At 49.6% G+C, this 62,454-nt stretch overlaps 2 protein-coding genes across 2 annotated transcripts; both read right to left on the bottom strand.

Moving 5' to 3' along the window:
* Positions 1 to 9,366: 9,366 nt before the first annotated feature.
* On the bottom strand, positions 9,367 to 13,031 carry LOC137450677 (TLR adapter interacting with SLC15A4 on the lysosome-like). Its single transcript, XM_068157498.1, has 2 exons — positions 12,941 to 13,031; positions 9,367 to 11,999 (listed from the first exon to the last, which is right to left on the bottom strand). The coding sequence occupies exon 2, from the start codon at positions 11,690 to 11,692 to the stop codon at positions 10,778 to 10,780; it is 915 nt and encodes a 304-aa protein (XP_068013599.1). The 5' UTR covers positions 11,693 to 11,999; positions 12,941 to 13,031; the 3' UTR covers positions 9,367 to 10,777.
* Positions 13,032 to 19,092: 6,061 nt separating this feature from the next.
* On the bottom strand, positions 19,093 to 57,071 carry SH3BGRL (SH3 domain binding glutamate rich protein like). Its single transcript, XM_068157648.1, has 4 exons — positions 56,900 to 57,071; positions 30,829 to 31,014; positions 27,504 to 27,584; positions 19,093 to 22,620 (listed from the first exon to the last, which is right to left on the bottom strand). The coding sequence occupies exons 1-4, from the start codon at positions 56,942 to 56,944 to the stop codon at positions 22,588 to 22,590; spliced, it is 345 nt and encodes a 114-aa protein (XP_068013749.1). The 5' UTR covers positions 56,945 to 57,071; the 3' UTR covers positions 19,093 to 22,587.
* Between the last annotated feature and the right edge of the window lie 5,383 nt (positions 57,072 to 62,454).

The following is a 62,454-nucleotide window of genomic DNA, read 5'->3' as shown; positions in this document are numbered from 1 at the left end:
GTTGGTTATAAATAAACCAAAAGCCCAGGCCAAATGGGTTTTTTCCCATAGTTCTATGCTGACAGGAAGTGTTGCTCCTCCTGTAATGGATATTGATGGTATTGAACCATTTTTTAATGTGAGCACCATTTGATCATATTGTTCATCAACACACTTTCATTTTGTTCTCATGTAACCTGGGCAACCTGTTGCAATGCCTCACCACCCTCAGGATGAAGAAGAGCTGTGAATCTGGTTCAGACAGCACCCAGCTGATGTGACAGTTCCCTCTCCACCCCCCACCTCAAGCCAAGATTCAGACACACATCCTCGTCTGAGCTGCTTCTGTGCCACAACAGATATAGCTCTCTGATAAAAGGTGTGGGCCACACAGAGAAAAGCACCTTAAAAGTCACCCCCACACTGCATCTAACCAGCTCATGGAAAGATAAAGTACACATGTTAATGACACCCACATCTGGCATGAAAATACGGGGGTTCCCGCTGCCATTTGTTCAGAGGCGTGGTGTAAGGTTTGAAGGAGGAAGCTGTTCTCATTTCTGGAAGTGCAAGATCTCTTCTTCCCTCATCAGAAGCCTATTTGCATGTACAACCACCTTCTTTTTCAGCTTCTCCTCCTCACTGCCTGCAGTCTCTGTTACACTGCAATATGCACAGTGAACACTGAAGAAACTGGGGCAGAGGAGACCCTCCTTCCATCCATGCACAAGCCTGTGAGCCAACACAGAGGACACAGACAGCAGAGAGGCAGCTCAGCAGGAAGATTTGGTTGGAACTGAAGTTAAGACCAAGTCCCTGATCACACTTCACTCTCTGGGAAGCATCTCACAGCCACTCTGGACAACGGGAATGGAAAAGCCCTTAAACTTCAAAGCCTCTCAGTATATCACAGGCTATGAATACAGAACCTAACTTTGTGTTGCAGTGGGCTGGAGGAACTGAGGTGCTTCTGAGCTGCAGCGCATCCCCCAGCGCCCAGACAAGGATGTGTATTTAATTTAAGCACCAGAAAGCTGGCTTTAACGGTAACTTGAGCCACAGTACAGTGAGGAAGTTCAATGTCAGTAAGAAATGAGTGACGAAGAATAAATCAAAATAAGGAGATATTCCCTTTACCCACCCTCCCTCTCATCATCAGGAAGCTGCAGAGGATGTATCCAGGGCTAGATGTAAGTTTTGTGGCTCGTTGCTTAAGATTCCACCAACCTGAAAGCCACGGATTGCTCTCTGATGCTTTTACTTTGCCTAGATGTAGAGAGTTTGACAAGTAGGTCCCTCCTAGATCAACGTTAGGAAGATCCAAAAGATCTGCATGCCCCGTGGCTTGTGCCCGCTCCTTTTCCACACCTCTTCCCTGCAGTTTCCCTCCGGCTCTCACTTGCAAGCAGCCTGCTGGACGCTGCCTCCATGCAGCCTTGTGGCGGCAGAGCTGCGAACTGACTCCCTACAGCTTTACATTTAACGACTGCCTAATTAACATGGTCTGAAAGGATCCCTACAGGGCACTTCCCAGCCCAATACCACCTCAATCATTTTGGCACTGACTTCTGTTTGGATTCTCCTCGTGTGAAGAACAATTCCAGCACTCTGAGCAATCGCTTAACTTGCTTGTAAATGAAATAGCCTTTTAATGTTTTTCTTCACGGTTAGGACTGGAGAAGCCTGTAGCAGCCTGTAGCTGTGGGCTCAAACAGCTAACATTTCTCCTTCTTGCTAAGCTAAAAACTCCTCTTCTGATCTAAACTCCAAAGTTTTACTTCACAGAGACACATCCAGAACTCCCACAAGTGCAAACCAGGTTGCCACTCAAGTGGTGGCATGAGATTTCTTCCAGTCATACTTTGAACGCTCACTACTCTTTACATGGTAAGGCCAAAGTCCTTAAACCTGTGCAAGAAAATCTCCAGGCCATGGTGCTGTACAGTGGATTGCTCTAGGAGACCCCAAGGTTGAGCCCAGTCAGAGGAGACAACCATGATGTGGAAGTTGTTTCTCATCCACTGGCAGCCCAGACCAATAGGACTTTGAAGGATCCTTCAAGACCTCCTCATAAGAGTACAGCTGAGGATCTTTCCTGCACTGGCCTTGGGCATTCCACATGACAAGACCAGAAGGTATTTCATGGTGTGAGGAACAAACCCCCACAGGAACATGTCCTGGTAGGATGAGTGTGGCTCACATCAATGTTTTTGAGAACCTCTACTCCTTCTTCAGCTATGGTGTGGCTGCTGGGCAGGCCAAGGGACATCAGCCACTGCCTCTGGGTACTTTTCCTCCCATTCACACACGGCCTCAGCTGCAGGGGAGGATGGAACAAATTCTTCTCATTCACTATTTTCTGACAGTTTACTCAACTCTTCCTGTCCCCTGACCAAACTGCTAACCACCCACTGGGAAAACACACAAGCCTGAACAAACCAAACACTGAACACTGCTGTTGTCATGGCAGTTCTGCAGTCCCAAAATAAAGCAAGAGCCAAAAGAGGGAAAAGAACCCTGGGAACCAGCAAAAGTCCTTCCAGCAGGAGAACTGCACTGCCACCTGCTTTAAGCTTACAGCTGTAAACAGAATCATAGCTTGAGTTGGAAGAGACCTTTAAGATCACATAGGTAGATGACATCAGTTGCTCTTCCTTCATCCACCAATGCCAAAACCCTGCTGAAGGCCACCAAATGTCAGGCATAGAATAGAATAGAATAGAATAGAATAGAATAGAATAGAATAGAATAGAATAGACCAGACCAGGTTGGAAAAGACCTTTGAGAACATCAAGTCCAACCTATCACCCAACACCATCTAATCAACTAAACCATGGCACCAAGCGCCTCATCCACCACCTCCCTGGGCAGCACATTCCCATGGCCAAGCTCTCATTCTGTGAAGAATCTCTTCCTAACATCCAGCATAAACCTCCCCGGCACAGCTTGAGACTGTGTCCTCTTGTTCTGGTGCTGGTTGCCTGGGAGAAGAGACCAACCCCCACCTGGCTACAACCTCCCTTCAGGTAGTTGTAGACAGCATTTACTCCTAGTGAAGTCATGCTGCCTGGCACCAGTCCCCTCCTTGTTTCCCACATGCCTTGTAATGAAGTTAAAGTAGAGCCAATGTGCATGAGCACAGCCATTCTTCCCATCAGACAGAGGTGTGAGCAGGTGATGCCTCCTGGAGATGGTACATTTGCTATATAGATGTGAGATGATGCATCCATGCTGTCATGGACATTTTAATCCACAGACTCAACTCAGCATGGAGATCAGTGCCCCTTTCTTAGCTTGTTGAGCACCACGCTGCTGTTTCTGGACACCCTCACCCTGGTGCCATCTCCTGACATCCTCCAAGGCAGGCTGGAGATGCTCTCTTAGGGGATGTCTGCGTTCCCTGAAGCCCTTTGTCTGCTGAACACAGCCCTTGATTTCCTTTCATGGAATAAACATAAGCAGATGGCTACGTCCTGGGGACTATTTGTTACAGAAAAATACTCAATAACTCTGTCTGAAAGCCATTCCCATCTGATGGCCTTGCCTGTGATCAGTGACCTGTACTTTGTGTTCACTAGCTGGGCTTGTGCAGTGCATGGCTGACAAAGGGGAATGGAGTTGTGCTGGCTTCCTCTCTGAGCACATGAACAGCAGCAGCACAAACACCCAAGCATGAGATCTGACAAGCTAACTTCCATCATTTTGTTGCTTATGATGCATTCATGTTTCCTGGAAAGTTGGGGGATTTTTTTTGCAGTTCAGCTAACAGGAAAGAAGAATAAGAATGAACAAAATTTGTTCATTTGAAACCTCAAGGCAAGATCTTTTGGAACTTAGTTTGCAGTTAGGTTCCCTGTTCATTTAGTGCACAAGGGTTATTTCAAGAGAAGAGAGGAGAAGAGAGGGGAGGGGAGGGGAGGGGAGGGGAGGGGAGGGGAGGGGAGGGGAGGGGAGGGGAGGGGAGGGGAGAGGAGGGGAGAGGAAGGGAGAGGAAGGGAGAGGAGGGGAGAGGAGAGGAGAGGAGAGGAGAGGAGAGGAGAGGAGAGGAGAGGAGAGGAGAGGAGAGGAGAGGAGAGGAGAGGAGAGGAGAGGAGAGGAGAGGAGAGGAGAGGAGAGGAGAGGAGAGGAGAGGAGAGGAGAGGAGAGGAGAGGAGAGGAGAGGAGAGGAGAGGAGAGGAGAGGAGAGGAGGGGAGAGGAGAGGAGAGGAGGGGAGAGGAGGGGAGAGGAGGGGAGAGGAGGGGAGAGGAGGGGAGAGGAGGGGAGAGGAGGGGAGAGGAGGGGAGAGGAGGGGAGAGGAGGGGAGAGGAGGGGAGAGGAGGGGAGAGGAGGGGAGAGGAGGGGAGAGGAGGGGAGAGGAGGGGAGAGGAGGGGAGAGGAGGGGAGAGGAGGGGAGAGGAGGGGAGAGGAGGGGAGAGGAGGGGAGAGGAGAGGAGAGGAGAGGAGAGGGGAGGAGGGCATGAGGCTGGGTTTTTCTCCACTTTTCTGGCTGGGGCTCTGAGCAACCTGAGAGATCCCTGCTGAGCGCAGCAGGGTTGGACTAGACAACCTTGCAAGGTCCCTTCCAACCCAAACCATTCTATGATTCTAATTTTTGTTGCATTTCTGGTTGGTCCTTCATTAGTGAAGCATCAGCTTTATATGACACCATAGAATAGAATCACAGAATCACTAAGGCTGGAAAAGAGCTTTAAGATCATTGACTCCACCTGTAGTCCAGCTATCATGACCACTAAACCATATCCTGAAGCTCCACATCTACAGCTTCTTGAGCACCTCTGGGGATGGTGACTTCACCACCTCCCTGGGCAGCCTGTTCCAACCTCTCACCACTCTCTCAGTAAAGATTTTTTTCCTCATGTCCAACCTAAACCTCTCCTGGCACAACTTAAACCTATTTCCTCTCATCCAATTGCTGTTTGCTTGGGATAAGAGACCAACACCAGCCTCACGCCAGCCTCCTTCCAGGTAGCTGTAGAGAGCAATAAGATCTCACCCTTCTCTTCTCCAAACTAAACAACTCCATCTCCCTCAGTCTCCCCTCATATGATGCCATCCAAACCCCTCCCTGGCCTTGTTGCTCTTCTCTGGACACACTCCATGGTTGAGCAATGGAGAGAGCAATAAATGGTCAGTGTGTGTGTTACAAATCTGTCACTGGAAAGCAGAAGTGGTGCAGTTACTGCAAGTGGGGAATGAGAACAAAAATTAGCAAGACTGGATATCCAGAACTGTGTTATTGCACAAAACAAGAAAGTTCTTGAGGGGCACCTAAAGCCAGAGCTGACACATCAGCCACACCCTGTGGGTGCACTTCTGCCACAGGGCGCTTGAAGCACGTCACAGAATCATTGAATCACTGAGGGTGGAAAAGACCTCCAAGGTCACTGAATGCAGCCACTAACCTAACACTGCCAGGTCCACCACTACACTATGTCCCTCAGCAGCACATCTACATGCTTTTTGAACACACCTGGGGATGGGGACTCCACCACTTCCCTGGGCAGCCTGTTCCAGGGCCTAACCACTCTTTCAGTGAAGCATTTGTTTTGCAATGCCCAACATAAACTTCCTCTGGTGCAACATGAGGCCATTTAATCTCATCCTATCACTTGTTACCTGGGAGAAGAAAACATCCCCCACCTAGCTCCAAACTCTGTTCAGGGAGTTGCAGAGAGAGGTAAGGTCTCCCCTGAGCCTCCTCCAGAAGAGAGATGTCTTAGAACTTGGGAGACCCACATGGAGCTTTCTACAGCCTCCTTTTCTCCAGGCTAAACAAATCCAGTTCCCTCAGCTGTTTCTCTCAAGACTTGTACTCTGGCCCCTTCTCCAGCTCCATTGTTCCCCTTTGAGCATGCTCCAGCATCTCAGTGTCCTTATTGTAGCGAGCCACCCAAAACAGAGCTCACTGGGTCATGGACACTGCTTCTCTGAAGCTGCCTTGAAAGCTGGGCAATCCTTTCCCTCAGCTACCTTTGCAAACCCGATTCCTGCTCTTTGGATGCCTGACCTTTGGTTGATGTTATGCTGGCAGGCTGTCTTCAGGCTGAGGTGCAACCTTCCATGACAGCACTGTGGTAGGATGAGCATTTTCAGAGGGCCAGAAGAGAAGAGAGATTGCTGTCGTGTGGTGACGGGCAGGGCTGAGGAGAATTCACTCCTGTGCGACAAGACAGGTAGATGTCCAAAGGACGATCCTCTCCCTCCTCTTCTGATTAAAATGACAGGCAAAGACATCTCCTGTCAAGTGTGTGGCAAATAATGAATTAAAACCAGATCCATACACGTCCAAGACCTACAGGAACATTCCTTCCCTGATCAAAAACGGTGCCAGGAGCCTGAGCACCAGTGCAACCCTCCCTGGTTTCTAAGAGGATGACTTCTGCTGTGCATTGCCTTCATTCCACTTGCCTCTCATCAATTCCCTTTTTGGCTTTCAAACTCCAGTCAGGAGTCCTCTGGAAGAGGCCAAAAGACTTCATTAAATTCCAGAGGAGTCCAGAGCAGGCAGTGCTCTAAAGTCTTCCTCAGCAGAGGTGCAGAGAATAAGTTAACTGTGGGTGAGAGGGAAAATATTCTGCAGGGCATCAGTGACCAAAGGGTTTGCAATTAACTGCAGGGGGGGGGAAAGGGCTCTGTGGCATTTGTGCTGCCTTGCCTTAGCCTTTGAATACCCCTGGGATGTATTTATAGCTCAAACCAAGGTTTTGAAAGAAGTTAATTGTGCAAGGTGCTACCTCAGGAAATGTGTGAGTCAGGGTTTAAAGCTGAGGTCCAGACTCTGGTCGTTTCACTGTCTTTTTTCAGCCCTGAGAAATGCATTGGAGGGGAAGTGTTCTCTCCTGCTAACCTCAGAACCTCAGCCCTAGGTTTCAAAGGCAGCCTGCAGCTGCAGCATTGATGCTGGCAGAAGCTGCTGAGCATCATCACCTGCTACAGTGTGAGCAGCCCTGAGGGACTGGCTTCTGCCACCACCAGTACAGACAGGGAGTGGCAGAAGGGAATATGGAAACTCATACTTTGTGTCTGGCAGAGCCTGGGTTACTCTCAAGCTGAGTCCATCCCTTAGCTCTTCAGGACTAGTTCTGAGCCCATGTTTTTAATAAGTTGTATCAAATACATGGGCAAATGTAGCTAGAATGACAGGAAAACCTAACACAACAAGCACTGGTATGAGACAAGCTCATTATCTGTAGCCTTTGTTACAGTTGTAGCCTGGGTTACAACCTGATCACAGAAGGGGGGGCGTTGGAAGGCACCTCTGGACATCACCTCGGCCAGCTTCCTCTGCTCAAACATGGGCACTCAGAGCAGGCTGCCCAGGTTCACAATGTCCAGGTGGGTTTGGAATCTCTCCAGAGGAGACTCCAAAGCCTCTCTGGGAAGCCTGGTCCAGTCCTCCAGCACCCTCACAGGTGCATCTTCCTGGGTTACAGTTTGTGCCTGTTGGCCCTTTTTCTGTGGCTGGGCTCCACTGAGAAGAGTCTGGCCCCATCCTTTAAATACTGATAAGCACTGAGAAGATCTCCTCTCAGGCTGCTCTTCTCCACCTTTAACAGCCCCAGGGCTCTCAGCCTCCCCCTGTCAGAGAGAGGCTCCAGTACCCTCAGCACATTTGCAGCCTTCCCTGGACTATCTCTAGCAGTTCCTTGCCTCTCTTGAACCTGGGAGCTCAGAACTGGACCCAGGATGTCAGCTGAAGCCTCGCTAGGGCAGAGCAGAAAGGGAGGAGAACTCCCCTCGCCCTGCTGGCCACACTCTTCTTACTACACCCCAGGATACTATTGGCCTTTTTGGCCATGAATGCAGACTGCTGGTTCGTGGTGAACCTTTTGTCCACCACCTGCTGTCCTCCTGCTGGAGGCAAGGAGCAGGTTCTGTATAATTCATGACAGCAGCTACACTGAACCCAGCCCCACTGTGGCTGCAGCTGGAGGCAGCAGCTATGGAAGAGCTGTGAGGATAATGCATGGCTTTGCTGGGGGTAAGCTTTGGGGGGGGTGTTTCTAATGGAGAACCAAAAGATTACTTGCTTTCAGCATTGTAATAAATGAGCAGTTTGGAGGAGGGAAAGGGAAAATTAATTCTCAGCTGATTTATGTGGCTCCTTAGCACACTAATGCATGTTTGTGCAGGGGGGAGGAGGATGCTGATAAATGCACACTGTTAGTGGAAAGCAGCAGGGTATATTCTGGTAGTGATGCTCTGCAGTTTTGCCCATGGGAAAACATCATCTGTGGATCTTGTCCACCCAGTATTTGCTACTCTGCTTTAGTCCAAATTGCAAATAACTTCTCTGGTGTCCCCAGCACAAGAAGAACACAGAGCTGTTGGAGCAAGTCCAGAGGAGGCCACAAAGATGATCCAAGAGCTGGAACAGCTCTGGTGTGAGGGCAGGCTGAGGGACCTGGGGTTGTGCAGCCTAGAGAAGAGAAGACTCTAGGGGTTTCTTAGAGCTGACTTCCAACTCCTGAAGGGATCCTACAGGAAGGCTGCAGAGTTGTATTCATCAAAGCTGAAATTCTTTACATTAAGCAATACAGTATGGATCTAACTCACCTCTCATGCTTTTATCTTAGGCTTTTCTGCAAATGCTCAGGTCCTACCATAAAGGAGGCTCAGGGGAGACCTTCTTGCTCTCTACAACTACCTGAAAGGAGGCTGGAGGTAGGTTGGGGTTGGTCTCTTCTCTGAAGGAACAAGTGATAGGACAAAAAGAAATGGCCACAAGTTGTGGCAGGGGAGGTTTAAGTTGGACATCAGGAAAGACTTGTTCACTGAAGGAGTGGTTAAGCCCTGGAACAGGCAGACCAGGGCAGTGGTGAAACTCCCATCCCTGGAGGTGATCCAAAGTGAGTAGATTTAGCACACAGGGAATGCTTTAGTGGTGGACTTGGTGGAAGTAGGCTAATTGATGGACTGATCTCAGAGTTCTTTTCCAGCCTTAATTATTCTATGATTCATCTTCCTACAGCTCCAAGAGCAAAGGCTATAAAAAGCTGGGAACCCCCTCAAAACCAGGAATGTTCACTCTGCTCAGATACTGAATTGTTTCAGTGCTTAGGCAGACTCATCCAGCCAACCTATCACTCATCTAGTGGCCAGCCCAGCCTTGGCACATGCTGCAAAGTAGTAACAGAAAAGGAAGAAAGAGAGTCTGAAAGCTAAGCAACAACATTTGTGTATCTAGAACCCCAGGAAAGTTTCCAAACACAGGTGGAGAAAGCTTGCCTTGACACTTCCAGGAGTGCTGCAGCTGTCCTAGCTTGCCCAGCTTGCTGCTGCTTCATGTCCACAAAGTCTATTTACTGAAAACACAGAAGGAACATAAAACAATAACAGAGTGGCAGCAAGCTCAGTGGGTTTCAAAGAGCTAAGGCTTTATTGACAAACTTTTTGCACAGAAAATGAAACACTTTTACAAGCTTGGTCATCTCCTTCACCCTAGCACACTCCACCCACACAGCAGATACATGCAACGAGATCAGCATCTTCATTCATGCAACCCTGTCAACATCTTTCCTGTGTCTGATCACAGAATCACAGAATGGGTTGGGACTCTTAAAGGTCATCTAATCCAACCCCCCCCTATGGTGAACAGGGACATCTGCAGCTAAGCAGGTTGCTCAGAGCTCCAGACAACCTCATCTGGAATGGTTCCAGGCATGGGGCACCCACCACCTCTCTGGGCAATCTGGATCAGGCTCTCATCACCCTCAGCAGAAAAAAAACGTTCTTATAGAATCACAGAATCACCAAGGTTGTAAGAGACCCCAAGGATCATCAAGTCCAACCTGTCACCCAACACCTCATGGCTACTAAACCATGGCACCAAGTGCCACATCCAATCCCCTCCTGAACACCTCCAGGGATGGTGACTCCACCACCTCCCTGGGCAGCACATTCCAATGGCTAACGACTCTCTTCAGTCTAAATCTCACTCATTTAGTTTAAACCCACCACTCCTTGTCCTGCCACAACAGGCCCTGCTAAAATGTTCCTCCCCCGCCCCTCCATCTTTCCTCTATGCCCCCTGAAGTACTGAAAGGCCACAAGAAGGTCCTCCTGGAGCTTTCCCTTCACCAGGCTGAACAGCCCCAGTGCTCTCAGCCTGTCCAGGTGCTACTACCTGAGAACACACACAAAACAATGCAGAGTCTGGAACATCTCCACCTGCTGACAAGACTTGCAAAATTAAGACAAGTTTTCCCTGGAGGTGTTTGCAGCCAGGCTGGATGTGGCTCTCAGCAACCTGCTGTAGTGTGAGGTGTCCCTGCCCATGGCAGGGGGGGTGGAACTGGATGAGCCTTGAGGTCCCTTCTAACCCTAACAATTCCATGATTCAGCCACTGGAATCAACCTTTGCATCAAAATTTGACTTGAAAGTCCAAAAATGTGGGCTTCAGCCACATGGCTCAACCCAAAGTCCAGCAAACACTCCCTGATCCTTTTACTCACTGGCTGGGGAGGATCAGCCTCTTAGAGCAGAGTTTGACCAGCAGACGTCTGGGTTGGCATTTCTTGCACAGGAGAATGGTTACTGATACTGCCAGGGTCTCAGGAGGAGGACATATGTGTTATAAAAATACAGCTGACAGGGACTGCAGAGAGAAATTCACTTCAAACCCTGTATCAGAGCACAGAAAAGAGCAACCTTTACTGTCTCTGCTAACAAAGTCTGGTTTCAGCCTTAAAATACTCATCTGAAGAAGTCTGTAGTGTGTCAATGTTTTCACTTCCCAACCTAATCCTTTGAGTGAAATATTCCCAGCTCTTTGGCTGAGGAGCTCAGTCAGGACATCAACTGCATCCTGCAGCTCTTTGTCCCGCCTGCTGGTTTGAGATTTGCAGGTTTGGAGTGCTGAATTCGGAGCTGTTTCTTTTGGCAGTGCTGTGCAGGCTAAACAAAGCTAAGGAGTGCAAGAGGACTTCTCTGGCTTTTGAGGCTTCTATGTGCTGCTCCTGTGATATCTGAAGGCTTATCTGGTTCAGGTTATTCCTTATCCAACTGCAAGTGAGGAGGTTTGTAATAGAACCACACCTGGCCAAGCTCTCCTCAAACAGATGTTTATAGAGCTCTGACACTTTTGCTTCCATGTACTTGTTGAGCACGGAGTTTGAAAGAGGCTCCTCACAGAGCACCATGCTCCTTTCTTCAGCTTCATCTGCAGACAGGGACTTTGTACTTGGCTTTTCAGGATGCTTCCACAGAGGGGACTGGCCTAGAGGAGTATCTATGGACAGTAAAAGAGGGCCACTGGGAAGCTCTTCACACACATGGTCCAAAACGCAACCCGAATCGCAGGTATGGCCTCCCACATGGTCTCCCCCAATATGTAGGTCAGGATAGTTTTGATAGATGCTGTTGCAGGGCCAGGATCTATACAAGTCCAGCTCTTCAGCAGGATGTTCTCTTCTGGGGATATGTAAAGCTGGTGACACAGTTCCTTTAGCAAGCATTTGGGTATCTTTTGCAGGTACCTCTTTCATGGCTCTCCACTCGGGTCTGCTCCTGTGCTCCACTTTGCTACTTCCAGCAGAGGTCTCATCCTGCTTCTCATGTCCAGCAGCAATCCAGTTAATTTTTGCATTGTCTACAAGTTTCTGCCTCCAGATTCCCTCTTGATCCTTTCTGGATGCATGAGATTTGGGAGGCTTATCTTGCTGACAGCTTTCTTTATATATGAGCCTCGTTAAGATGCCTTCTGCTAACATGATGACAAGAGTGAGTAATGCCCTGATCAGCAGAATTCCATGGGATCCTGGGAGTGAAAGGCAGGCAGGCAGAGGACCTCCAACTTATTTGGCCAATAAAAGAAACAAACAATGTGCTTTTGGTGAAGATTGGGGTTGTTCTTTTACCCTAGAATAGTTATTTTGGGTAATCTGCATGCTTTTCTACAGGTGTAATCTCTGTATCACGTCAACAGAAGTCATTCTGAAGGGCATTTAAGTGGGCTCTTCATCTGTAACTTCACTTCTCTTCCCAGGTAGCTCTCCTGCAGTGTGGCTAGAGAGAGATCTGGAAAAAATAAGTAAAATAGTTTTACTTGTCTATAACACCACCAACAGTTGCAAAGCAACATTTTCCACTGCAAGGGAACAAGTCCTAAGAGCTAAAGAGGTGCCAGAGTCTGAGTCTGATCTTGAGTTCCTTCCTTAGAGGTTGATTCTGAATTAGCCTGAACCCTCCTGTGAAGTGCCAAAGAGCTTCAAGAGGTCTTCACAGAATCCCAGTGTTGTAGGGGTTGGAAGGGACCTCTGGAGATCTAGTCCAACTTCCCTGCTACAGCAGGGTTATCCAGGGCTCCTTGCCCAGAATCACACCCAGGCAGCTCTGGAATCTCCCCAGAGAAGGAGACTCCAAAACCTCTCTGGTCTAGTGCTCAGCACCCTCACAGCAGTGAAGTTTGCCCTCATGTTTAAGTGAAACCTCCTGCATTCCAGCTTCTGTCCACTGCCTCTTGTCCTGCCACTGGGCACTGCTGATAAGAGTCTGGCAGAGCTCCCTTCTAATCCCCACCACACTGGGATGGTGTGACACTCTGTGAGCCTCAGCTGCATCTGAAAACCAGGACACAGGCACCCAGATGCAGGCTAAAAATTTCTGATCATAGAATCATAGCATGGCTCAAGTTGGAAGGGACCTCAGAGCTCATCTACTCCAACCTCCCCACCATGGGCAGGGACACCTCACAACTAGACTTGGCTGCTCAAGACCTCATCCAGCCTGGCCTTGAACAGCCCCAGGGAAGAAGCATCCACAACCTCCCTGGGCAGCCTGTTCCAGAGTCTCAGCACCCTCACATTGAAGAGCTTCTGATGTGTTGCTTTGGAAATGCTCACAGGGTTAAAACTGGGAGCTCTCAGCAAAGCTGCTCTCTTTCAAACACACTGAGTGGTGCCTGCATTCAGGAACAAAACAGGAGGGAAACATTAAAAACACAAAAAGCTCAGACTTACCAATCCTAGCGAGGTAAGAGAGGTGGATCACAGCCCAGAACCCTCCTGCTGCAGCTGCTGTATGAGACCAGAGCCTTACAGACTCTTTCCTCCCTGCTGTCTCTGGTGGGGAAAGACCTGGAGGACACATGATTTAGTTCCCCATTTTTTTTTCCCTTTTAAAACAGAAGTGGCTCCACTGGAAAAAGCTTGTGGGGTTTGAGTACAAAGTGACAGCAGAACTAAAAGAGGATGTCACAAAAGCATGAATTGAGATGTTTCTGGCTGTGGTGTAATACTGACAAGTGGAGATATTCAAGGTGAGGCTTGACAGGGCTCTGGGCAGCCTGATTTAGTTGAAGATGTCCCTGCTGACTGCAGAAGGGTTTGGACTGGATGACCTTTGGAAGTTCCTTCCAACCCAAACCATTCTGTGAGTCTATGATTCTATGGCTGCCTGCAATAATACTCCATTTAAAACCAGCACAGACTGGTTTGAAAGCATCAGAGTGCCTGCACCTCACCAAGCTCTTCAGAACTGAAACTGAATTCCACCACAGACTTCTGCTTAGAGCAGTTCAGTTTGTTCTGCCACCCACCTGACTTCCAGAGGCAATGCTATTTACAGCATTTACCCTCTTGAAACAAACGGCCACGCTCAGACTTGTGAACTGCATCCAGTGGGGAGTCATAGGATCACGTAGGCTGGAAGAGACCTTTAAGATCATGAAGTCCAACCACTAATCCAACACTAGCAAGCCCACCATGAAACCATGCCTCTCAGCACTATGGCTTCATGGCTTTTCAGTACACCCAGGGACATTAACTCCACCACAGCACTGGGCAGGGAAACTTGTTCCAGGGCTTGATAACCCTTCAGGGAAGAAATTGTTTCTCATGTCCAACCTAAACCTACACTGGTGCAACTTGAAGTCTTTTCTTCTCACCCTGTCACTCAAGAAATGGGACTGACCACCAGCTGGCTCCAACCTCCTTTCAGGGAATGGTAGAGACTGAGAAGGTCTTCCCTGAACCTCCTTTTCTCCAGGCTAAACAGCCCTGGTTCCTTCAGCTGCTCTTTACAAGACTTGTTCTCCAGACCCTTCACCAACCTTTACTGCCCTTCTCTGGGACCCACTCCAGCACTTCAATGTCTTTCTTGTAGTGAGGGGTCCAAAACCAAACCCAGTTCTCATGGTGTGGCCTCACCAGTGCTAAATACAGGGAGATGATCCCTGCCCTAGTCCTGCTGGCCACAACATTGCTGATCCAATCCAGGATGCTGTTGGCCTTCTTGGCCCCCTGGGCACATGTTGGCTCATATCCAGCTGGCTGTTGACCAACAGCTCCAGGTCCTTTCCACTGGGCAGTTTCCAGTCACTGTTCCCCAAGCCTGGAGTGTTGCAGGGGCTTGTTGTTACCAAGTGCAAGACCTGGCACTTGGCCTTGTTGAATGGCATAGCACTGGCTTCAGCTATGGATCCAGCTTGTCCAGGTCCCTCTGTAAAGTCTTCCTGCCCTCCAGCAGATCAACACTTCCACCAGCTTGGCATTGACTGCAAAGTGACTGAGGGTACTCTTGATCCACTTGTCCAGATCATTGATAAAGATTTTAAAGAGAAAGGCTTGCATTGCTTTTAAAGAGAGGGAATGCATTGAAGCTTCCAGAGGGCAGATTTAGCCTGGAAATTAGGAGAAATTCTTTCCAGTGAGGGTGGTGAGACACTGGAACAGGTTGCCCAGGAAGGTCATGGATGTCCCCTCCCTGGAGGTGTTCAAGGCCAGGCTGGATGAGGCCTTGAGCAGCCCTGGGCTGGCGGGAGGTGTCCCTGCCCATGGCAGGGGGTTGGAACTGGATGATCTTTAACGTCCCTTCCTACATAATCCATTCTACGAATCTATGCACAGCAGCAGGCAAAGTCCTTTACTGGAGCCCAGACTGTGGATTCCATGTGCACGGTCTAAAGGTGAAATTGACGCTGACCACACTGCCGCTTTCCCCCCAAGGTGCTGCAGGGCTTTTGCCCACGGTTTAAATCCGCAGTACTTAAACAACCCCGGCTTCTCTGAGCTCTCCAACATCTTCTTGCACAACTCCTCCCCTACCTGACGTTCCTGCTCTTTGCTGCTGCCTCTTCTGACGGATTTAACCAAATCTGCCCCAACGCCACCCCTCCCTGCCTCCAGAAGCCGACCCACAGCAGCCAGAGAGCCTCCCGGCAGCTGGAGGACGCTATCAGGGATGCCAAAGCGCTTCTGAAGCGTAAGCAAGCCGTTTCCCTGCTCAGGGAGGACCCAGGGGAGGAAAGGCAGCCGGTGAGGCTGGCGCAGGACGGAGCTCGCCCTGCATCCCCGGCCGGACGCCCAGCGCCGCCTGAGCCCAGCGCAGCCGGGCGTGCCCACGGCAGCAGACTCGGGCATCCGGGGCCGGGGAGAAGCGGGCTGGGCTCGGCCGGGCCGTTCCCGGGAAAAGGCTGCGGGGAGGAAGGGGAGAGCTACGTTTCACGGCGGCTTGCTAGTGCGGTGGACGCTGCTGGCAGGGTGTCGGGCTACCGGCTGGCCCCGCGCCGCTCACGGCTCCCGAAACCCGCACCGCTGCCGCCCCTGCAGCCCGCGGCGAGCAAGCGCCGGGGGGGGCGGGCTGCGGCGCTGACTGACAAGAACAATGCCCAATCGGGAAGGCGGGACCGGCTCGCTTCGGTCGCTGAGTGGCTGGTGGTTGCCGCAGCAGGGTTGCGAGGGGAGGCACTGGGGTCTGCTAGGCTAGCCGGGGCCAGGGCGGCAAGCGGGGCTCGGGGCAGGCGTTAAGGAGCTGAGGGTGTGCGGAGGGCCGGAGTAAGCGTTGTCGTTCCGATACTCGGTGGCCCTGTGTATGGCAGAGCCGCGGGTCCGTGCCGCGATGCTCCGGGTCCCGCCTCACCCAGCCCGCTGCCCCGGCCTTACACTGGGCGTCAGCTGAGACCGAGCCCTGCCCGGGGCCTCCGTGCCTGCCGGTGCTGGTGTGTAGCGCCGGCCTGAGGGCGGCACAAAGGGTGATTTGGTTTTGGTGGCATGGCAGTGGTTATGAGCCGTGTATCACAGCAAGTTCTAATGGCATAAGCAAAATGTAGCCCACCCAATGTGTTGGGGAAGGTCGCAGAGAGAAATTGAAGTCAAATGGGAAGCGTTTGACAGCCGTTAATGATGTTGATGGTTTCCTTTTCTCTTCAGGCTTTTGAGATCTTTTACCAAGCAACTGAAAACGAGGAAGTCTCCCAAGTTCCCACAGAAGCTTCCAAGTTGCTGAAGATGCTCCAGCAGACAAAACAGAGAGAAGGAATGACTGCATACAGGACCACTCTTGATGTTCCATGAAGGCAGCTTACTGAATACATGTATTGTGCACACCCAGCACACTCCCAGTACCCAGTACTGACACAGTGCTCACCTCCTGCAGTAAGACAGCAATTCCTGCTTCATCACTGCAGCTGACTTTGGGAATCCTTTTGCATCTCCACAAGTTTGCCAGTACAGTTCCAAATTGTTAACAATGAACTTTTCCATCTAAAACATTTAACCAAGATCACATAATATGGAAAAAAAAACCCACAGAAAATTTCCAAGGGAAACTCACTAATTACTTGGCAATTATTTATTTCTAGGGGGGATTATTTTTGTAGGCAGTGCTGCCTGATCTGTTCAGATGGGCTTTGAGGACCATTTTTTCCTATGGTAGCCCATTTCCAGAGCTGCAGATGCTGTCATGATCTCTCTGAGGAAGGGGGGAGGAAAAGAAAGTGGAAGCAATGCAGTTCCAGTACTCAGATCTGGAATGAGCTACATGAATAATGAGCAATAAAGTAAATGCCTTAATTTCCCCTTTACACCTTGAATCTGCTCAACTTGAGGCTGGGGACAAGGTGGGGAAAGGTGATCACAGAATGCCTCTGTCTGCATCACCCAAGAAACCCTCAGAAAGCAAGAGAGGCATAAGAGGAAAACAGTAAGGCAGGAAAGCAACAGGTCAGGGAAGCTTAATGGCTTGTTCCCAGGCCATGAGTTGTCTTAGTTCCTTTTTAAACTGGCCATTAAAATTCTCATACCATAATGAGGAAAACTCAGGAGAGATGGAGTCTGATGAAGTTCTTACCAAAGGTACTGCTCAGTCTGAATCTATTACATTAATGGCTTTAAATTAGTTCTTGGGCAGGGGGGGAAGAAACCTCCATAATTACACTGCTGTTGGTAAGTCTCATTGCTGCTGTTTCTGAGTTGGTGGGTCAGAGTGCACTGCATCAGCCAATACCTTTTTCTCCTGTTACAAACCAACCAAAACACAACACCCAAGATACAGAATAGATCTTTACACACACACACACACACTATAGAGAATATCTTACCAGTCACTGAGCTCCTCAAACAACTTTTACCTACTTCTGCTGACCACCACTGTGCCTCAAATTAACCCCCTATGGGCTTTGTGAAGTCAACTTGAATTGATCTTGAGTGAAGACCCTTCAGTAAGGGAACAGCAGGCACCTACCTCTCCATCCAAATGGGACTGGGAGAGAGCTGTGGTATTTGAAATGCATGCAACATGAGCTGAACGATGCAAGCAGGCTTTAATGCTGTACAGGTTGAGACTATTAAATGAGAAATGAAACTCAGACCATTCTGTGTTTCTAGGAATGGGTAGAACAGTTTATTATTGCAGTGCACACCCTCCTAAGCAAGTTGGGTAAACATCAGACGCATCCCCTGAAGCTTGGGTTTGTTTGGGGTTGGGTTGTGGGTTTTTATGGGAACTATTTGCCTCGAGCTTTACATTAATAAGGAACAATTTAAGAGATTCTTTAGAGTTCTTCAGAAGCAGCAAACCCAAGGATTTGTCTGGGTCAATACAGGTGAAATATAAATAGGATTCACTGTAATTTAGAAATGGCTTCCAAACCCCTTTTCCCTACACCTTATGTCATGGGAACTACCTTCAACTTTCAGACACTGAAGAAGGGAAATGAGTGTGGGACAAGCAGAAAACACCATTCAGTGTGACTGATGGCTCTTGGTTGTGCTGTAGTTGTTCAGACAGAAAGAGCTGATCCTATAAATGACAAGCTGCCAAACCCTCTAAAGAATTGAGTGCCTGTTTTCCTTCAGAGGATCTGAATTGAAGTCTGGGACATGGGCAAATTCTGGTACAATGTCAGGACTGAGAATGCATCTTCTATAGCTCTACAGAAGCTCTTCTGGGTGGTGCAACACTTCAGCAAATTAAGGTAGGACTGTGCCTACTGGATCTACTGGGCTAAAGGAGAAGGTGAAAGTGACCAGTTTCAGTTCAGAAGTTTATCCTGCACTGCCCTCTGGCCACACAAACATTAAATAACATCATTCCCCTGCTGGCAGAAGCACAAAGCTCATTGATTACACAGTGCAACAAAACCCCCACAGCTAGCAAGCTCTGCAGATGTGGAGTGAAGCTGCTCTGCCCCATCCACTTCTGAGTTGTAACTCCCTTGGGAGGAGGGGAAAGCAGTTTAGTTGTGAAGTGCATCAATGCTCTCCTAGGCTCCCAGATCTCCAAACCCTCTTTTTGGTAGGTGACCCTCAGTCATTACAACAGGTGAGAGATCCAACCCAACAGACACACCTCAAATGCTGGGTTCAGTTTTGAGGCACTCACCCCAAGGACATTGAGGTGCTGGAGTGTGTCCAGAGAAGGATAACAAAGCTGGGGAATGGTCCAGAAATAGGTCTTGTGAGGAGCACAAGGAGGAGCTCAGCCTAGAGATCTCCTTGGCCCTCTACAACTCCCTGAAAGGAGGCTGGAGCCAGGTGGGGGTTGTTGGTCTCTTTTCTCTAGTAGGAAATAAAAGGATGAGATAAAAAAGCTCAACTTGTGCCAGGAGAGCTTTAGGCTGGATATTTGGAACATCTTCTCCACTGGAAGAGTGCTTAAGCCCTGGAACAGGCTTCCCAGGGCAGTGGTGGGAGTCCCTCCTAGAGGGGTTTCAAGGCCATGTGTAGCTGTGGTACTGGCAATGGACTTGATGGCCCTTAAAGGTCTTCTCCAGCACAAATGATTCCAATTATTCCATGAGGGAACATTTTCATCTGAAAACTCCTTCCAACTTACAGGACAAGTCCAGCGTACACGACAGCTTCAACCCATCAAGAAAACATGCAGGCAATGATGTGAGAAAGCACTCTAAAACAATTTTATTGGAATGATACAGGAATGGTTAATATACAGGTTAAATCCTCAATGCCTGCCTTCTACAGAGGGAAAGAAAAATAACAGCAAAAGAACAAATTGAGTCCTTGTGCCCATCACTAACCTGGCACAGGTATCGAAACAGAAAACCAGCACCTAGGCAACAGATTCCCAGCACTCTAAATCCATGCCCATCGACATGAAGGCAGGTTTGACACCAGTCCCACAACACAGAGAGAGGTTTGGTACTTTCCAGGCTGTGTTGGTGCCTTGTTCCCCAGACAAAGAAGCGATTCAGTCTGCCTCAACCGAGCTTTCGGAGGAATGCTGATACGGTCTGAACGCTGCCATATGGCAAGGGTGGGGAGGGGGGAACCAGAGGAGGGAAGTGACTTTGCTTTCTTAAACTTGGCAATTTTCTCAACAGCCACAGATTGACCTTGTTTCAGAAGGTTTTGGGTCGCTGAAGTGCCAGAATTTGGCAGGGACTTTCAATGAGAGCTCCTCCCTGCTAATGACAGTAAGTCACCCAACTGACATCTTGCTTTCCTCACACAGGAAACGCAGCAAACTGGCCTGAGCGTGGTGACCTGAGTGTCAAACCTCACTTTCTTCACAAGGCTTCCCACAGCATTCTTACAGACTTGACCAAAACTAGTTTAGACACAGAGGAAGAGGATGCTAATGTGAAGAAAGAAAGAAATCACCTGGGTTCAGAAGGATGAAATCATAGTGAACAAAACTCAGACAGGAGATTTAAAACGTAATCTAACTTCCATCCTGTGGTGGTTCAACCCACCACACATCCCTACAAGATGCTCAAGATAAAATGGCACAGATTTTCAGTAATTATTGATAAAGCCTGTTAATGAGGAGAGCCCAGCTATGGGTATCAATCCTGAAGGTAAGGCAACATTAACCAAGCCCTCTGCCTTTTGATACCAAGCTTGCTTCTGTAAGCACAAGCTTCAACCTGCCTCCCAGGCTCCCAAATCAGGAAAGATCAAACATCAATTCAATGTAATTTTAGCTAACTTGGCTCCTCATGAGCTCCTGCTCACTCAGACATCTGTGGAGGTTCCATCATGACCTGTCCAGAATCAGAGCTATGGTGATGACATGCTGCAGCCCTTCACTGCTCTGTGCCACCTGCTTCTGTCTTCATAAAGCAACAAGAATCAGAATGAGTGTGGAGAGCTACAAGAAAGATCCTCTAACTCCATCAAGGACTGATGAGCTTTCTGTCTTGTGATACTATTGGGGAACAGGGACATTATGTGGTACCAAATGCACTTTAAATTACCCCCACACTTAAAAAACATGACTCTTATCCTTCAGGGCACTTGGAATTATCTGTGCTTTGGCAGAATATGGCCAAGAAATAGAGACTACCTCCTCTTCTTCAGTAACATGCAACCTTCATCCCTGATGCAGAGTGCACCCACAGCGAATCTGCAGGTGACACTAAGCTGAGTGGTGCAGGTGACACACCTGAGGGATGGAATGCCAGCCAAAGGGTCCTGGACAAACTTGAGCAGTGGGTCTGTGTGAACCTCATAAGGTTCAACAAGGCTAAGTGCAAGGTCCTACACCTGGGTGAGGGCAGTTTCTGGTACCAACTCGGCACAGAGAATGAAGGGCTGGAGAGCAGCCCTGTGGAGAAGGACTTGGGGGTGCTGGTGAGTGAAAAGCTGGACATGAGCCAGCAATGTGCACTCCCAGCCCAGAAGCCAACCCTCTCCATGGGCTGCATCCCCAGCAGCATGGGCAGCAGGACAAGGGAAGGGATTCTGCACCTCTGCTCTCCTCTGCTGAGACTCCATCTGCAGTGCTAGGTCCAGCTCTGGAGTCCTCAGCACAGCAGAGACATGGAGCTCTTGGAGTGGGACCAGAGGAGGCCACAGCAATCATCTGAGGGTTGGAACCCCTCTGCTGAGGCCAGGCTGAGCAAGTTGGGGTTGTTCAGCCTGCAGAAGAAAAGGCTACAAGGAGACCTTCCTGTGGCCTTTTAGTTCTTAAAGGGGCCTGTAAGAAAGAAGGGCAACAGACTCTTTAGCGGGGCCTGTTGTAACAGGACAAGGGGTGACAGTTTTAGCTAAAAGAGGGAGATTTGGACTGGATACAAGAATATTTTTACACTGAGGGTGGTGAGACACTGGCCCAGGTTGCCCAGAGAGGTGGTAGGTTCCCCATACCTGGAAACATTTCAGGTCAGGTTGGATAAGGCTCTGAGCAGCCTGCTGTAGTTGAAGATGTCCCTGCTGACTGCAAGGGGGTTGGACTAGATGACCTTTGAAGGGTCCCTGCCAACCTAAAGCATTCTGTGGTTCTCTGAGCACTGGGAGAACAGAGAGGTTCATATTGCACGTGGTAAGTTCACTTGAAAGGATTCTCAGTTCCTGTAAGAGCTTCATGGCATGGCAAGAACAATGGAAAGAAGTTTTTAAACCTTAAAAAACCCTAAAGCACCCCACCCCACAGACTCTTGCTGAATGACCATAAGCTCTTGCTGTCCCAACCTTTCTCTCTTTGCTTGAAAAAATACTCTGTGACTCTAAGGGCTGTGTGAACATGCAGGAAGATGCCTAATGCTCTAAGCAGTGTGAACAGGGAGTTCTGTAGAGGACTACAGGACAGGCTTGTACCCTTCCACAGGTAAGGAAATGCCACTCCCGCCCCTTTGGCTCGTTTGCAACATCGCCTGGGAGGCGGCACCTGCACCACAGGGGTGCACTGAGTCTGGCACACAGGCTGCCAGTGTGCCAGCACCACCAGAGTGGTGCTGAGGCAGCTGGGTGATGAACTTTGCCAAGGGAAAGGCTCTCTGCTGCCCAGATCCCTTTTTCTGTGTGGAAAGAAGCCGGATGGATCGCTTGGGTGAGAAACACGGGGCACCATTGGGTTTGTGTCATCTGTACAGCCTGTTACGAGACAAATCTTAAATAACCATTCTACAGGAGAACAAACACAACTTCCAGCAGTGACTACAACAGCTACACTACACCACCCCACCCACCCCTTCACCTGAAGCCAGGAAAGACACGGATTACTGTGGAATTCAGGAACGGCTTTGAGGCAGCTCAGGCACTAAGTGTTTAGGCTTTAGACGCTGTTGCTTGTTTTCTCTGGTTGAAAGAGCTGGATCTCAAGGTGCAAGCCCAGCTGTGCTATTAGCACTAAACCAGTTTCTTGGGCCAAGTCTACCCAAAATGGGACAAATTGCCAAGACAGTTGCAACTACCTGGAAATCGTTTGTGTCTAATTGCTTCCACCTCTGTAACAATACACTCCGTGCTCTCTACCTGTACGGTCACATTTGCATCTCGAGTTCCAATCTGTGTGGCAGGGTGAATGCTGCAAGCACCAATCAAACGTTAGAAATCACATCTATATTTCTTGAAGCAGAGACAATTGTACTATCTTATAAAAAAAGCTGTGGAGATTCCCTTTACAGAACAGTTAAGGCAGTCGGGATTCACGCTTGCTGCTTCGCCAGCGCTTCGGCCTCCTGCAAGAGAAGAGAGGCACAGGTCAGTGTTTCATGGAATGGGGCAGCTTGGGCTGGCTGCCTCCTGCCCCTGACACAGGAAGCTGCCTAGTTCATACCCAGAATATCCTGCACCCTATAAATCCATCTGCAAAGTCATTCTCTGCCTCTTTCCTCCCTCTCTGCTCCCGTGGGAGATGCTCCCTATGGGGTAATGCTGGGGGAGTATCTCAAGGCCTCTTAAGCCTGTCTGGGCCTAATGCCAGGAGGAGAAGGGGGGGAAGCAGTCTCAGATCTGGCCAGCCTGAGACCAGCCTAGCAGTGGGGGAGTGAGGAAGAAAGTGCCCTGGAGGTTTGGGTATAACCTCAGGTGGGGAAAAGGGAAGTGTTGGGAGGCTTTTGGGTGTGCTATAGGGGACTCTGTGCTTTGGGATTCCTTTGTCACTATGTTTGTAGCTTCTGTAACACACTTGCTGCTTCCCCATTTAAACTTTCCATCACTTTTGCAATCCATTTGTGTGAGTGCCATTCTTTTGCCTCTCTCAGGGGCAAGAGAGGATCTGTCTGGTCTCAAACCAGGACATGGAAGGTGACAACACCCGTGGTAGCAAATGACAACTGCAGCAGTAGGTGACTTTCTGAACTAAACTCCACTGAATGACCAAAGGCCAGCACTTAGCTTTTGCCTTTCAAAAGGGTGACTGGGGCAGCATGTGAGTCCTTTATCACAGCTTGGAGCTACTCCAGCACATAAGCCCTGTGTGAGCTCTGTCCTGGGGCTGGCAGCAGGTCTGTCCTGGCAGCAGGTTTGTCCTGGCATTGGCACTGCTGAGTAATCCCAGATCCTCATGGTGCTGCTGAGAGAAGCCAGCCAGTGGGGACCTGCTCCTGTCAACCACCCATCTTCCACACCCAAGGTTCCCAACTCCCTCTTTGTGGGACCCTCCACTACATGAAGACACTCCTTTGAAGCTGCTGGGATGAAGGAACAGTTAAAGCAGTTTAGCAGCCACAGCAATTAACCTCTAAACATTCTCAGCTTGTTGCAGAAGGAATATTCAAATCCAACAGCTTGCAGTTCTCACTCTTCTTTCAGCCTCTGTAAGGTGGTCACAGAATGACAACAGGAGAAATGCAAAAGGAGGCTTTTTCCTGAAGGAGGTTCCTGCTAATGTGCTCTTGGCTGAAGGTTAATTGCCTGTGAGAAGCACCACGGCCCCCAAGAACCTGAGCAGAGTCACAGTGCTCACACTTGCAGCACTTCAGGGTGGGCTGCATGGGTTTATTTTAAAGAAAAAGGTTTGACATCTGCTAAACACAACTTTATCTAACAGAGATGTTTGCTTTTGTGTCTGCACAGCAATACTAAGGATAACAGACTCAACAGAACCATTGTTAACAGGAGCCAGGATGCCAAACAAACACAGAACGAGAGGAGGAAGGGCTAAGAAGGGAACTTCCAAGAAGTCTGTAAGACTTGGAAAAGAATGAACCTGGTGGTGGTGACCCCAGGCTGCAGGGCAGGAAGTACCAGACAGAGCTCCCTTCTCTCAGCTGTGGTGGATCACTTGGTTTTCCTGGCTCTCTGCCCAAGCTCCGTTTGAGTCGGGGCCGTGGGAAGAGCCTCGCTGGGGTCCCTGGCCAGGGCCAGCAGCTCCTCGGCCGCTCGGCGCTGGGATGTCAGCACCTGGTCACACTGCTCCTGTCAGGGCATCCCAGTCAGCCATGGCACAAAAGGCAGGTGGAGAATGAAGGAAAGAGTCAAAAGAGCTACACAGCCTGGAAAGCAGCACGATGATGGATAGTCTCTAGAATACAAGTGGTTCTTGGAGTGGCAGAAAGAGAGGATGGTCCTTTTGGCTTCCCAGCTGTTCCTTGGACACTGCAGAAGTGACACCTGGCTCTTTTGTTCCCCCAGGAAATGCACGATGATGTACTTCTCTTCAAGACAGGCAGTGGCAGGCTGGAGAGGACTCCTGGAATTTCCCTCATCCTCCAGACAATGGCTACAACTAACTCAGAGAACATTCTATCCTATTTAACTTGATGGCCAAACTCCATTTCCTTGGTGTGGGCCTGTAAGTTACCCAGGAAAGGCTCAGCTGGTCAGATTTGATGCTATCCTTCTTCCACACTTCTCCTTATGAAGAAATCACCAACCATGCTCTCTCAGCATTTGAATAATTAATCAGAGCCTTTAGCTCATCAAATCCTCCCCCTTTAAAACTCACCCATTTTGCTTGAAGTAGAGATATTCAAGACTGCCAACCCAAGGTTTCTAGGTACAACTGTACTCCAGTGCCCAAAGCACCAGGGCTCAGGGAACAGTTGCTTGTATTCCCCATGCTCACTTCAGAGCCCTTCTGCCTCAAGCATTGGACCTGTGTGTTCAGACACAAACAACTTCCCAAGTCTCTCGTGATGTCATTTAATGGAGGTTTACTGTCAAGGTCCTCTCACAATCACACACAGGGCGATCCCAGACTCCTTCCATTTCCTGCAGCCACGCAGGCAGTTGCAATGTCATTAGCAGCAGCAATCAGCTTGATTTGACATCAAGTAATTGTGGGCTGGGTAGCAAAAGTCAGACCAAGAGCAGGATGCAGTGGGTACAAGGTCACGTACATAAAGGTTATCTTCATCGGCTCCAAGGCACTTCCCAGAGCTGCAGCAGTATGAAAATCCAGCACATTACATTCCTCCTTTGTAAAACACCTTTTCCTTAGTTGAGGACAGAATCAGAGCATCCCTTAGGACAGAATCAGAGCAACTCAGAGCCCTGCAGACTGCTGCTGCAACCTGGCAGGTTAAGTAAAAAAGCTAGAAGCAGATGACCTGATTCATTATGGCAGCAACTGCTTTCCAGCACCACTGTGCTTCCCAGATCCCAGCCAGGAGAGGTTTTCCTGCATCCCATGGTCTCAGGGCTGCTTCTTCACTCCTTGGCTCTGTCCTGCACACTCTTGTGCTGTGCTGTCCTAAGAAGCTTCAGTAGGTTTATGGCTCTCTCTGCTGTGTGTGCAGCTGGCCTCCCGATGCTGGGGCACACACCACAGGGTTTGCTCTCCGCAACTCTCTTCTTCCTCACAACACCATTCAGTGAGTGCAGAAATGAGTCTGGCTCCCAAAACTGCTTCAACCTGACCCACAACCTGCAGCACTTACTACTGGTGGATCACCATCCACCTTTAACATGAGGTCTCTTAGTGATGTGCACACTGCAGCTCTTATGTGAATCAAGCTGAAAGGAGCCAGCGTGGAGCAAGGGAGCTGGAAGTGACGTGGAGGATCCTGCTGCTGTCAAGTGAAATGTATAAAGCAGGCTTGTCCTAGCCCATCAGTGTCAAGAGCAGAATTCCAGTCCATTGCATCTGCAACCCAGTTTGTAATTGGCAAAGGAAAACAAAGCTTCAGATAATGAGCTGGAGGAAAAAATAACTCTGAAGCAAGGCCACATCATTTCAAGCACAGTGACTCTGGTTCTGAGGTATTTTCCAGTGCAAAAACCTCATCAAAAGGTCACAGAAATTAAGGTTTCTTCCACTGAAGTGAAAAAAATCTTTGATTTTGTGACAATTTCTTGAGCATTCTTCAGTGCAAATATTAACATATTAACTAGATACTCTTTCACTTGGTCCCAGTGTACAAGAGAGAGAAAAATCCAGTCTAATAATGGTTACAGACCAGGATTACCAGTGAAGAACTTGACCCCACTCTTCTTTCCAAAGCAACAGAAGCTTTCCCATTAACTTCATAAAGAGCAAGGTGGCCAGCCAGTGAGAATATCACAGGAGCACCTGCAGTAAACATGGAGTTCTCCTGGCAGAGCGAGGTGGAGGAAGGAGCCTCCAGCGAACACAGCATCATCCCAACAAACCAGCACATAACAGCAGCATTGCTGTGATGACAAAGCCTGAAAGTCAGTCTCTGGAGGCTGAATATCAGACCAGCAGGTGGATTGATTGAGGCAACCACAGCCCACATAAAATATCCTCTATATCTTGCTCTACACAGGGACCCAGACAAGCTGGATTGATGAGCCAAGGCCAGTGGGATGAGGTTCAACAAGGCCAAGTGCCAGGTTCTGCACCTGGGTCACAACAACCCCCTACAATGCTCCAGACTTGGAGAAGAGTGGCTGGAAACTGCTCGACAGGACCTGGGGGTGTTGGCTGACAGTAGCTGAATATGAGCCAGCATGTGCCCAGGGTGCCAAGAAGGCCACCAGCACCCTGGCTTGGATCAGCAATAGTGTGGCCAGCAGGAGCAGGGCAGTGATTGTCCCCCTGTACCTGGCACTGGTGAGGCTATACCTAAAATACTGGGCTCAGTTTTGGGGCCTCACTCAAGAAGGACATTGAGGTGCTGGAGCATGTCCAGAGAAGGGCAAGGTGAAGGGCCTAGAGCACAAGCCCTATGAGAAGTGGCTGAGGGAACTGAGTATGTTTAGTCTGGAGAAAAGGAGGCTGAAGGGAGACCTTCTTCCTCCCTACAGCTCCCTGAGGAAGCTTGGAGCCAGCTGGTGGTTGGTCTCTTCACTCAAACAGCAAGTGACAGGATGAGAGGAAATGGCCTCAAGTTGCACCGTGGGGAGGTTTAGGTTGGATCATCAGGAAAAACTTCTTCACTGAAATAATGGTTCAAGCCCTGGCACAGGCTGCCCAGGAAAGTGGTGGAATCACCATCCCTAGAAGCTCTCAAAACACATGGAGATATGGAGCTCAGGGATGCAGACACAGAGCTCAGGGCCGTGGTTTGGTGGTGCCCTGGCACTGCCAGGTTAATGGTTGGCCTTGAGGATCTTGAAGATCTTTCCCAACCTGAACGACTCCATGATTCTACTACCCTGCTGTGGCAGAACCAGGTGTAAAGCAGAGGTTGTGGAGAGAAACACGCACACCTACCTTGGAACCAGGTGGTGCAGTCAAGCCTAGGAAGGCATACACGGCGTTGTTCTCTCGTGCCTCAAAGAACGCCTCGTAGTCCTTCGCCGCCGCAGCCCGGGGGAACAAAAGACAGAAGCATGAAAGGTCAGAAGCAATCCCAGCTCAATTTGGTGTGTCACCCATCCACAGCCAGCAAATGGCTGCCTCTGGCCAAGAGCACAATGCAGTGTCGCCTCAGATATCAGCACTGACACCACACCGTCTGAGAAGCGACAAGGTAGGAATCTCGCCGTCACAACAAGATGCTGCTGTGAGCTGCTTCCACCTTTCCCAGAGGGACAGCCCTCAGAGCAAGGCAGTTGCTGTTGCTGGGCTGGCAGGGACTTCCCTGCTAAAAGGGGCAAGCTGAGCCCACACCTTGCTGTCAGAAACACCACCAGTGTCTCCAGATGTCATTGCTAATTACTCATTAGCATGGGAACTGTGCAGCTACGGGCATGAACTCTTAAACCTGTTGAAAGTCCAGGTTAAACCTGCAAAACACATCCTTTCCCATCCTGTTTCCTGTCAATGATTGCTCTCTGCAAAGGAAATAAAGCAGGTTCATTGTACTCACAGTGCACTAAAGCTGCTCGAAATATGCACACAAGCACCTCCCAGGAAAATCAAGGTAAAGACAATTAAACAATAAACAAAACCCCAGTGCCTCCTTCTCTGCCTTGTTTTTGTACTTGGGGCAGCAGGCAGTGCTGCTGGAGCACAAACACCACAGCTCAGCTCAGAAAGAGCAAGCAAAACCCCAGAGAGTGGCTCAGCATCAGCAGCTGCCAAACACCAACCAACCAAACCCCGGAGGATTGTGCAAGCCCACTGCTGTTGGAGCTGCCACACGCTTCCCCCCACTCCCATTTCCAAGCTCGGCACCCAGCTGTGCTACCACATTCCTCCTCTCCCTGCTGAACTGAAGCAACAGGACCAGCTTCCTCCGGCTCTGCTGGGGAAGATTTTGATGCAGGAGCCCTGGCTGAGAAACCCAAGGCAAGGCAGCAGCTGAGAGCAGGCTCAGTCTGGGGCTGAAGGCAGGGAGAAAGCTGCCATTAAGGGCAGGCTGCTCTGCATGCCTGGCTGCCTGGTAGGCAAAAGCTGAAGAAAGAGCAAGTGCTGTTTGAAAACAGCAGCGTGTTCAGAGCAGGGGCAGCGCTCAAGAGAGGCTGCTGCAGCCAGAAGAGAGTACAGGGAGCAGAGGATTCAAGCTGCCCAGAGATCAGGCAAATTATTGCTCGATCTGCCCATGCAGCACTGAGGCGCTGGTTAGATAAAAATGTGCATGATTATGTTAAATCCTCCCTGAAGCCCTTCTGTTGACTGTGCTGGGGCTGCTTGATAACAAAGGGGTGTTTATCTTGCTGGTGCATAGTCCAGCAGCCTGCTTGGGAGCATCTACCAGGAAAGGAATGCCTGTGACTAAGGAGCAGGGTTCATGCCAGCTTGCCCAGCATCTACAGCTAACAGCCTTCCTGCTGTGCACAGGCCAATAAAAGTCAGTTAGCTCACTCCTCTGCAGTTATGCTGCATCAGATGAAACAAACAGGGAAGTTCATGCTTCAGGGAGATCAGATAAAGACATAAAGGGGTTCAAGTGTGGGCACAGAGTTAACTTTCACCTCCCTGAAAGCTGAACTGTAGTAACCTGAATTTGTCTAGACAAACTGACCCAGCTTCAGAACTACAGAACGCCAGCATGGTAGGAGTTGGAGGGCACCTCTGGAGATCATCCCTTCCAACCCCCCTGCTGAAGCAGGGCACCCACAGCAGCTTGCCCAGGACTGCAGTGTCCAGGTGTGTTTGGAATTGCTCCAGAGAAGGGCACCCCATAATCTCTCCAGGCAGCCTGCTCCAGGGCTGCAGCACCTCCATAGCAAAGAAGTTTTTCCTCATGTTCACGTCCAACCTCCTTGTCCCAAAAGCTCCATACACCAAGAGACAAAGGTGATACAGCTGCAAATGTATTTCCTGCTGGTACAGAAGAACTACTTGCCTCTTCTTGTGTGGTTGGTTTTGAAGAGAGTTAACTGACCAACTCTTTGTGACCACCCCCTCTCAGCTTCCAGCTGCAGACAGCTATCAATCATTATACTTGCTGTTCCAGGTCAAGCTTTTTCCATGCCACAATCACAGCCAGTGAAATGTTGAGAGCCAAGTGGTACCTTAGCTCATTGTGGATACTATTTCATGCTCAAGCAAGAAAAATTCCTGGTACATCAAGAGTGATTTCTTTCAGTAACCACAGGATGGCCTCCCCAAGGTCCAGAACTGGCAGGTTCTGCCTCACAGACTTTGCAGGTGAGAGCCAAACTGCAAACCAACTTAGAACCCACCACAGAGCACCAGAGGAGCTCACAGTGTGAGCCCTCTGCAGAAGACACTCAGTTTTAAAAATAAAATGAACAGTTAATCTAATAATCACCCAAGCATGGCCTGCTGAGCAGAAATGCTCCCAGGCAAGTTACTTTTGATCAAGCATTAAAATAATAATGAGTAGGAATTGTATTTGCAGCTGAAGTTCTAATCTGTTCAAGGCACTGGGGTAAGTGGACCGCAACAGCCTTCATTTTGCAAGCAGGACACAAAGCCTGGCCCCCAGAAGGATCAGAAAGCTGCTTTATGGAGGACACCACACAAGCACTTACTGTGGAAGAGAAGCAAGCTACAGAGCAGCCTGGGATCCACATCTAGCAGCATACTCCATCTAGAGAGCAGCCCTCTCAACTTGCTACAGAATCACAGAAGGGTAGGGGTTGGAAGGGACCTCCAAAGATCATCCCCCTGCCAGGGAAGAATTACCTAGGGCAGGTCACACAGGAACACATCCAGGCAGGTTTTGAATGTCCCCAGAGAAGGAGACTCCATAACCTCTCTGGGCAGCCTGTCCCAGTGTTCTGCCATCCTCACAGGGAAAAAGCTTTCCCTTTTGTAACATAAGGTTGGTGCCACAGTGCCAGGTTCTGTGAAGTGTGAGCTCCTGGTGAACATGAGAATTAAAATACCCTGGAGACTTTGAGAGCCAGGAGAGTAGAAAAGCTCAGGGGACAAAAAAAGCATACACACTGCATGGTCATGGTAGGCTCACTGATCTGAGAAACAGGAGGCCCAGATTTTAGCCTCTCCTCTCCAGTGGAAGTGGAATGCTCAAGCATCAATCACTATGAACAGCTCAGTAGGTGGGTAGGCTTCTAAGACTTCCCAGGCACTTGTCACTTTGCAGACAGCTGGCCAAGGCCTTCCTGGCTGCTCAGAGCAGCAGAGTGGGAGGAGTGGGGCGAGCGCTGGCGCTGTGCCTTACCCCCAGGTAGCGGCTGTCGTTGAAGAGCCGGGGCGGCAGGGGGTTGCCGCTCGCCGGCCGGCTGTCCTCAGGGACGTTCTCCCGCATCCATTTCCGATTCTCCTCGTTGGCAGCGATATCCTTTTCCTCAAACTCAATTTTGTTGGCTTCCAAGAAGCCTAGCACGTCTTGTTGCTGCTTTTTAATCTGTCACAAAAGAGGGAGAGAAGGAGAGAAAGCAAACAAAGAGACAATCAGTCAAACCCTTTTCCCTGCTGTGGCAATGCCAGGGGTGCAAGGCAGGCTGGAGAGGGAAGGGGTAAGGAAATTCTGAAGAAATATCTTCTAAAGAGTCCTATCTGAGACTTGATTTGGCTCCTGTGTAACTGAAAAGGCTCAAGTCTAAAGGCACTCTCCCTATACACATCTAAGTTGTGAACTTTTAGAGTCTCCAACCAAAACCAGAGGTGTGAGCAGAGTCTCTGCTGGCCAGGCCTTACAACTAACTCAGGGGAATGTTGTTTCTTCAGGTGCAGTGAAGTTTGCTGCAGGGATATTTCCTTCAAGCTCCTGGGAGCACAGGCTGAATCTACCCTTCCTTGAGTCCAGGGTTTTTGTCCTATGCACCTCACTGCAGGGACTTCCTGATGGAGACCTCATTGAGTCATCATGAACAGTAAGATCCCAAAGCAATTTTGGCTCATGTTATGGCCTCAAGTTGCCCAGAGGAGGTTTAGGTTGGATGTTAGGAACAAATTTTTTCACTGAAATGGTAGTCACGGCCTGGAATAGACTGCCCAGGGAAGCAGTGAAACTCCAATCCCTAGAGGGGATGTGGTGCAGATGTGGTGCTGAGGGACATGGTTTAGCAGAGCCCAACTGTTAACCCAGTGCTGCCAGGTCACAATGATCTTAAAGGTCTTTTCCAATCTAAATGATTCTACATCTCTTTGGACAAACCCCCATCTTCTGCTCTGCTCTGTGTTTCAGTGGCAATAGGTATAGTCTCTGAAGAGCTGCAACCCTCCATCCCCATCCCTGCTGTCTCAAGGAGACATCTTGAGGGGCTGCTGGATGAGGTCCCACCCCTGATGCAGCCCATCCTCTGTGAACTCACACATCACCAAAGTGGAAAGCAGGATCTGTGTGGCAAAACCTGTGCTGGCTTTTTACAGTAAGGGTGTTTTTAATGACTGTCACACATGAATTATTGGCTCGCTGATAAGAGATGTTCTGCTTATGCTCTGCTCTTCCTTGGCATGACTTTATCACGATCAAGGAAATGATAACCATCTGCATCCTGGCAAACAACAAAACCCAGGACTGAATGGGAAATTTGGTCAGTTCCAATTATTCCCTGCACTCTAAAACCGGCCCAAAGTCTGGCTTTAACCTAATTAGCTGAGTTGCAGCAAAAGCAGCACTTCGGCCAGATGTTGCACTGCTTCTAATTCAGGTCAGCCAGCAGCTCCCCCGAGCAGCCTCTCCATATACGGCCAAGGGAAAAGAGGCAGCTCCCAGCGAGCAGCGCTGAGGTCAGGGCACAGCCAAGCCGAGAGCCAAATATGGAGCCTGCATCCCTGGCTCTGCACCCACGGGGCACAGAGCTGCACCAGGGGCTAAGGGAGCCTGCAAGGCTTTAGTGCAGGAGAAGTGCTGCCCTGGGAGGGTGCGGTCTGGGAGGGCAGAGCCTGGTGTCTCCAAAGAAGAGACAGCTATGCCTCACAAGCCTTTAAGCATACATTGACTTGCTCTTCAGCAGCTCTTTTGGAGCCATTGCTGCTGGCTGTGTGACAACCCATAATAGGGAACCACTCCAGGTTAAACTAGATCTTGGGTGGGGTGGTTTGTTTCTAAAGAAACTGGATAAATGTCCCTCTGAATCTGTGTCGTGCAAAGGGACCAGCCCTGCTCTCCCAACAGAGGAAAGAAACGCTCCCAGCTTCAGCAGGGCAGCTGTGGGCTCAGGGCTGCAGGAGCCAATGTACATCCTCCTCACATGTCTGCAGAGGAGCTGCTGAACTCCATTAGTGAGCACTCTTCTACCCTTAAACAGAAGAATATTGCTGGGCTTCAGCTAATTTTCATCACAGCTAAAAATAAATAGAAGTGGACAAGTTAGTAGCACCCCGAGGAAACAATTCATGTTACAGGCTGCATAGAAAAACATTTCTTAGCAGACTTGAATCCACTGGTAAGAGATTTCCTTGCCTGCCTTAAAAACAGGGGGCACAGCAGGAGAGAGCAGTCAGGGGAAGTTTTCCTCCATGGTGACACACAGCTCTGAGGAGAAACAAAGCAAGCATCTCCTTCATGAACTGTTTCTGTGGGACTAAAACAAGGGAAGGGTCTTTGTAGACTCCTCTGTCAGTGGTCTGTGTCTTGAGGCAACATAAGGACATGGGAATACATGGAGATTTTTTTCCTCCAAACTAGTTGTTTCAGTTAATCACTTCCCACCACCAGTAGATTACAGATCCAGTTAGTTTTTGCTAGTCTCAGGTCCTTAACTTGTCCAGAATCTGCTGCTTAGTGAGAATGCTCTTTGAGATGGCTCAGAATTCTTAAGGGTAAAAGAAACCAAAGGGTTGTTTTTTTCCCAATCTACTATTAAACTGCCACATAAAACAAGAGCTCAAAGTCTGACAGGGCTGGACTATCTCAGGCATTAAGAAGCTTCTTCACCATAAAGATCATGCCCCTGCCTACTCTATCTGGACCTTACTTCATATGATGATATGAAATAGTGTTTCCCTCTTAGACAGATACATGCAAAACACCTCTCTGTCCCCTGCCACACTGCCCATTTTACTCTCTTCTCACTCATTCTCCCAGCTTTGTGGAGCAAGGACAGCCTCTGGGTTGTTTATTCAGCTACAGGTAGCACAAAACCAAATCAAGTCCAGGACTGTGGCTCCAAAGAGAGACAAGGCTCTCTGCCTCTTTGTGAAGAGCCTGCAGAGCTGGAAGTGAATTTATTCTGCTAGAAAAGGCACCATCTGGAAGGCAAGCACGGCAGTTTGGTCTCTCTGCTGCTCAGCCTGTCTGTGGTCAGAGGAGGTAGTCCTCTAGGGAACTGCAAAGAGAGGCAGGAGCCGGCGCTGACACACGAGGAGCATTACTTTTGAAACCCTGTGTTTAGGGCCTAAGGGAAAAAAGGCAAGTTGGAGGATTATGAGGTGACATCTTGATCCCAGCTCCTCAGAACACTCCTCTGGCCATGGTGAGAAGCACTCAGACAAGAGCATGAAATGCTCCAGAGAGCCATGGCACCAGGCCCTGGGCAGAGCAGGCTCCGAGCTGCCAGGTCTCCTCGGTTCATGGCATTGGATCTTAGGAGACTTTTGAACTTTTAAGCTTAGGCACTGGAATACCACAGGAAGTGCTTAAAATAGAACCAGAGATGTCTGCTGCTGCTTCAGGGTGTTTTGTCTTACTCCAAAGGGCACATGTTCTCCTCAGGACAAGAGGCTGGAGATGGTTCCTGCTGCCCATGTTTGGGAAGGAGCGAGAAGCCTTTCTCTGGGCCGTGGCTGTCAGTGCGCAGCACTCCCTGCCCAAAAAACCTTTCCCAGTTGCCTAACCAGCCCCAGACACCAGCCAGCCCCTTTCCAGATACTGCACCTCACCCTCTGCAAACAACTGCCATGTCCCAAGCTATTTTGGCCTGTTAGCTGCAGCTAGTGTGGTTTGCAAACACGAAAAGCCTTGCTTATACTGAGTGCTCCTGACACATCTTCCAGGCAGAGAGCTGGGAATGGGCACAGGAACCACTGAGCTGAGAGCAGTGTTACTGAGACAAGGTCCTGAGGCTGGGGCACCTGTGCTGAAGAAGCAGAAGGACCTGTGGGTAGACACAAAAGCACAACAGAGGACTCAAGGACAGGGCTGGGGAGATAGGAAAGGAAGAGGCTGCAGGCATGAGCAGATGGGAATGAGCAAAATGGATGGATGGAGACAAGGAAAGCCCAGGGCTGGAGGTGGGGTGCAGATAGAGGGATGGAAGGAGGAGGGTTGTGGTGGAGAGCAGCTGAAGTCAGCTGCTGAGGGGAAGGGCTGCATGCTACTGGAGCTCACCACTGCCCTGCTTGGGGAAATGATGTCCTTGTGAAAGCCAGGTGTGTCCAAAGGTGCCTTCACCCACAACCCCCCCAAAAACACACCTGCTTTCTCAGGCTGACCATACCAACCCAAGCTTCTTGGGGCACCACCAGTCACCACTACTCAGTTGAGTGGAAACATTATACCCTCTGCTGAGGTTTAAAGGGAAGAGGTAACCATTGGTGAAGGGTCTGGAGACCAAGTCTTTTGAGCAGGAGTAGCTAAGGGAACAGGGGTTGCTCAGCCTTGATGGAAGGAGGCTTAGGGGAGACCTCCTTGCCCTCTACAACAACCTGAAAGAGGTGGGGATCAGTCTCTTCTCTCAAGGAACAAGTGACAGGATGAGAGGAAACAGCCTGAAGTTGCAGCAGGGGAGGTTTAGGTTGGCTATTAGGAAAAGTATCTTCACTGAAAGAGTGAAGTGGTGGAACCACCATCCCTGGAGGGATTGAAAAGCCATGGAGACGTGCTGCTGAGGGACATGGTTAAGTAGTGGCAGTTCTGGGTTAATGGTTGGACTCAATGATCTCAGAGGTCTTTTCTGGCCTTAGTAATTCTATGAATTGCAGTCCATCAAAAATGGAGCTTTACCCAGACAGCAGGCAGAAAACTTGGCAGAAAAAGATGCAACTTTTTAGAGTCAGTTTTACTTTTTCCTCCTCCAAATCTTTACTCATTGGAAAGAGGGGGGAAAAAAAAAATCAAGAGCTCAACTAAAAGACAATAACCAGAGAGGAGGCAGGGGTGATGCTGCAGGACCTTGGTCCAGCGAGCAGGCAATACTCCTGAGCCCCAGCTCTGACCTGGACTGTGAAACTGTCTCAACACTACTCTGCTGCAAGGAAACAGTTGTTTTAAATCACTTACTGAAATGAACTTCAAAGGAGTTTCTGTCTTGTTTGGTAGAGGCAGGCAGACACACACAAAGGAGCAGCCTAGTTTGTACCACTGGCAAAGAGGGAGTTTGGGGGTTTTGGAGCCTTGTTACTGTCCCAGTTTATAAATAAATTCCTTGCTGCACAATAGACATGTTTTGGAAATCTATTTATGGACCACTGGAACCTGAAGTAAAGTTTACAGTTTGAGTGCTGCTGTTGGGATCACACCACAGAGTTCCCGGTGCTGCTGATGCAGCTGCGGCTCTCTTCTCCTGGGACTTGGCACAGGCTGTCCTCTGCCATTTCTTTGGGTCCTGTGTCCTGACCCCACGCAGGGCAAGCACACAGAGTGACTTCCATCCCCCCTTAAGATGTAATTAAAAGGCTCATACACTGTTGTGAGAATTTAAAAGAACTTGAAAGAGCTTTGCTACAAAGTCCCCAGCCATGATTACATCATGGTTATAGTTCCCAGCCACTGCTCAGAGCATCTGGCTCCTGCTGAATGCCTGAGCTGCCTCTCCCGACCTCCCTGCCAAGAGCCAGCAGAGGGACAGCAGAGAAGCAACACCTTACAGTGCATCTAGATCACAGAATCCCAGCACGGTGGGGTTGGAAGATCAGGCAGTCAACCCCCTGCTAAAGCAGGGTCACCTGCAGCAGCCTGCCTGGTCACAATGCCCAGATTTGGAATCTCTCTAGAGGAGACTCCACAACCTCTCTGGGCAGCCTGGTCCAGTCCTACAGCAACCTCACAGGCAAGAAGTTTCTCCTCATGTTCAGATGGAACTTCCTGTGTCCCAGTCTGTGCCCAGTGCCCTTTCTCCTATCACTGGGCACCACTGAGAAGAGCCTGGCCCCATCCTCTTGCCCCCCGCCCTGCAGCCATTGATCTCACAGGCTTCTTGGTTTAGCTTAAGGACAAAACCAGCTTTAAAAGGGTTTGTCACCACTTCCAACTCCAGCCCTCCAGGTTCTAGACAAAGCAAACCAACTAAAATCTTAAAGGGTCTTTTCCAACCTGAACAATTCTCTGATTGCCTTTCAAGTGTGTTCTGAGACTCCTCATTTCAAACCAGCTTCTGCCTCCGTAGGGGAGCAATTCTGTGAATCACAGGGGATATCAGCTTTGTGCAGGAAGGTGAAAAAAGCTCAAATCCCCAGCTGCTGCTGCTGTTTGTAGGCAGCTTTGTAACCATCAGATCTTCAAACAGTTCAGCACCTTCTGAAGATTGATAAAGACAAATCTGAACAGCAAATGGGGAAAGCACAGCACAAGGAATGTGCAGCCAGCCCTGGTGGCAGTCAGCCCTGGTGGCAGCTAGCCCTGGTGCCCCCTTGCTCACTGCAGCCCAGGTGGTAATACCCAGTGGCTTTCTTGGGAGGCACTGGGGCAGCACAAGGAATGCTGGGCTGCTGCCAAAGCAAATTAACTTGCTGCAGGGTGTCCCACAGGCTGAGCTGCTCACCCCTGGCTTTAGGGCCTGACCAGCTCTGCTGGCTGGCTAAAGCGTAGGAACTTGTGAACCTCAAGAGGTTCAACAAAGCCAAGGGCAAGGTGCTGCAACTGGGTCAGGCCAATCTCTGGTATCAAGGGGTATGAGGGGCTGGAGAGCAGCCCTGTGGAGAAGGACTTGGGGGTGCTGGTGAGTGAAAAGCTGGACGTGAGCCAGCGATGTGCACTCCCAGCCCAGAAGCCAACCCTCTCCTGGGCTGCATCCCCAGCAGCGTGGGCAGCAGGTCAAGGGAAGGGATTCTGCCCTTCTGCTCTGCTGAGACACCATCTGCAGAGCTGGGTCCAGCTCTGGAGTCCTCAGCACAGCAGAGACATGGAGCTGTTGGAGCAGGGCCACAGGAGGCCACAGCAATGCTGGGAGGGCTGGAACCCCTCTGCTGTGAGGACAAGCTGGGAGAGTAGGGGTTGTTCAGCCTGGAGAAGAGGAGGCTCCAGGGAGACCTCCTTGTGACCTTTCAGTACTCAAAGGGACCTGTAAGAAAGGTGGGGACAGATTTTTGGGGAGGGCCTGTGAGAGCACAAGGGGTGATGGTTTTAAACTGCAAGAAGGGAGACTTAGACCAGACAGAAGGAAGGAATGATTTACACCGAGGGTGGTGAGTCACTGGCCCAGGTTGCCCAGAGGTGGCAGATGTTTGATCCCTGGAAAAATTGCAGATCAGGTTGGGCAGGGCTCTGAGCAATCTTATCTAGCTGAAGATGTCCCTGCTGACTGCAGGGAGGTTGGACCACACGACCTTTAAAGGTCTCTCCCAACCTAAACGATTGTGTGACTCTGTAAATTCACAGCCACTCTTTGGAATTGAAAAGTGTTGAGGCTTTTGGGGTGCTTTTGGTGTGTGTGGGGGAGGGTTGGGTTGTGATTCCCCAAATGACAATGCCTTCCTCATTCAAGTTGCTAATGCAGAAGCTAACACTTGCAAATCAGCTGCAACACACTGCTAATTCTGCCTCCCAGTGCAACATAATTTGTAGGAGCTCCAGAGCAGGCAGCTCAGCTATGTGTTTAAATGTCAGGCATTCCTGATGGCCCCCTTCAGCCTCTTCTCCACCCCCAGGACTCCCTTCAGAGACAAAACAGCTCCAAGCAGGCTCAGTCCTGGCCTCCATCAGAGCTTTCTTCTGGGTTTCCAGTAATATTCCAGAAGGCAGATTTTGCATAAAGTGGGTTTTATTGTTTTAGCTCCTGGGGAGCTCTTCTCACCTCACCCAGATTAGCTTGAACCTCAGAGGTGCCAGTTCTGGTGCTTCTGGTGGCCATCACCCGCTGCAGACAAAGGGTAAGGAACTTGTAGGCATCTCCAGCAACGACCTGCTTGAGCTGAGCTTTGTGGGCTGTCTCTGAGGTGTCTCCCAGAGATTCAGTTCTCACTCTTATTTCCCTCTGCCTAGTTTTAGACCTTAGCAATTATCATTACAGAACTCAAACCACTTCTTTGTTCTGGCCAGCATTACATGCACTAATGTCATCAGTCTGTCCCTCAATGCTTGGTTTCTGGTCTGTGAGGAAGGAGATTGAGGACAAACACAACAAAACCACCATGAACTTATGTGACCTAAATCAAACACAGGAGGCACACACTGTGCTCATGCTCCTCTGGGGGTTTTTGTTAGAACTAGGCAGTGTCCAGATGGGCTCCACATGTACTTTTACTCTCTCCCACCAGGGTTCTTTGAGAAAGTCTACAGCATATCAACATGCATCCTGCATAGCTGCTACAGAATCCTCTCTTGATGTGGTTTGCTCTCAACAACTTGAAAGTGCTGTGAGAGCAGCAGCCAGGTCCCTTTTTCTCATTGTCTGGTTCTGGAAGACACCTTTTAAAAGCAGGGAAAAGTTCTGGGGTTCGAGGATGCAAGAGGACCACCCCTTGAGAGCAGGGCTGGTGGGAAAATCCAGACTGCTGAAAGAGTTTTGCAACCTAAGCTGGAGCTGCCTCTCGTCTGGAATGCCTGCAATGGGGCATTACCCAGGCACAAGGTACCACACCACAGATCAGGTATTGCAGCATCAGCCAAGAAGAGAGCCAGAACAAAGGGGTAAGTCTGCACTTCACAAAACATGACCACAACTTGCTCCAGAAACTGTAGACTGTTACATAAATGGAAAAGCTGATTCATGAGAATAAAAAGAAAAGGCTCTCTTATGGATTATAATGCCATTGTAAGTGCACTCAGGCAACAGCCCCAGGCCTAAGAATTTGTTAAATCCCACACAAACAAAACCCAAGTCAGAAGATCCTCCTGCATCCCACAAGGGAACGCTCCAAGGGCTGGAACCCTCCCACTGTGCGGGCAGGATGAGAGGGCTGGAGAAGAGAAGGCTCTGGAGACTACCCTGTGGCCTTGTGCTGTTGCTGGGCACCACTGAGGTGACTCTGCCCCCCTCCCCTGGACACCCACCCTTTAGCCATGGGTGAGTTCAGCTGTGTGAGCGGTGCAGGGTGTGATGCCCGGGAGCCCTGCGAGGCAGGCGGCAGCCACTCGTCACGGGAGCGCAGCGGGACCCCAGCCCAGCGCCGCAGCAGGACTGCTGAGGGACACCCGGTCTGTGACACGGCACTGCCACACACCCACTGCTGCTGACACCCTGTGACAGCCAAATCCTAGTACGAGAGATACTGAAAGGCCAGGGATAGGTCAGAACTGCCTTGCTGCAGCACATCCAGCGTCGGTTTAGCTCCTTCAGCCCAGCAGCAGCCCAAAGCAGATTCCTTTACCCATTAGTCAAGCAGGAGGACAAGCAACATTTCCTTATTTATATCTTCTCAGCTTCTGGCAAACTGCAGCAGCAGCAGTGCCTAATGAAGCCTTGATTACTTTTTAATGTGTTTCCAGTTCACTTTCTATGAAGGCACCTTAAGGATCAACTTATTACCACAGCTTAAGTCAAATTCTGCTCTTAATAAATAATATCCAAGCACTAAGGGACTGGGGGTGGGAAGCCATTCATCCTGCTGTAGCCTCCTGTCAAAGGACTACTGTGGTGCTACTGGGTTTCTGACACAGAACAGCTTGTCAGAGGAAACACCTGAAGACAATGTATGAAAGCATCATCTAAGGAACTTCAGATTTTGTTCCAGTGCATCAAAATCGTCCTCTGAGTCCAGCTCAGCCACAAGCACACCAACCAGACGCACACAAGGCACAAGAGTGCTCTGGATGGCTGTGGAGGTAAGATCCAGTAGGCCTCTAGTCAGGGTATCTGTGTCCTCACAAAAACAAAACAGAAAAGGAATTCCACATCCCTCTACTGCCTGCTTTAGATGTTTTAATGAATTCTGAGAGTCACCACTGCCAAACCAAGTTCTGCAGAAGTCAGGATGCCAACACTCCTCACAGCAGCCACTGCCTCTTAAGTCTAGAAGCCAAGAAGCAATACAGAACATTATTTCAAGGTTTTAACCCAAATAAGGACTAACTCACTGAACTACATCTTTCTCTGTAGCTTCCCCTGGACTCTTCAGTAGCTCTCTGCCTCTCTTAACTAGAGAACCCAGAACTGAACACCCTACACAGATGTGGCCTCACCAGGGCAGAGTAGAAAAGAAGGAGAACCTCCCTCAACCTGCTGGCCACACTCTTCTTAATGCTCCCCAGGAGACCACTGCCTGCCTTGCCCACAAGAGCACATTGCTGGCTCAGGGTGAACTTTTTTTGCCTACTAGGACTCTCTTTCTCCACAGAGCTGCTTTCCATCAGGCCAGCCCCTAACCTGTACTGGTGCAGGGGGTTACAACTCCCCAGGATGGCAGCAAGCCTTTCACACCCTGCCTTTGCACACACACGAAACAGGAGATCCCAGCAGCTGGGCAAGGGAGGAGTGAAAACCCTGCAAGAAGGGGCTGGCAGCACCAGAGCTGTTACTAGAAGAGCCACCAAACCTTGCACCATGCATGCTTTTTGTAGACAGCCTGAGAGCCTGAGCACAGAGAAACAGTGAATGCAAATGAAGCTTCCAACTGCTGAATGCTGGGCGAGGTGTTTCAGATTCAGAGAGGTGTCAGACTTGGCCTCTCTCAGAAGGAAGGATCTGTGCTTGATTTAGAAGAGGGGGGTGCCTGACTGCTGCTTAACTCTCTGCTCACGCTGGGTTTCATGCCCCTGCAGCCCCAGGAGGAGTGACAGCAGCACAGCTCTCTCCTCTCTGTATGTGATCTCTGCAAACAAGCCCACCAGGAGCCCTGTTTGATTAAGGATGAACTTTGCACTTGAAGCAGCCTCATGTCTCTGGGTGCTGCCTGGCAGCAGCCTGAAACTCAAACATCCAAACCTTTACAGCATCAAAATCCTGCCCCTCCTGATCCATAGGCTCTGCCCAGGCTGCTCTCAGCCCTCACCTCCTCCTGGTCAGGGGATAGTTATCCAGGAGGGACCACCAGGAAACACAGCTTCTTGCTGGGACCTTATACATGCCCCCTGTGCAAATCAGTAGTAGGGAGAAACACCTCCTAAAACGTCAAAGGTTTGTTTCTGAGCATGTATTAGCTCTTTCTTGCACCAGCATGTGCCTTGGCACAGCTCCATGCGGGCCTGAGCCAGAGAAACTCTTCCAGCTGCACAGCAGCACTGACTTGGGGGACTTCAACTGAGGTAAGCTTGCTGACCTCCCCCTGGCTCCAACCTCCTTTCAAGAATTCACAGGGAGCAAGAAGGTCTCCCCTCAGCCTCCTTTTCTCCAGGCTAAACAACCTCAGTTCCCTCAGTCACTCTCCAGAAGATCTGTGCTCTGGACCCTTCACCAGCTTCATTGCCCCTCTCTGGGCATGCTCCAGCACCTGTGTCCTTCTTGGAATGAGGGGTCCAAAACCGAACCCAGTATTTGAGATGCACCTTCACCAGTGCTGAGTGCAGGGGGACAATCACCTCTCTGGTCCTGCTGGTCACAGTGCTGCTGGTCCAAGCCAGGATGCTGTTTGGCCTTCTGGTCCACTTGGGCACAGGGTGACTCATACTCAGCCAGCTGTTGATCAACACCCCTGGGGCCCTTTTCCAGCAGGCAGCTTTCCAGCCACTCTTCCCCAAGCCTGGAGCATTGCATGGGGTTGCTGCAACTCAAGTGCACAACCTGACACTTGGCCTTGTTGAACCTCATCCAAGTGGCTATTTCTAGTTTCCTTTGTGACTGAACTGCTGCATTTAGCCAAAATAAATGCATCTTTCAAAACAAAAAAATCAAGCTTCCAGACCTAAAGCAAGACAATGGGATGCACAGAGGAGAATGCAAAGGAACACTGAGGTGTTGCACAGCCAAAAGCTTTGACCACAGGCACTGACACCACCCACGAACCATCCCAGCACCCAGAGCTGTCCCTAATCAAAAGGAAAACATCACCATTACAATACAAAATAAATTGACCCTTGGCAATTTGCTAAGTCATTTTTTGTGGCATTTTGACTTTCCTAAGCCTGAAAACTGCTCATCTGGTCCAAAACCAACAGAGAGACAGCTTCCTACTGTGGGAATACAGGCTCCATTATCTTGGTTAGCCACTAACAAAGCACAAGCGGCAGCAGCAGAACATGAACTCCTCATTTATTACACACAGTTGTTTCCTGCAGCAGAGTTGGAGCTTGGCAGGCTGCATTTCCCTGGATGTCTAATGTGTGCCTAGTCACAGCATCCAAACTCTGTGCAGGGTTAAATAAGAACAAACAGGCCCTGTCCTCCCAAAAGCCAGTACAAAACTAACATGACTCCTGAACATCACAAGAGAAGCAGACAAAGGAACCAGCCAACACACAGTGCATCATCCTGCAGCAGACATCAGGCTTTTGAGGCTACCCAGGAGAAGGAAGTGCAAAACCCAGCACCCAGCTTAACAAAAACTGCCCCGGGGTCTGGCATGAACTCTGAGGTATCAGCCACAACACCTCTTGCAACTCCACTTATCTGAGCAAGATTTAAGCTTGGCAGGAAAGTGGAAATCTAACAACAAACCTGCAGCCACAACTTCTGACTTTTCTTTCCCCCATCAGCCCTCACTGATGTTCACAGAGCAGCTGAGTGGCACAAGTCAGGCAGAACAGCAGAGAACTGCAGGCTTTGAGAAACCTGTAACAGCCAAGCCAGCAGTTCAGTGCTAAGTCCTGCACCAGGTTCTTCCCCAGAGGAAGGAGATGTCCCACCACCCCCAGACCTGCCAGTGGAGTTACTTCTCAGACTGTAGATTTCTGCTGACAGTGAGGAGCCCTGCACAGCACAGAGTGTAGAAAGGAAACCCATGTGCTGTGTTGTGTTTTGTTTGCTTGGTGAGAGCCAAACTCTGGCCAGGAAAGGAGTTAAACACACAGACAAACATTGCACAATGCTCCTGTGGTTTGCAAGGAGGAGCTTTATTTCCTGCATGGTTTAGCACACAGAGAGACTAAAAGTTTACAGCATTAATGTTTGTATCACTGCCTTTTATGCTGCCAGGCATTTATTACCTTTAAACAAAAAAACTACTTTAAGAAGAAATATAGTATGGCCTCAGGGACCTTATGGCCTGAAGGTCCTTCTGAGCTGTATTACCTTCTGTTTTCCAAGGGCTCTTGTCACCATGGTGTCTGCTTTTCCTGATCCACGAGCCTCCTTCCTCCCCTGTACAAGCCAGCATCTGCATGCCACAATCAGGAACTGTGACAAACACACACTGCATTTTATTTTTTAACAGATTAAGTCCCCCAGCTGTTTGTTTGCTGTAGGATGGAGTTCTCCAGGCCTGGGCAAGGAGCCAAAACAGCTTCATTTCCCTGACGTCTCAGCCTCACGCCTCAGTCCCAGCCTCATGCTCAGCGTCTGGCAGTGTGAGGCAAAGGGTGTCCTAATGCCTTCCAAGCTGCTAAATTTGATCCCAAATCATTATGGTGAAGACAGGGCTGGCTGTCCAGCTGCTCCTCAGTTTATACAGGTGCAAATTCCTGGAAGGAACATTCCCCTGGGATAGCTTTATGAATCTACTTCGATCTTTTCACACCATGCACAGCTGGAAGCCTCAGCCCTTAGTATGTGAAGCAGTGGCTCCCACAGCTACCTCCAGGTCGCTGTTTGAATGTGATGAAAGGAAACAGAAATGTAGGAAAAGGTTGCTCAGGTACAAAGGTTTCAGACTCAGCCACCAGAACCATGAGATTTGTTTATCTGCAGTACAGGGTGGAAAGGAATTTCCAGTTCTTAATCAGGATTATCAGGTCACTAGCAGCTAAGTGTGCAAACCTGCCCCTTCTTTTCTTTTTGCCTCCACTCACATGTTGCATTTCCTGCCTAGGGGAAGCATCCTACATCCATTATCCACAGAGCAGCTTCACTTGAACCTCATCTCTCTCCCTGTCCAGAGAGACCATTTGGGGATTCCTTCAGGGGATTACTCTGCTCCTCTCTTGTTCTGCCAGTTGCCCTGCAGCTGCTGCTCTGGCCCAAACACATTGCCAACATGTGCTGTCACAGGAACGATCTTGGACAAGCAGCATTAAGCATTTCCTAGGGAGTAAAATCTTGTCCTGCTGCAGTCCATGGCAAAACTCCCAGTGACATGAGCCCAGCTAAAGGCTGATCCCACAAGGTGAATACAGATGTGCTGTTGAAACCTGCCTGGAAAGCACTACCCTCAGAAACGTGTGTTTTTGTGTGAAGACTGTCATCATTGTCCCCAGAGGCTGCCTGCTTTGTGTTTACAGTGGGCTTTGCCAATTTACCTTGACCTCTCCCTAAGGCAGGAGGGGTTTCTGCTACACCTCCTTAATCACCTAGGTCTAAATGTGATGCATGCCAGCATCTGCTGTTCATGCTGCAGAGTGACTTGGGTTTGGAATCACCTGCAGTGCTGACGTTTTATAGGTAAGAAATGTTCGCTCCTGCAAGCTTCACAGCTCCCTGCCTGCCCAAGAGCCCAGGAAAACAGGGTGACATTTCAGCTTTGCTTCATGGAAGCCTTTCAGCAGTCACACTTCCAACCCAGACCTCAGGCAAAAAGGCTGTGCACCGCCCAGCAGGGCTTGCTTCATTGCTGACTCTCCCAGCTGCTAACACCCCAGTCCCCATCTGCATCCCACAGTGCATCTCATCAGATGTAAACCACAAGGTGAGGTGACAACTATTTCTTATGCATAATCCAAATGTCCAAACCTTGAGATCAACATAGAATGGCTTAGGTTGGAAGCAACCTTAGAGATCATCTACTCCAACCACCCTGCCACAGGCAGGGACACCTCTCAAGAGACTCAGCTGCTCAAGGCCTCAACCAAGCTGCCCTTGAATGCCCCCAGGGAGAAGGCACCCAAAACATTCCTGGGCAGCCTGTTCCACAATCTCACCAACCTCACACTGAAGAACTTCTTCCTAAGATCCAGTCTAACCCTGCTCTCCCTCAGCTTCAAACCATTCCCCCTCATCCTCTAGGCACTTTTATGAGAAGTTCCTCTCCAGCCTTCCTTCAGCTATTGGAAGGCAGCTCCAAGGTTGCCTTGGAGGCTTGTCCAGGCTGAACACCCTCAGCTCCCTCAGCCCATCCTCATGGCAGAGTTGTTCCAGCCCTTGGATCATCTTGTGGCTTCCTCTGGACTCACTCCAACAGCTCTGTGTCCTTCTCATACTGGGGACACCAGAACTGGATGCAGTGTGTATCTTGCAACAGAAAGTTTTGAGCCTGCTAGCAGGCACTGCAGAACAAAGAGCTTCAGAGAGGATTTCTTACAGCCTTCTCCTCAGCTCCTGAACTGAACTGCATTGTTCAGAAAGAAATCAAGAGCAGAATGATTATTAACTTCTGCTTTGCCCCTCCCCTCCCCTCAGGTTTCTGAGATAACAGACAAATACAGTTAACAATTCCTTTCATACCTCCAGTCTCTCACAGGATCGCTGAGTTTGCAGAGTAGAGAGGGGTAGGATTTTGGTAGCATTTGTATGTCTGAATACAAACCAGATCCTGAAGCTGCCTCGAGTTCAGAGGAAGTTTCTAGTTACACCTCCAACCAGCACACCTCAAACACACACATCCTTTTCCATCAAACGTTTTCCCTGGACAACACAGAATCACAGACTGGTTTGGGTTGGAAGGGACCTTTAAAGGTCACCTAGTCTAACCCCTGCCTGCAGCAAGCAGGGCCACCTTCAACTAGATCATAGAATCAGAGAATTGTCAGGGGTGGAAGGGACCTCAAGGCTCAGCCAGTTCAACCCCCCTGCCATGGGCAGGGACACCTCACACTACAGCAGGTTGCTCACAGCCACATCCAGCCTGGCTGCAAACACCTCCAGGGATGAGGCTTCCACCACCTCCCTGGGCAGCCTGTGCCAGGCTCTCACCACCCTCATGGGGAAGAACTTCTTCCTCACATCCAATCTGAATCTACTCACTTCTAGTTTTGCTCCATTCCCCCCAGTCCTGTCACTACCTGACACCCTAAGAAGTCTCTCCCCAGCTTCCTTGTAGGCTCCCTTAAGATACTGGAAGGCCACAATAGGGTTTCCTTGGAGCCTTCTCCTCTCCAGTCTAAACAACCCCAACTCTCTCGGTCAGGTTGCTCAGAGCCCTGTTCTTCTCCAATGTGTTCTTTAATTTTTAAGTGCAAACTGTTAATTTTGGGACCAGAGCCAATTTCATCCCAGAACAGAATGAACAGCTTTGTTGGGTTAGGTCCAACACTTGTCTGCCCCAGCATCCTGTCTCCACTGAGCACGGATCCCTGGGAGGAGCGCACCAACAGACTGAGTGCAGAAGGTTACACCACGTTTTACTTTCCCAGACTCCAACAACCCACAGTTTTGAGTCAGAAGTGCAGTAATTATGTGTAATAGCCCCTAATAGACTTTCCCCCTTAATTTGCCTCACTGCTTCCTGAGCCCATGCAGAGTCTGCCACGCACCCTGCTCTCTGGCAGGGAGTTTCTCCATCACACTGTGTGTTGCCAAACAAGGCACTTCACAGACTCTGAACCTGCAGCCCGCTTCTCTCACTTGCTCCCCCAGAGCTGTTGCACTAAAAGTTATGAATAATCACTTCCTATTTGCCCTCCCATGCCTGACATGATCCTACATTCACTTTTCATACTTCTTCAGTTCTTTCTCAGCTGCCGAATTCTGCCTTACTTGGTTGTTTATCCTACAGTCACCACCTCATCCTACTTAATAGCTTTTCTCACTTTGGTTGGTTAAAGACAGCAATTCCAGTCTATTAAAGACACAGATCCACCACAGATTGATGGTGTCTGGCTTCTCTCCTTTGTCATCTCCCATCCTAAGAATTTCTGACTTTTTTTTCCTTTCCACAACCAGGTCTCCCTGGAGCCTTCACATCTCCATGCTGAATAACCCCAACTCCTTCAGCCTGTCCTCACAGCAGAGGGATTCCAGCCCTCCCAGCATTGCTGTGGCCTCTTCTGGACCTGCTTGAACAGCTCCATGTCTCTGCTGAGGACTCCAGATCTGGACCCAGCACTGCAGGTGAGGTCTCAGCAGAGCAGAAGGGCAGAATCCCTTCCCTTGACCTGCTGCCCACGCTGCTGGGGATGCAGCCCAGGGGATGGTTGGTTGTGGGCTGGGAGTGCACATTACTGCATTATGTGCAGCTTTTCATCCACCAGCACAGATCTCTGTAGGAACTTCCTTGGGTCTTCTGCAATATCTTCTGCATATTGTAAAAGCTGCTTAAAGATTGCAAAGTCTTGATTGTTATCTGCTTTACATAACTGGCAAGCAATCGATTATATAAACCAAAAAGGTGTGGGGGGAACCAAACCAGAACAACAAAGCAGCAAATCCTCTCCCCTTAACCCACAGCAGCTTAGTTTCTTGGTGCAAAACCAATTATTTTTCAACTTGGCCTAAGCTTGTGCAAAACCTTCTCAAAACCTAGGGATTCAATGCTAAGGGACCACCCTTATGCATAAGCTGAGACTGCTCCAGGTCCTCACTCAAGTTGTGAAGCATGGCTTTTGTCTTCCAGTGTATTGATACCTCTGCCTCTGTCCACACATCTGCTGGAAAAGAGTCTGACAAGTAACATCAACTTGTCCAGCACAGGAAGACAGTTTGTAGCTTCCAGACTTCCCCAAGATCCTGTTTTAAACCCCTGCTGCCTTTGGTTCCCTTTTTCACTCTGACCAGAGCAGCAGCTCAAGCAAGGTGGCTCTCCACAGGTAATAGCTAACAGTTTAACGCTCCAGCACCTTCAGGATTTAAAGCAAGGCAGTGTTCATGCATGGCTGAAGAGCCCCAGTAAAACTAAACTTCAGACAACTCATTAAAGACATCAAATCAGCACCTCCACTTCTCACTGGGAAACTAAGCCAAACAGGAAGAAATTGTATGTACAGGATGTGAAGACTCCTTCAGTGGTACCCAGGCAGCATTAACTTCAGCCCCTCCACAGCTTGACGTTAACCCTTCACCTTCCTTCTGGTGGCTGAAAACTCAGCCTCACTTTACACCTTCTGAACTTCACAACAGGCATGTGAACAGTCAGCTGGAGTTGCTGGCCTAGAAAGGACATGATCCTGGATAGAGCCTTTGTTCTGGGACAAATTATCCTAGACAGGCATTACAATTAAAACTCCTTCAGGCCTGATTAAACATCTGACCAACAGAAGTACTTGAAATGGAATCATGATGCGAAGGTCTCCCCTGAGCACGGCTGGGGTTGAACAAATGGGTTTAACCTAGTGTTTTCATGTTGGAGCAGAAACATGCTTGAATAGCATCATGTGGATAAGTTGTGGGTTTGGGTTGGGTTTCCAGATCGCTGATTAGTGCCAGGAACTAAGATCAGCAAAGCCAGGGCAGCAACTTAAAGGCTGGAGAGCATGAAGAACAGTTGCACAAGAGCTCATCTACCTCTGGCCCTGATGAGAATGAATCCTTAGCTCCTCTTTTTATCATACAGGGGAATATTTTAGTTCTATTCTGAATTTAAACAGCTGAAATCTATCAATGTTTGTTTAGTTCCATGTTTCCTCTCTCCCTTCTCCTCTTCTGGGAGGAGTAAGAATAACCTTGCAGACACTCTTGGTTTTGGCATCCTCTGCTCGTTACGCACATACCGATTTGCTGACTTCTATAGGAATTGTCTGAGTGCAGCTTTTATGCCTCAGGACAAGAAAAGTTCCTTGCTCAACCTTACAAATAGTTATTAAAGAAGCACAAGTGCAGGGCACTGACACTGGATGGCTCATATATTATGGAGAATATCATACACGGAGAATAAATCTGCTGAAGAGCATCTGAAGGAGCTAGGGTTGTTTGGCCTGAAGAAGAGGAGGCTGAGGGGAGACCTTCTTGCTCTCTACAACTACCTGAAAGGACACTGTGGAGAGGTTGATGCTGGTCTCTTCTCACAGGTAATTAGTGATAGAACAAGAGGGCACAGCCTCAACAGTGTTAAGTTCAGACTGGACATTAGGAAGAATTTTTTCAGGGCAAGAGTGGTCAGGCATTGGAATGTACAACTGCCTGAAGGGAGGCTGTAGACAGGCAGAAGTTGGTCTCTTCCCCCAGGCAGCCAGTACCAGGACAAGAGGACACAGTCTCAGGCTGCACCAGGGGAGATTCAGGTTGGATGTTAGGAAGAAGTTCTACACAGAGAGAGTGATTGCCCACTGGAATGGGCTGCCTGGGGAGGTGGTGGAGTCACCATCATTGGAGGTGTTCAGGAGGAGACTTGATGGGGTGCTTGGTGCCATGGGTTAGCTGTTTGGGTGGGTTGGATTGGTTGATGGGTTGGACACGATGATCTTGAAGGTCTCTTCCAACCTGGTTTATTCTATTCTATATTCTATACTACTGCCCAGGGAGGTGGAGTCACCAACCCTGGAGGTGTTTATAGGCCATTTGGATGCAGTGCTTGGGAATATGGTTTAGGGGTGAACCTTGCAGAGCAGGGCTCTGCATTGGGCTTGGGGATCCGGAGGGTCTTTTTCCAATCTGAATGTTTCCATGATTAGGAAGTGCTGTAGTGCAGGGTTCAAGCTCCCAGCACTCAGCTTCTCTCCAAGGTCAGCCTTTTCTCCCCAGGCAGTGCACAAGGAAGACACAATCCTGCTGCACCACTTCCAAATAAACACTGTCAAACCTGCATGTACAATCTGCAGATGTCCACAGGAAAAAAGCCTTTCCCAGCCTGTACTGGGGAGCACAACATCCTATCTCCCTCCTGCTGTCCACAAACTGGTTTTGTTTAAGCACAGTAGAATGCTTTTTATGTTGATGTATTGAAGCCATTGCAACAACTGCAGCCAGTGTAATCTCTGGCTCCATTAAAAGTGACAGTGTAATGCTTTAAGAAAAATATTTGACTTATCTGGAGTTTGGAACAATGATTTTAAGAAAACACCCCATCAGACAGATGGAACACATCCCTGCTAACTTCCTCTCTAGATTTGTGATATCTGTTCTGCCTTCTGCCCCGAGAGCTCTAATTCAAGGCAGTCTGTAAGGTTTATAGAGAGAAATTAAGCTTGGTTGACACTGGATGTCCAAAAATCTGCTGCATGCACATCGTATTTACAAAAGAGAGGGGTTTAAAAACATCAATAGCCAGCCTAATGAGGCATTTCACCCACAGCAGATTAAAGTGCATGAGGTAAGTAGCACCAAAAATATATAAACATTGTGAGATTGGGTTTAAAGCTACAGATCAGCTCATTCTCCCCACAATATATGGGTTTAACTAAATACAGAAGCATTAAGGTTGGAAAAGACCTTCAAGATCTTTGAGTCCAACCATTAACCCAGCACTGCCGAGTCCACCACTGGCCACGTGCCTCAGTACCACATCTACATGGCTTTTCAATCCCTCCAGGGATGGTGATTCCACCAAGTCCCTGGGCAGCCTGTTCTAGGGCCTAACCACTCTTTCAGTGAAGAAATTGTTCTTAATAATCCAAACCTCCCTGGGTGCACCTTGAGGCTGTTTCCTCTCATGCTACAGCTTGTTACCTGGGAGAAGAGAATGACCCTCATCTGGCTCCAACCTCCTGTCAGGGAACTGTAGAGCACAAGGTCTCCCCTCAGCCTCCTTTTCTCCACACTAAGTAACCATAGTTCCCTCAGCTACTCCTTATGAGACTTGTGCTCTGGCCCCCTCACCAGCTTTGTTGTCCTTCTCTGGACATGTTCCAACACCTCAATGTCCTTCCTGGAGGGAGAGGTCCAAAACCAAACCCGGTATTCCAGGTGTGCAAGTACAGGGGGACACTCACTGCCCTAGTCCTGCTGGACACAACCTGCATCACACCACAATACTATTTCTTTATTAAAGGTTCCTCTCAACATTTCTTTTCACAGTATCACCAAGGTTGGAAGAGACCTCAAAGATCATTGAGTCCAACCTGTCACCACAGACCTCATGACTAGACCATGGCACCAAGTGCCACATCCAATCCCCTCTTGAACACCTCCAGGGATGGGGACTCCACCACCTCCCTGGGCAGCACATTCCAATGGTGAATGACTCAGTGAAGAACTTTCTCCTCACCTCCAGCTTAAACTTCCCCTGGTGCAGCTTGAGACTGTGTCCTCTTGTTCTGGTGCTGGTTGCTAGAGAGAAGAGACCAACCCCTTCCTGGCTACAACCACCTTTCAGGTAGTTGTAGAGGGCAATGAGGTCATCCCTGAGCCTCCTCTTCTCCAGGCTAAACAACCCCAGCTCCCTCAGCCTCTCCTCATAGGGCTGTGCTCAAGGCCTCTCCCCAGCCTTGTTGCCCTTCTCTGGACACCTTCAAGTGTCTCAATGTCCTTCCTAAACTGCATTCACTGCAGTGATCAGACCAAAGGAAGCTCAGCAGCAGCTCTACACCGTCTGCTGCCACCGCTCAGGGCTTCCGGCACGACAAGCGTGGCCACACGCAGCCGGGCTGTGACAGTGCGTCTGCACTCTTGAAGGCGACTGCAGAACAAGGCATACTTATCACACACTGATAAAAACACCCGAGGCAGGGAACCACCCGGCTGGAGCCACCCTTGCCCGCAGCAGGGCTCAGCACAGAGCCAGCTCCTGTAGGGCTGGAGCGGTCACGCAGCGAAGCACAAGCGCGGCCGCTCGGAACCTGGAAGCGCCCCAAACCCGCAGGTAAGGCAAGCACACAGCCTTTGGTCACTCCATCCGAGGACAGCAATATCTGCATTTGTTGTGATAAGCTGAGGGAAAAGGTCCCAGAGGAATTTCAATGCAAAATGCAATCTGCATCTCTCCAGAGGGTTGCTTCAGGAGGAAGTGGCTCCATAGCCCTCTCAGAGCCGTAAGTACCTGAACAGGGACAAAACCTGGTGCCTTACTGGGTTATGTGAGGGAAAAGAAAAAGAGGAACTGCAAGCAAATGTTTGCCTCCAGACCACAGGCCACCTTCCTCCTCATTTCCTGGTGGGTGGGGAGAAGACCTAGATCCTTTCATAAGCAAAAAACCAGAACAAGAAAAGCATGAAACCCACCACATCCCTAACTCTGTGAATGCCAAAATAAACTCAACTTTCCTTTCCCCTCTCAAACTAACCCTAACCAGCAGCGAGTCTGATGTGTAACATGGGACTCTGGCACACATTCTGCAGATCATCTGCTTTTGCCCTGTCTGCAGTCACAGTAGGAGGTGAGGAAGGAAAGCCACCCATGCAGCTGCCAAAACAAGAGAGTGGGGAGAGCCTGGAGGTGGAAGCGTGGGCTGTAGACCACAAACACAAAGTGCCTGGTCTGAGGAGCGGTCTGGACACCAGCAGTTCAATGCAATGGCTCACAGCACTGGCAGTGGCACACTCAGTCCCATCATCTCCAGAGTTGGCACTTTGCTTCCACAGCTACAGCCTCTGGGTTTCACTCGTACTCCCAAAGCTTGCAGGAGGACACCAGACGAATGAACACAATTCCCTCAGACAAAGTCCATCGTCAAGACCTGTGCAGTTGCTGCTAACTGCACACTCATAACATTGAGAAGAATTTAAACAGCTGGCTCCTTTCCACACAAGATCAATAAAACTGGCAGTTCAGCTGCCTTCAGGATGAGGCACACATGTGCTTCTGGTGCTGCAGGAAATCTCTTACCCAAAAAACAACCAAATACCTAAAACCTAATAGAGAAAATCACAGACTGGACTTGTGCAATTCAGCCCCCTCCCTCCTTGTATCATTTTTCTTCCAGGAGCAAGAGTCTAATTACTCTTTGGGCTCTCCTCCTTTCATCTCTTGCAGGATTTGAAGAGAAACTTACAGTCAAATCACTCCCACAGCCTGCAGAGTCCCTGAGTGAGTCAACGCTTGGGTGCTCCATTTGCATCTGTCACGGTATGTTCCTAGCCCCCAACACTGCCTCAGCAATGCTGTTCACTTCAGCTGCACGCCACACAGAAGGGCTCCTGGACTGATGCTGCACAGGCACATCCCCACATTTGGGAGCTCCAGCTCATCTGCATAATTATAATCCCCCATGAATCCCTGTCCCAGCCCACGACTCACCAGTGCAGCACTCACACTGGGAAAGATTAAAGAGCATCTTTCCATACAAGACTTCCAAATGCAGCAGGAAACTCCTGGTGTAACTGTTTCATTATGATTTCTGGGCTGAAATTCAAAGAGGAGGCAGACCAAGGCTGCAACCACCACATTTTGGCTGAGTCCTTAATTACAGACTTCCAGTATATTCAGTTATCTCTGCTTACAAGAGCCATAGCAACGGACCCTCCCAAACCAAAGTCACCTTTACCTTTACCATACAAAGCATAAAGCCAACGCCATGACAAACACAGGACTTTGCAGCCAGTGAGACACACCAAAGATAACACTGAGCACCAACTCTTCGTGCTGCCAAACCAGGCAAGAGCAGCCTGGCAGTCACAGCTTGCTCATGCTTAGGTGGAACTTCCTGTGCTGCAGTTTGTGCCTGTTGCCCCTTGTCCTGTCACTAGGCACCACTCAAGAGAGCCTGGCCCCATCCTTAGATACTGCTAAGATCGCTTTCTGATGTGACAGCCATGCCCTGACTCTGAAGGACACAATGAACACAGGACTGAAGTGAACTTTACCAGGAATCCTTTGACACACACTTGGGAAACGCCTTTGCTTAGGGAGGACCTTCATGTGCTGGTTTTTTCCTTGCAGATGCCTACTGCTGAATATAAACTTCATGGAGAATAGTGCCCGGGGAAACATTTTATATACTATGATGTGGCAAATTACCCTCGAAAAACAAAGTGTGGCTTTGCCAATAAAACACCACAAAATTTGGGCACCCTCCAAGACTTGCAGCCTGAGGCTGTGAGGTGTGAGGCAATCCCAACCCCTTTTCCCTTCAGCAGGAGAGAATGCTTTCCAGAGCCCCACGGAAGCTCTCAGGAACGGGGCAGTGTTTTTTCTAGGAAGGAGAAGACTTTATTCTTGTTTTCTGCTCAAGCAAATGAGCCTTTCAAAAACAAAAATAACACAGTGCTAGGTGTCACTGACATCACAAAGCTGACTTAGAGGGAATGAAAGCCCTTACAGGGCTGATGTAAGCCAGTTCAGTTACTTTGCTGGAAACAGCTCTGACTCTGGTCCATCTCCTTCTGTCGCAGCCTCCTCTGATGTGGATTTTCCACTCCTGGAGCGGGTTCTTTCAAATTCAGCACCCAGAAAGGCTCCTCTGGTCCTCCAAGCAAAGCCTGCCTCACTAAGGGCTTAAGACCCATGAAAACAACTCATTCTAGCACTCTTCCCTGCGGATAGGTGCCTCTCTGTCTTACTTTAAGTTGAAATACAGAGTTCTTGTACTAGAAAGAAAACAGCCACCCAGTGAGGTACTTGGCTGATTGCTGCCAACAGAAACACCCTCAGTGTACTCAGCAAACTGGGAACATGGGAGTCCTGCTCATTACCACAAGATTACTTGAGCTGCACTAGCTTCAGACACAGGCATGAGTGTGTATATATATATATAGATAGATGGATATATATACACACACACGTCATAAACCTGGCAATTATGTGCACATTACACTCAAATTCCACAAAACCAGACTGTGCCAATGCTACACTCAGATTCCATAGCCAAGGGTGCACAAAGGAGCCTAAAATGCAGCAGCAAGTCGGCATCAAGCCTTGTGATGTGTAAAATCCAGGCAAGCAGTGCAGAAGCCACTAAGCTAATAATTAAAACCTTAACTTTAAAACCAGGAAAACACAGTCAGGATTGAGATCAGCAGTTGCACCCCTGAAGCTTAGTATCACCACGCAGGCAGAAATCAATAATTGCCATTAAGAGGTCAGTGATAGGAATCTGTAGCAGCTGAAGCAGTCAACTTGAAACCTATTAACAGCTGTATTAGAAAGAATTCCTTTTTCAATTGGCTAATGACCGCTTCTTTCCTTCCAGATGATCCTTTTGTACCAACTCAGCAGAAATCCCTTCGGACCCCTCTTATGAATGAACTACTCAGGATTTCAGGACTCTCCAGATCAGCATCAGATAACCACCTGCTTTTTACAGTCAGCACCAGCACGTCGATGTCAGTATCGATATCAAGATTAACACAAGTGACACAAGAAGAGAGCAGAGCCAGGAACACCCAAGGTCTAGAATGCTGTGCCATCTGCACTCCATCGCTGCTGGGCTCAGCCTCTCTCAGAGCTAAATGAGATGTTAGAGCATCACAGCCATCAACTGCAAAGCTTACCAACGTGGTACTTTGTTTGCTGAAGATCCCAGATCAGTGACTGCACTCAACTGGAGACAGAGAACGCAGTGAGGGCTTTTTTTGTCTTCCACACATCACTGTCCTCTGACAGTTTGGGAACCTGCACCTGAGGTGCACAGTCTAAGAGTGACATGAAAGCTCATCACAAAGCCACAGCCCAGTCTCTTTATCTACTTGCAGTAAAAGTCACTGAACATTAACTGGCATTTTCTAAGTCTGGCATTTTGCAGCTGTCCCGCAGTCATACCGAGCACAACAAAATCCCCTGGAGCCATCCCCTCAGAGCATCTTTCACACAGATCTTGAGGACACTACCACTGTGAGCTACCTCTGAACCTAGGCACAAATCCCTGGCATTTTTGTTTGGTTAGTTTCCTTTTGAAAAACACAGTCTTCAGACGGAGCTCTGCCTACAACTCACTGAGGCCGTAAGAAGCAAAGCCCAGTATCCTCCCATGAGGCAAGAAACTTACTCAGACAGTAGCCACACATGCTGGCCACCATTAATCATTCAACGCATGACGGATAAACTCATCAAAGCCCAACACTAACGCGATGGGTGACACCACCTGGAAATAAACTTCAGAGCAAACAAACAAAAAAATCCCAACCACCTTTGGCTTCGCCTCCCATGGGCAGGATGAGTGGCAAAAGCGTGTCCCCCGCTGGGACCTGCTGAGCCAGCCCGGCGGCGGGTGTGGGAGCAGCGCATACAACTCGCAACAAGCTGAGAAATCGCCAAAGAAATGACATTTCATTCTCGGCGGCCAGCTGCAGCACACACACCTCCCCACAAGCGCTGGATGCCTCCCTGGGTCTGCGCAAACCCGGCTGCCCCTGCCTCTCCTACCGCTGCCCGGCCGCGGCTCGCAGCCTGCGGGCGAGGGGAGCCGAAGGGACCCCGCACCGAACCCGGTCCGCCGCCGCCCTCCCCGCCCCGTATAACTTTCCCGGGGCTCCCCTTACCGCTGTGGAGCCGGAGGAGGAGGCGATGTAGACCTTGATGACCATGCTGGGAGCCGAGGCGAGGGCGGCAGGATGCGGAGCCGGGCGGCTGGGTGGGTGTGTGCGGGAAGCGCGGCGAGGAGCGGGCTGGAGCCGAGGCGGCGGCAGGGGGGGAGGCGCCTGGCGGCCTCGCCCCGCCTCGCCGCGCTCACTGGGCTGCCGGCGCAGCAGTCACCGCCGCCCGGCCCGGAAGAGGGAAAATGGTTTGAAAAAAAAGAGAGAGGAAGAAAGAAAGGGGCGAGGCGAGTTCTCGACGAACCACGCGAGACGTGCCGGGGAGCGGGTACCCGCCGGAGCGCTGCGGGGCTCCGGGCGGGGCTGCCGTCGCCTCGGGGGAGGGGGCGCAGAGCGCCTGGGCTGCCCCTTTATCCCGGCGGGGAGGCGGGAGCCGGCGGCAGTGCCATGGCAGCGACTGCCTTCCCTCACGGCCGCCGCCGAGCCGGGGCAGACCGACTGCTGCCGGCTCCGCTGTTCTCGCTCCCCGCCCGTCAGCGGCGTGCCCCGGTCCCGGGAAACACGCCATCTCCTTCCCCGGAGCAGCGGCTGCCCCGGGCCCTGCCTTGCCCGCGCTGTGAGAGCACGGGCAGCAGCTCGCTACCCCGGGGAGGCTGGAGCCAGCCCGCGGCTTCGTGCCCGTGGGCTCCCGCTCCTTTGGCCCGTCACTTGGCGGGGTGACGGGAGCTTGGGATGGGTAGATGTCAGTGGGCAATGATATTGGGGATTCAGAGTTTATTTTTAAAAATCATTGCATCATGAGCCTCACTGCCGGAGTGACCTGTCGGCCCGTCCCAACAGACGGACTGGGCAGCCAGTTGAATTCTTTGCCTTCCTGCAATTACTGTGAGGTATCTTCCGTACGAATAAAGCATCAAAGAAACAGGCGCCATGGCTCTGCCCGCTCCTGAGCTGGCCCCGCTGCTTTCCCTCCCTCGCCTGCTCCGCTCTGTGCCGTGGCAGGGGAGTTCTTGTTCTGCTTGGTTAAATCGGGGGTCTGCAAAAGGCACCAAGGGCCCCTGACAGCCATCATGCGCTGCAATTCCACAGCACGCTGCTTCATCGTTTGCATTAATTAGGACCACCAAATGAGGCACCGAAGAGTTCTTAATGGTTCCAGTCGTGGTGACACATTATTTAGGGGGAAATTTATATTCAGCACCTGTCTTCCACTTGGCCTCTGGTACTCCAAATGTTACCTTAAATATATTTTATTGTACATTCTGATAGCAGCTCCACAGAAAACGGAAGATAATTGTGGTGATGAACATAGCAAGCTGAAATTTCAACACCTACCGAGTAAAGGATGATATTTATTCCACTCTTGGCAAAATTGGGGGAGGTGTTTCTGACGTGGTTTTTTTCCAAACACAATAAGCCTTCCTGTTCCCAATTATCAGGTGGGGTGTTGGGGTTTTTTCTAAGCACAGGCAGGCTTTAAGTCCTTTTGAATTAAAAAAGAAGTCTGTAAAATTAAGTCACCCATATTTGTTTCATTAATTTGCCAGCAGAGGACTGTTTTGAGGGTGACATGCCTAACTTGGATATTACTTTGGATATTTATCTCTTTGAGAACGTCATGAGATTTATGTCTTGGAAAAGCAATAGCCCAAAGTTTACCCAGGATGATGGGGCACAATAAATTTCCCTGGTTCAGGGAATTAATAGCAATAAATGGCATGCTTTTTAAATCTCTTTAAAACAAACCACATTAAATCCAGGAGATTAAAATCCTTCAAGGAATGTTTCTTCAGATGTCTTTGTACAGCCCCTTCCCAGCTGCCTGAGAAATGCATTCCCATCTCTCCCAGCACCCCACACGATGTGCCAGGCTGTGATCTGATTTGTGGCATGGAACACCAGAGGGATGAACAGCAGCTTACCAGAAAGGATGAACGAAATGCAGGTGCAGAATGGGATAGATAGATTCACTTGAACGTTGGGCTTACTCATCATTCTGCTGGCTGCCTGCTGGCTCTCTGGCCAGCTCTCCTCTCCTCCTCATAATGCAGTTCAGCTCCTCAGAGGTGAAATTCTGCTGGAGCAAGCTGCACCTTGTGTTTCTGCCTGCTGAAAAAAAATGTGTATAATCATTACTCTCAGAAGTGCACTTTAGGAGGCATTTTATCTTCATGAAAGAAGATTTATTATGAGCAGTATATGACATGGGTATTATTGAAACTACTAGGTTTTCATTACTCATAATAGTAAATTTTCTACTCCATTGGCAGAAGAGTGCAATGTTTTCCATTCCCAGGCTACTCCTGTGAAATCTGTGCTATTATTTTTGTTTTCACTATTAAACAGTTGTGGTGGATTTAATTAGCCTTTTCAAGGTAGGCCAAAACCTTAAATGAAAAGAACAAATTGATATTATGCCTCTAAGAGAGAAATCTCCTGTTCTAGTGCAGCCAACAGTAGGTGTGTAATATTTGGCAAAGATTGCTGTCTCCTCAGCTCACAGAATCACACAGAGTGGTAGGGGCTGGAAGGGACCTCCAGAGATCATCAAGCCCACTGCCCCCCACCAAAGCAGCATCACTCAGGGTAGGTCACACAGGAATGCATCCAGGCAGGTTTTGAGAGCCTCCAGAGAAGGAGACTCCACAACCTCTCTGTCAGCCTGTTCCAGTGCTCTGTCACCCTCCCTATAAAGAAGTGTCTCCTCATGTTGAGGTCGAACCTCCTGTGTTCCAGCTTGTACCTGTTGTTCCTTGTCCTATCACTGGGCACCACAGAAAAGAGCCTGGCACCTTCATCTTGACACCTACCCCTCAGATATTTATAGATATATTGATAAGATCCCATCTCAGCTTTCTCTTCTCCAGACTAAGCAGCCCAGGTCTCTCATCCTTTCCAAGTCCTGCAGACATCCTCGTAGCTCTCCATTGGACACTGTGCGGCAGATCCCTGTCTCTTGAATTGAGGAGCCCCAAACTGGACACAGTATTCCAGTTCCTTTGTGCACTGGCTGCAGCAGCGTGTGTTTGAGCAAGGCCCTCTTCTCAGGCTGCACTTTCAGATTACTGTCACTAAAAGGAAAAGTAACAGTTGGATTTTGGTTTATATTATTTGATATATTGTGAAGTAGCAGCGTTGAGTATGTGGCAGCACTGGCACTGACCTCAGAGGGAGGAGGAGTTCAGTGTTCCCTGCTGGGGAGCCCAATGGATTTGGCTACCCTGAAGCCAGCCGGGGATTGCAGATCAAAACATTGCCAGTGATGGCAAAAATCTGCTTCCTTTTTCTTAAACCACAGAGAAGGAAAGTACTGCCAAATTAACTGTATTTAGAGAAAAATCAGAAATAAAAAAAGAGGAAATACAGCAGAATCTCACAATGAAAGAAATTGCAGTCATCAACTGCAAAGTCCCTCTTGTACCAAAGGTCAGGCAGCACACATGCTCCAAACACTCCACAGCTTCTTTGTAACCACGGAAATACATTCAGCATTCAACAGCAAATATTTGGCTAGTAACGTGAGACTGTGCCAGGCTCCATTCTCCTGAGTGCTTCTGCTGTTGCTAGAGAGGATGATCTGGATCTGCCTGAGCTCCCAAAATGGAGGAACGTGTGATCAGTAGATGTCAGCTCGGCGCTCACAGTAGGAACGAAGAAATCTGTCCGTCATTTCCACTCCCAGCCCATCCAGCTTGCCAATAATTAGAGCCAGAAGGCAAACCGTGACTCAGAGCATGTCTCTTGACTTCATCCATGCTCTGCCAGAGCCAGGGCCGGCTACAGCCTATGGCAGCAATCTACTGATTGATGGTGGGTGGAAACTCCACTTCTCTGCTCTAACATGTTTGTGCAGGGGGTGGGGAAATCAGGGAGCTCAGCTTTTCCTCCTCCTCTCATTCTGAAAAAGTGCAAGGCCAAGTTTCCTGGGGTTCATATACAATTGTGCAAGACACAATAGTAGCTTCGACCAGCAGGACCAGGGAAGTGATCGATCCCTTGTACTGAGCACTGCTGAGGCCACACCTTGAGTACTGTGCTCAGCTTTGTGGCCCTCGCTCCAAGAAAGGCATTGAGGTGCTGGAACACATCCAAAGATGGTTAATGAAGCTGGTGAACTGGGGGTGTTTAGCTTGGAAAAAAGGAGGCTGAGGGGAGACCTTACTCTCTACAACACCCTGAAAAGCGGTTATAGCAAGATGGGGGCTGGTCTTTTCTCCCAGGTTGCAAATGACAGGATGAGAGGAAATAGCCTCAAGTTGCACCAGGGGAAGTTTAGATTGGATATTAGAAAAAGTCATCACTGAAAGGGTTTGCAAACATTGGAAGAGGCTCCCAAGGGAGGCAGTAGCATCCCCATCCCTGGAGGTGCTTAAAAGAGGCAGAGATGTGATGCTAAAGGATAGAGTTTAGCCCCAGACTTGGTAGACTTAGAGAATGATTGGACTTGAGGATCTTAAACACCACTTCCAACTAAAACAATTCTGTGATTCCATGATTCTAAGACATGTGGCAGTTTGCTGCATGAGGAAGTAAACCACACCATACAGAACACAGCAATTTATTGCTTTGTGCCTGTTGACTACCTCTGTGATGGAGCTAATGGAGTTAGGCAAAAGTCCTCACAACACAGAGCTGAGTATGAGATAAAAACCACAACACAAACCAACACCTACTCCTGGATTACCACTTGCACTGATGCTACTTGGTCATCCAGCCAGGGGAAAGTCTGTGGGGCAGGACTCAGCTTCTGCTGTCAGGTCCAAGCTGTCCATTGACTGAGCAATGAAGAGATTAAAAGAAGACAAATACAATTCTGAGATGTGGATCCTCACTGGTTAGCTGGCTTCGGCTTCCAGAGTTCTCATTATGAATAACAACTGTCCACAATTACCCAGCACATTAAATTTCTACAGAGATTTAGAGATTGAAATTCTCACCTGATTAAACCTGATGGAGGAACTTCTGCTAACTGCAGCAGAGGGATGACCTCATCTTCATGTCCACCTGGATTTCTGCAGACTGCTCTTTCTTCTCCTCCAAGCTCACATACTTCAGTAAGCAGGACGTGCAACATGAAGCAAGAGCCCTTGCTTGCTTCTTCCCTACCACAGGACTGGCACAAGCCACCATCCCCAGGGCAGCAGCAAAGCGTGGGCATGCCACCAAGGCCCCACAGGCTCTGTTGCATCCTGAGGGAAAGCATGGCTGCCTGTCCAAACCTTGGCCCCTGCTCCCTGCCACTGGGGACCAGAGGATGGGGACACGCTCACCCCAAGTTTCTGCACCAAAGAGGCCGCAGGGCAGGCAGGCAGGAGCATCCCAGCACCCCAGAGCAGCTGTGGTGCCTGCTCCTGCTCACAGTGCCCTCACCCCCTGCAACCAGCTGAGGAACCTCCCAGGCTCAGGGTCCTTCCTGCTGCTCACGTTGTGTTTGCAGTGCAGTGCCACAAGAATACTCAGACATGACCACCACCTAGAGGCAAGAGCACTAAATGAAGCTAGGAAGGTTTGTAGCCCAAATGGGCCAAACCCAGGGCTTGGAAATACTTCCTGAGCCCCAG

Source organism: Melanerpes formicivorus, unplaced genomic scaffold (genome assembly GCF_026170545.1).
Source record: "Melanerpes formicivorus ecotype bairdi unplaced genomic scaffold, bMelFor1.0.p_v2 SCAF_37, whole genome shotgun sequence".
NCBI classification, from domain to species: domain Eukaryota; kingdom Metazoa; phylum Chordata; class Aves; order Piciformes; family Picidae; genus Melanerpes; species Melanerpes formicivorus.
The sequence above is the reverse complement of the archived record's forward strand: the minus strand, read 5'-3'. Positions and strand labels throughout refer to the sequence as shown.

Bases quoted from the DNA above. Each gene is read 5' to 3' on its own strand.
- SH3BGRL (XM_068157648.1), bottom strand. From the start codon at position 56,944: ATGGTCATCAAGGTCTACATCGCCTCCTCCTCCGGCTCCACAGCG. The intron at 27,585-30,828 runs GTAAGGCACAGC...GCGGCGGCGAAG, and splicing joins ACGACAGCCGCTACCTGGGG to GACTACGAGGCGTTCTTTGA. The intron at 22,621-27,503 runs GTAGGTGTGCGT...CTTCTCTTGCAG, and splicing joins CTGCACCACCTGGTTCCAAG to GAGGCCGAAGCGCTGGCGAA.
- LOC137450677 (XM_068157498.1), bottom strand. From the start codon at position 11,692: ATGTTAGCAGAAGGCATCTTAACGAGGCTCATATATAAAGAAAGCTGT.